We start from the raw sequence: 72,089 nt of genomic DNA on the forward strand, positions 1-72,089 counted from the left end.
AAATATGAGGACAAATTCATTTATGACAATAACCCCTATGGACTTTGGATCAAAAATTGGAATCGATATATAGACAATGTCTTTTTTGTGTGGACAGGCCCAGAAGACGAATTAAACAATTTCCATGGATGGCTGAATAATAGAACACATGAGATTAAATTCAGCCTCAATCACTCCAGGAGCAGCATACCTTTTCTCGATGTTGAGATTTATCCATCGGAAGAAGGAGGTTTGATAACAACTCTTTTTAAGAAAGAAACAGATCGAAACAGAGCACTGCACTTTTCCAGTAATCATCCTCGGAGCCTGAATGAAAACCTTCCATATGGGCAATACCTACGGATCCGTAGGAATTGCCAACAAAAAATAGAATACATGAAACACTCTGAGAAGCTGACTGCAAACTTGATTGACCGGGGGTACCCGAAGAAATTACTCAGAAGATGTATGAAACGTGCATGGTGGACACCGCGAGAGTGTCTCCTGGAAAAAAAGAAAAAACAAAAAATGGAGAGAATGGTCCTGGTAACGACATATTGCCCCAACTCAAACCTGTTAAAAAAGGTAGTCAATAGCAATTGGCATTTGATAAAAAATCTAAATGAAGAATTCTTAAAACCACCTCTATTTGCCTTTCGAAAAGAATCAAGTATAGCCAATAAACTAGTGAGGGCGGCAATGCCCGCCAGAGAACAAGTAACTTTAAGAAGCATGATTGGACTACCACCGATCCAAGGTCACCATAAATGCGGTGTCTGCAATTGTTGTGCGACCACTGAGGAAGGTGCTGTGTTTAAACATAAGGAAATCATTTGGAAGCACGAAACCTTCACTAACTGTAAATCACGGTACAATGCCCGTGTGATTTATTGTATATTGGGAAGACCAATCAGGAAATCAAAACAAGAATCCAGCAACATAAATCTAGAATAAAACGGAAGGTTCCAAATGCCCCCTTGGTACATCATTGGCAGCAAGAAGAACATACTGAGAATGATTTGCGATGGACGGTGATCGCCAAAATCGAACAGGATGTACGAGGCGGAGATCTGGAGGCAAAATTGGCAAGAGATGAGGCAATGATGATAGTCAAATTTAATACAGCGACAGAAGGATTGAATGAACTGTCTGAAATGTATAGATTATCATAAATGAGACTCCATGACAAGAAACCTCATTTATGACAAACAGTAGTTCCAGCAAACAAGAGGCGTGTATGATGTTCAGCCCCATCAGTACACCAAGCACTCAGCGAAGGACACATTGCTATTTGCACATTACAAGATGGCGCTTATAAACGTGATTAAGTCATAACCACCAAGCCAGGCGAATATCATTAGAACTAAGCAGTGGTCATTAAATATTTAGAAATGACCCACCACCTTTAATATATAAGTCAGCCCTTGTAATTAGATCTCAATCTGACGATTTTTAGCCATTCAAAGATGGCGCGACCGGGAAGTTCAGCCCGGGATCTAGATATATCGTAACTCGGCGAGCCGAAGCCTCATCGAGAAGCCGCGTCCCTATCGAATGACAGAGGAACTCTGAAGACTGCCCGAAACTCGGGTAAGCATCAAAATCGGGAATCTTTCCACTCGCGAGCATTAGGTGAGAGAATAGATAAAGATTTATATTACCAATCGGTGACACAAATTCTGCCTTGTGTTTTGCAGGGGCGACAATTTAACAAACTCACCCCTTCTACCCAAAATGACCAAAACAACAAGCTTGTCGGTAAGAAAGACATCACGTCCAATAGACGATAAAAAGCGTTTTTCAAATAGAGTCCTCCCCAATGACAATGCCCTTATTCCATTACAGGGTAGAGTGCATGAGCACCACGCAATAACCGTGAGTAGTGTGTAGCCTTATTCATGCTGTGTTGAATAAAATGAATTGGTACAGCTTGGCTGAGCTTTATATTTCATTTCATTTAGGTGGTTCCGCGCCGTGTTTTCCGGAGAAAAGTACAATTCATTTGTTTATGAACTTGGAGGTAAGATGTGCAGAGGTGGTTGTTGAGCTAACTAGCAGTTTCAGATATGGATATGAGCATACACCTAATACAGGTCTCCCCTCTCCATTCACAGTGTGTGGTCCTGATGAGAACTCCACAATAAGAAGAGTTTGAAACGCGTAGACCTTGTGTGTTTCAAAGCCATAAGAAATCAAACAAAAAATCGGAATTTTTGGGATTATTGACTTATGTTTACATTGTAATCTATGGCTATGTAAAAATTAGCTTTTTGAGAAATTCGTTTATTCCTTGTAAATAAGAATGGTATGATTGTGAGGTTGTTTGGGAATGTTTGACAGTGATTTGGTATGACATTGAGTGTGAATGATAGGAGGGTGAGTTTTTTTGTCTATTGTACAGAATGTTTTGCATAAATTGTGTGTTATAAGTGTTTTTGAAATGTAAAAAAAATGTTTGACAAAATAAGATTGAATATTTCTAATGAAGTGAATTAAAACAAACAAAAAGATTAATTCAAGAAACTGAGGTCTCCTCACTTTATGTTTGATTCAAGGGTGAGATGAAAAATTAATATCAAATCGAGATTAGCAGCATTGGCATCTCTTTAGTTTATAGTAAGAATACATCTTGTGCATTTCAAAGCACAAAGTGACAGGCCCAGCGCGGTGCCTGCCATGTTGTTCTTTGAAAGGCAGGGGGTGCCATAGGTACCCCCATGTGCACCCCCCACCCCCCCAGGACTCCTTGCAGGCACCGCCACCATATTCCTGAGCTTTTCTGCCCAGTAGGCAATCGGGCGGATTGCCTACTGGCGGGAAACCGGCGAATGGTCTTCCCGTCAACCGGGGTCCCCCCGCCATCGTAATGTGGCTGGGGGAAAAGTCATGCGGGCGGTGGATTTTGGCGGGCGGTTTGCCACCGCCATACGGGCGGTGGCGATCTGCCCGCTATCATAATGACCCCCTTATTCTTACCAGTAACCATGGGCTTAAGAAGTGTGGGGGACGAGGTGGATATATCTGTCCCAGAGTTTGGAGTGTGGGGGTCATGGGGGACAAGAGTGTGGGGGACGAGGGGACAAAGGAAATTCCCCTCTCCCTTCTGTGATTAACAGGGCCATTAGCGCGCGAAAGCGCTATGCATAATGACCCTGCACTTGCCCTGTGACTTGCCTCCAATACCTGTGATCAGGCTGCATGCTTGACGGGGCTAAAAGTAATTTAACACTCCTGCCCCTCCGATCCCTCCTCCCTCCTGTGTCTGAGCCCGGGCTGCTGCTGCAGCTTGAGCTGCTGTTTCTGGCATCTTATCTCCGACACACACACGTTTTTCACAGGTCTTCAAAAGAGCATTTACATTCCTTTGGAACTGGTTAAGGATGTTTTGTTGTTTTGTTGACTGATTCCAGTATCCCAAGTTTCCCCGCTCTGTCTATTAGCTATTTCTTACTTTTTATTTTATTTTTACTGCCCCAGTGGGGGAATGCATGTAGTGAAAATGCATCTCACAAGTGGGGACTACACATTTCCCCATTTGTTTATGTTTACAGAATCTGCAAGAGAACATTTTGTTATGGATATATTTCATTTTTGTTGTAATATAGTCGTTAATGTTGGTTTCCCAGAACTATGACATACTGCTTTGTTTGGAATATTTTAAACCTGTACAACTATTTTCCTTTGGGGGCATTAACTTTTAAGCGTTTAATGCAATTTTAAATGTTTTACAGATGTACAAGCTTTTGTTGCACTTCCATACTGTGAACATAATTGCGTATCCTCAAAATCAGTGCTCAGGTGTTAAAGCACCTGTTCTTCCACATGCAAACTGCTTACATTTAATGCCGGTGTTCAGTGCCTTATAGACAATCCTGTTTAAGGATGGTGGGGCATACTATCATGACATTTCTGTATACTCACCCTTACCTGTGCGGGCCTCCCTTGACCTGCAATTCGCTGGCCCGTAGCATTTCACCGTTGTCGCTGGGCCTTCCCGAACACTGGTTGGTACCTTGGGATTGGCATTTGGGTCATGTGAGCTATGGGGGGACTGAGGTGGGATTGGCTGATGTCGTGTCTACCTTACTGACATAGCTGGGGAGATATGCCCGGGTGATTCTCTCAGAATCATTGGGTCTTTCGGGGAGCTGGGAGGGTGGGTGGGTGGGGTTGTTTTGCTGTGTGTGAGTGTGTGTGGAGTGTGTTGTATGGGGTGGCTGTGCACGTCCTGGCACTGGCGGGGGAAGGGCGGGGTGGCGGTTTTGGTTGTTGCTATCCTATTGCTCGTGGGTGGTGGGGAGGAGGGTGTTCTTGCAAAAGTTTCGTGTTTTGGGGTTGTTGAGGGGTGGGATTGGGATTGTGATGAAGATGACACTGGCATTATGTGCACATTGGTTCCGATTTGTGGGGAGCTTGTCCTCAGAGCTGCATCCCTAGATTTATATGTAGCAGGGGCCACTTGGAGGCGGTCCGAGTTGCGCCTATACTATGGCCCGCCTGGGCGTAATCATTGGCCATGGGATTTAAGTTTTTAACGTGGAATGTGCGTGGCTTGGGCACGTGTACCAAAAGACATAAGGTCCTCACCTTCCTTAAACGCCATGGGATTTCAATTGCTTGTTTACAGGAGACCCACTTAGATGAGGAAGACGCACAACGCCTGGCTAAGAAGTGGAGAGGCCAGATTTTCCATTCCTCCTATTCCACATATGCTAGGGGGGTTCTCATTTGGGTGGCCCCTGGGATTCTCTGTGCTGTTCAATATATTGACGCAGATGTGGAAGGTAGATATATATTGGCGAGACTCAGACTAGATGACAAGAACCTCCTACTTCTGAACACGTATGCCCCGAACATTGATGACCCGGCCTTCTTCTCCCAGATACAGGATATTGTGGCTCCAAGTTTAGATGCGCCCCTCCTCTGGGTCGGAGATTTTAATTGCGTATTGCACCATGAGTTGGACCGTCACCCGTCCAGAGAGGGCACCAAGCCCCGTATGACGGCGCGCTTACAAGAAGTGATGCATAATCTTGGGGCAGTGGATGTGTGGCGTGCCTGCCACCCCACACAGAAGCTTTACACATGTTATACCCCGACACATGGTACGCATAGTCGGCTGGACCGGGTTCTCGCGGCTAACCTTCCCTCTTCTCTTATATTGACGGTTACACACCAGGCCCGGTATCTGTCGGATCATGCCCCGGTCACGTGCGTGGCGCAGTGGCCTGATCGCGTGTCGCGTCCGCGCACGTGGCGACTGCCGACTGATCTGCTTCAAGATCAGGTAGCTAGAGATCATGTAGCAACGTCTCTTTCCGACTACTTGGAACTCAACTGGGTGGGGAATGACCTGTCCTACTCCACCCGGTGGGAGGCACTTAAGGCAGTCGTACGTGGAGCGTGTATGGGCCTGTCGTACGGGGTCAGAAAACAATTGCTCTCTGACTTACAGACTGCGGAGGATGCGCTCATGCGCACCCAATCCCAGCCCGATCCGGACGTGTCGGACCAACGGGCGGAGGGTCTTGCCCTGGTATCCATACACGACATACTAACACGGCTTGATAAATTTACGCTGGGCCAGTACAGGCAGCGTCTCCACCGTGAAGGGGATAAGTCGGCCGCTTGTTGGCCTGGATACTTCGTCGTGAGTTCACGCCCGAGCGGATCGTGGCCCTACGGAACCCCCGTGGCGTCATGGTCCACTCGGAGGCTGATGTTCTTGCAGTCCTTCGGAGCCATCTGCAAACTGTTTATGAAGCTGACTCGTCCATATCAGAGAACGCCTACCACTCATATCTTGAAGACCTCCGCCTACCGACCCTGCCAGAAGCTGTGGCGAAGGAACTTGATGTCAAACTGACGCTGGGTGAGATTACTGCGGCGATAACCGCCCTACCCCGGGCCAAGACTCCTGGTGGAGATGGATATCCGGCTGAGTTTTATCAGGCTTTTGGGCATGTCCTGGCCCCCCCCCTCTTACAGGTTTATAACGAGGCTTTGCGTACTGGCACCCTTCCACCCACCATGAATCAGGGTGAGGTGTGTATGATCTTGAAGCCGGGCGGTGACAAGACAGACCCCGCAGCTTATCGACCTATCACATTGATAAACTCAGATGCAAAAATCCTTACTAAACTGCTAGCCAATCGCCTGGCCCCGCACATGCCCCATCTCGTCCATCCCGACCAGTGCGGCTTTATCCCGGGTCGTAATACGGCGATGAATTTGCGTCGCCTGAATCACATATTACATGAGGTGCGGTGACGAGAGGGTCCTCACGTGTTGGTCTCCGTTGACCTGGCTAAAGCCTTTGATATGGTGCACTGGGGTTATCTAATGCATGTGCTCCTGAAAATGGGATTCGGTCTGGATTTTGCGATTGGATCCGGGTGCTCTACAAGGCGCCCCGAGCCAGGGTGCGACTGGGATCGGCCCGCTCTGACGAATGGTCATTGGGGAGAGGCACCCGACAGGGCTGCCCTCTCTCCCCTCTCTTATTCGCTCTTGCCATTGAGCCCCTCGCCGTTTCTGCCCGCAGGGAATTACATGACTGGGGCATAGTAGTGGGGGATACTACCAATGTTATCTCCCTCTACGCTGATGATGCGCTCTTCTACTTGACTTCCCCGGTGGAGGCCCTCCCCGCCTTGATGCGCCTTTTGGACCGCTTTGGCGCGGCCTCTGGACTGCGTATGAATGTCAACAAATCTCTGGTGTTTCCACTGACGGATGCTGTCCCTGTCCCGGACGCGGATCTCCAACATTTGGGCCTCAGGTATGAACGGCTGGCGTTTCGGTACTTGGGTATTCAGGTGGCAGCCTCCGACGAAACCCTCCTAGCTTGCAATATAGACAAAATCCTCGCGGCCTTCGGTAAATCTATTGCCTTTTGGAACACACTTCCCCTTTCTCTCATGGGGCGACTGGCAGTTGCCAAAATGGTGATGCTCCCTTGAGTCCTTTATGTGTTGCAAAATACTCTATGTCCGTTGCCGCCCCGCGTGTTCTGAACCCTGAACTCACTCCTCACCTCCCTGCTTTGGGCGGGTGGGCGCAGCAGGGTCGCGCTGCATACGGTAACGAGGTGCTGGGATGAAGGCGGCCTCGAGGCCCCGAGGTTTGACCTGTACTACTATGCAGCGCAGCTTCTCCCAGCCGCCAGGTGGTTTGCTGACAACGAGAACTGGGAGCTGGCATTGTTGGCTGGCGCGACTGATGTTAAGGGCCTACAGGAGGCCTTGATGCAGGGTCGAGGCGCTGACGATACTCTGCCCTATGCGGTGAGGCATGTGGCCAGCATTTGGCAGCGCTTTGTGGAGAAGGTTCTACGGCGCGCGCCGTTCCATAGGAAACTCCCACTTTGGATATTAGCCCCGATACTCACGCTGGAGGCGAATATGTCCTTTAGGGAGTGGCGTTTGAGCGGTTGCGAGACCCTTGCGGACCTCTACCCAGACGACTCCTTTGTGTCCTTTGAAAAGGCCATGGACTCTTTTGCCCTCGAGGAGGGCCAATACCTACACTATGGAAGTCTCAGGGAGGTGGCCAGGACGACGTGGCCCCAATTCCCAGAGGCGCCCCAGCTCACTCATACTCTGGACATTATTTTATCCTGTGGGAGGGGTAGGCGCCTGATTTCCCTCCTTTACTCCGCCATGCGCAGAGACTCGACTCCCCCGTTGGCGCCGGCCTGGGTGGCATGGGAGGCAGACCTGGGGATAGAGTTGGACCTGGCCCAGAGGAAGCGGATTGGCCTGTTGACTCGTAAAGTATCCTGCAATGCACGTTTTAAGCTAATACACTTTAATTTTGTTCACCGTACCTACATGACACCTGTCTCCCTTCATCGTATATCGTCAGATAGACGTCACAATTGCCCTAGATGTGGGATCGAAAGGGCGGGGTTCCTACACCTAGCGTGGGAATGTCCATTAGTACAGGATTTTTGGCGCAGGGTGGTGGTATTCATTGCCCGTGCCACGCATCTTAGGTTGCAACTGGACCCACTTCCCTGTCTGCTAGCATTAGTGCCTAAGCCGAAGAAGAAAGGTCTGTCTTATAAATTGTTGCAACTTCTACTGGTGCTGGCGAGGAGACGGGTGGCTATTACCTGGATGGGTCAGAGGGCACCTGAAATTTCTCATTGGTTACGGGATGTCAAGGAATGGACCTTGGCGGAGGAGACACACATGCAGCGCACTCGCAGGGACGAGAAGCTCCAGGATGACTTACTCGCCTGGAGAACTATGTGTATGGAAGGGATGAGAGAGGATGACTCAGACGCCACCAGCGCTGAGTTGTTTTCCTCTGCGTCCTCAGAGTCTGGAGATGGGGAGGGGGGGGTCTGGGGCGGGGTGTTTGGGGCGGTGCAGCAGCCCCCGGTAGTCACGCCGCTGTTCCTTGACAGCCATATTTGTATTTAGCTGTGATTCCCATTAGGCCACGCTACATTGTGATGACTGCGTCCTAGCTGGCCCTTGCATGCTTCTCCTCCTATATTCGGATCAGCACTAGAATGTCATTCATGGGGTATTTAGTTATTGTTAAGCTGTTATATAGTGTAGACATGCAACATAAGAAAACTGGCGTGGGCATTGATAATGTTTTATTGTTACTTGGAGCACAATTGCACTTTTCCCTACTCGTGTGTATGTTTACTCCTACGCCGCCCTGCCTCCGGGATGTGGGCCACACACGGCTGTGTATTGACTCTGGGACTTTTTGTTCCTACTGTTTACATATCGACTGGGTTGATGATAGTGTATCTTGTGCCTTTTTACTATCTTCGCCACAATAAAAATACTTTAAAAAAAAAAAGGATGGTGGGGCATTGAAACGAGTTTGATTACTTTGTTATGTGCAGCACGTTTTATGTAGCTGATATCTGTTGTCAGCAAGGCTTGCATTTTGTAAATTCAAAGTAGAAAACTTTATAGACCAAAGATTTTCCTAGGCTGCAGATGGGCAGTTATGAACCTGAGTCCATGTTTTTGTAGTTTACCACAGTGGTGACCATCTTGCAATTGATGCTTGAACTCCTCTTCAGCTTTGCAGCTGTCTAGTGCAGGGGCTTCAGCGTCTGGAGCTGGCACACTCACACCATTCTTCCTCCTCTTACCCAGCGCTCACACGAGCACATCGCTCACCTTGAACTCACAGCCACCACAATGCACTCGTCCATCGTCATGAATTCACGCTGTTCTCCCTCTACTTACCCTTTAGCCACATCAGCACACTGCTCACCCTGCACTCAGTGATCACACGGCACTCACACCACTCATCATGTATTCACGCTTTTCACCCTGCACATACACAAGCTCACCACTCACCCTGCACTCATGTGCCACTTTACTCACCTGTCACTCTCACTGCTCACTTTGCAATTTCACTCAAGCAAGCACATTTCTCACCGTGCATTAATTTCTCTCATTCTGTACTTTCGCCCGCACCCAAACTCATAAGTCACATCACTCACCCTACAGTCACTCCTCTCACCCTACTCTCCCACTGTCACATCGCTCACTGTGCATTCACATTGGCATTTCTGTTACTCACACAGCTCACACTTGACTCACATCTTCACACACATCTTCACTCACATGGTCACAACACTCACCCTGCACTCATATCACACAAACAAGCACATCACTCACCCTGGAGTCACACCATTTACTCTTCACTTCTTCCTTTCACCTTGCACTCACACGGACAAACTCGTCAGCCTGCATTCATACAGACACCCTGTTCATCCTGCCTGCACACAGGGACAACAGTCTGTCGGAACTCATAGGAACACACCACTAACTCCTCTCACCAGTCACGCTGAGGTACTGGGTTTTTAAGAACCGGCACAGACACCGGTAACCCAGCGGTGCCAGGGAATACACACCCAGAGACCTCGGGTTCTTCCTGATCCAGACCACAGAAACTCAGAGTCTTCTAGGTGAAGTCAAAGATTAGTTTATTGGCTGCAACCAAGGTAACAAGTGTCCTAGAAGTACATTACGGGTATGTTCTCAGGAGACTGCACGCCTTTGCAAAATCAGGCGTCTCTTCTTATACACAATTTTGGGCTTCAGGCAAAACATTCTTGGTTGTAAAGTAAATCGTTAACATATTTTTAGTACAAAGAAAAAGCAGAGTCATGATGACATGTCCATATTTCACTTCGTGCTGCCTACAACAAATCATTTGGCAAGGCCCAACATTTCATCAGATATCACTGGACCCCTAATAAAAACGGGCACCTCCCCACCATAAAGTAAGTGAAGAAAAAGAGTGGAGCTAGATGTGAGCGAGATATGGCAGGTGTGCGCGCTGAAATGGTTTTATGGTTTGTTGAGCCTTGATGCTATCTTGCTCGGCCACTGGGAGGGGAACTGACCTAACAAGTTCGGCCTGGGGCAATGGTTCCAACTTGTACAGGTCATGGAAAAGTCGATTAAGGAGTATGTGTCCTTGTGGAATCGAATTCAGCTGGATTAAGGCCTATGTAAAGGGCAACACATAAATGGAAGCCAAGGGTTCAGAACGCAAATGACGATTTCGGGGTGAAATCGTCACTCGAATAGGCTGAAAATACATGTACATGATGTACTCGTCATTCTCGGTCTTTTGATACCAAATTCGTCATGTTTCGACGAAGTTTTAATTCTCGAGTCCAGAACTATTATATGAATCCAGATTTTCAAAACCACAAACCCTCCTTTTGCCCTTACATAGGCAATTAATCTATCCTCATGTTAGTCTGAGTCCAGATCTATATTCCTAAAGTCATTGAGATGTTGCTGTAACATCATTCTAGTACTTAGTTCATCTCTTGACACAGGCTTCCTTACACATGATGTAACACAGAGGCCACATATTGCAGGAGCACACTGTATGCACAGACAGAACAGGAAAAGAATGGCTAAGACCATCCCAATGACCATCAGAATTTTCCATCCCCAGGCAGATATCAGTTCCCAGAACCATCCCATTAACGACCAATCTCCTTTATCCACATGAATAGATTCGGAAATCTTATGTAGTTTGGAAATGGCCCTGTACACTGTTGGAGCATTATCTGGGATGAAAATGCAACAACTAGACTGGATCAATTTGCATACTCCACCTCGGTCTGCAAGTATAACATCCAAAGCGACCCGGTTCTGAAGGGTCATAAGTCGATCCGACTGGAGCTCAGCAGTCAAGTTACTAAGGGCACCGGCAGTTTCAGTCACGGTGGATTCAACTACCCTTGTTAATTGCCTTATGTTTCTGCTGTTGGCCATGGATCCCCAGAACGGCAGAAAACCCTTTGCAAAGTCCCCAAATTCTTGACCTGCAGTGACTTCTTTACTCAAAACACCTCTAACTACCCTTGTCCGGTGGTAATCCGCCGCTGCTGTGTAGGTGGGAGGCAACAGGAATGAAACAAAACATGAGCCCGAGAAGTCAGGGGGCAACCATGTGTAGGCTCTATCATGGCAGATGAAATAAGTACCCTTAGCGGCTAAAAACGCAGGGGAAGTCTGAGATCCAACAACATACGTTTCTGTACAGATACTCTTCCCTAGCTGAGCTCTGGGATTCTTGCCAATACCTTGCAGACACAGGTGACCCTGATGGAGTACGATCCAGATAGGGGAGGATCTTCTGGCTTGCTGTTTCTCACTTAAAGTAGTGCCATATCCGGTCACGTTCCAACCTACATATGCAAGTATCTCATCATCCGGAGTATCTTCATAAGAAGTTACTTCCTTGATCATGTCAACTATACCTTTGACTAGGGCGCTAGTCTTGAGGTTGTCTTTTACAGAACGTAGGGGTTGGATTTCTCGTGCATATATGAACATTGTCCTATATGCCCATACTGAACCATTGTGACTAAATGGCAGGACCAAATAGGGGATACCATTATCCGTTGTGTGAGGCATGAGACCGCACACCCAACAGTTAGTTGTGTTCATTACAAGTTGGTGTTGGTGTAATAACTGAACAAAGGAGTTATTAACGAACTCTAATCTCCTATTTGATTCGTGGTCAGGCAGAGGGTGGAAAGAATGAGAGGAAACAGTAGGAGGAGGTATGGGTGATGCAGTGGGCGCAAAGGTTACATGGAAAGAGAATAAAACATAACTTATCAAAAAGATCATTACGCTGGATAGCATAAAAATACACAATATTATAAAACTTTTCTTTGTCATCGTGTTACACAGTCTCTGCTTAAAGTTCATTTGTTTGGCAGGTCTCTCCACATCAGGAAACTCCATCCTCTCTAAAGTGCTGCCCGCGGTGGGAGGTTGCCTCTGCTAAAGGATGCTTCCGTCAGTCTAGGGCAACTCCCTTGGACCAACCAGAACTACCGACCTAACGTTGTCAGCTGCACCCAAAAGACTTTAATCAACCGCGGCCCTAGCAGCGGAACCCGGATGGCGGTTCGAAAAACAAAAATAAGCAAGTTTCCTAAATGGGAGAGCTGTACTTTCAAAAAGAGTACTTGGGAGGAAAAAAGGATATTTTTATTTGTCCATAGGTCTTGGTCTCAAATCATAAAAAGGAATCACTTTTGTAAGTTCGCTTTTCTCGGTCGCAAATTATAGCGTCTTTTTCCTGGTACTGTCTGGTCCTGAAACAGGAGCTCAGGCTCCAAAAAGTTCAATTGTTCTGATGGTGGCACAGTCTCTTGTAAAATGTCCTCGCTTTCACATTCAGGGTTAGTTTCTTTTACACGGTCATTGCTGAAAGGTATGACACATGGCACAGTTGTAAGCTCTGAGTCAGTGACACCCTTCTGGACCCACTGGTCATGTGGTGGAGGTGAAGGGATTCTCTTGCAGTGGACCCCGTGGATCCAGTTGGCCTTCCCCTCCACTCGAACGGCTGACCTTGTGGAAAGAAGGACGAGATGCGGCCCGGTCCACCTGGGCTGGTCGTTCTTTGTCCTCTGAAAGTTTTTCATGAGAATCCAGGAGCCAGGGACAATGGAGTGACCTGGAGTCCCAGAGACCGGAGGCAGGGTGTTGTGGACCTGTTGATGCAAAACACGCAATTTAGCCGTCAATTCATACAAGTAATCAAGCAAAATAGGGTGTTCTAGCTCGCTGAACTTCGTGGGTCTAGGCACTCCCCATATGTTGGCTGGCCGGCCAAAGACAATTTCATAAGGGCTGAGTTTCACTCGCGAATGCACAGTCATTCTGGTGGATAGGAGTGCTAAGGGTAGAGCGTCAGGCCATTTAAGACCTGTGCTCGCTTGGATTTTGGCCAATTTAAGTTTTAAAGTGCCATTGTAACATTCTACTAATCCAGCTGATTGGGGGTGATTTGCAGCGTGGAACTTCTGCCTAATGCCTAGCCCTTCACACACTCTTTTCATCACACGACCCACAAATTCACTTCCGTTGTCAGACCAGACCATTCTAGGCATTCCAAACCTGGGAAGTACTCTTTCACAAGGGCTTTTGCTGTGGACAAGGCAGTATTGTCTTTTAGGGGATAGGCTTCTACCCATCTTGAGAAGGCACAAACAACAACGAGCACGTATTTTAAGTTGTTGCACCTCTCCATGTGTATGAAATCTAGCTGCAAAACCTCGAACGGATACGTAGGAGGTGCAAAATGACCAGCTGGAGTTGGGGTTCCCCTACCAGGATTGTGCTTCAGACATACCATGCAATTCTTGACAACATTCTCTGCACACTTGGGAATCCCTGAATTCTTCCATACTGGGGCCAACGACTCGCAAATCCCTTTCACGCTGATATGAGCCATTCCATGAGCCATTGTAACCACTGCAAGCACATATGCATCGGGTAACAACCATCTCTGATGCTCTGTCAATTCAATCCAACAACCATTTGCATCCATTCTACCTGTACTCTCTCTCCACGTGCTCAACTCTTTCTCTGTGGCCTCAGCTTGGATGGATTTCACACTCTCTATTGTGTCCTCACATATTCCAACATCACCATTCCATCTTCCAGGGCCTGCAACATACATTCGGCTCATCACATTCTTTGCCGTTTCTTTAGCGATCTCATCAGCAAATGCGTTCCCACGACCAACATCATCAGTCACCTTCTTGTGAGCACTACACTTCACAATCGCCATTTGCAGAGGCAAGGTCAGTGATTCAAGCAGCTCATTCACCAACTGACCATGCTGAATCTTAGCTCCATGCGAAGTCAGGAACCCACGTTCTCTCCACAATCGTCCAAAACTGTGAGCCACGCCGAAAGCATACTGACTATCAGTGTAGACAGTCACTTTAATTCCTTTAGACAATACACATGCTCTCGTTAGTGCAACTAATTCTGCGGCTTGGGCTGAACCATGTGGTATTCGTGCAGTTTCAACAACTGTGTGCAAAGTCGTGACAGCATATGCTGCAGTCACGTTCCCATTTGGGAGCTTAAAGCATGAACCATCCACCCATAACGTACCATCACATTCAGCAAGAGGAGTGTCAAATAAATCCACTCTCCCTTTTGTCTCTTCCTCTGTTGTGAGGAAACAATCATGCTGTTCTAAAGCATCTGATTCCTCTGCAATTGGTAACAACGTGGCTAGATTTAAGGTACTGCACCTTTTTATGTGCACATGACTCGCTAGCAGCGTCAATTCGTAACTGGACAGTCGAGCACTAGTTAAGTGCTGTGTCTTGGTCCTATTTAACAATGAGTCCACTGCATGCGGGACCATCACGATTAGTGTATTATTCATTACTAGACCAGCAGACTGTCGAATAGAAACAGCTGCTGCTGCTGTGGCTCTTAAACAACTTGGCAATGCTTTAGCTACTAGATCCAAAGTTGACGAAAAGTAGGCGCATGGGCGCTGTCTACCTCCAAATAACTGAGTCAATACAGACAATGCACAGCCCTCCTTCTCGTGGACATACAATGTGAAAGGCTTACTGTAGTTGGGGGTACCTAACACAGGAGCCAAACATAATGCTGTGCGTAATTCGAGAAAACTTTTCTGACACTCTTCAGACCAGGGAATGGGATTGGGTGTATTTTTACACGTTAATGCCACCAAGGGTTTGGCCAATAACGAAAAATTTGGAATCCACTGTCTACAGTACGATGTAATGCCCAAGAAAGCACGCACTTCTCTCTGTGTTCTTGGCACATTCAATTTCGCTATTGCCTGAATTCTTTCTGGGGTCAGTTTCCTTCCCTCCTTCGATAAGAGGTGACCTAAGTAGGTCACTTCTTGTCGGCAATATTGAAGCTTGGAAAGTGACACCTTGTGATGTAAATCACACAGATGACGCAATAATGTCAATGTGGCCTTTTTACAAATTTTCTCAGTGTCTGCAGCAATGAGCAGATCATCCACATATTGTACAAGAGTAGCACCTTTTGGTAAAACAATCGTGTCAAGCTGTGCTTTCAAAGCTTGACTGTATATTGAGGGGCTTTCACAGTAGCCTTGAGGAGCGCGTTTAAAGCGGAAGCTTCGACCTCCTAAACTGAAGGAAAAGATATCCCTGCTCTCCTCAGCAATTGGGATGCTGAAGAAAGCATTCTTTAGGTCAATCACCGAAAACCATGAAGCAGAAGCTGGAATCATAGTCAATAATGTGGTAATGTCGGGGACAACTGGGAATTGTGGCACAACTATCTTATTTACTTCTCGAAGATCAATCACGAATCTGTACACAGGTGGCTGAGAAGGGTCAGTTCGTTTTAAAACAAGCAGAACAGGACTATTGCAAACGTTGCCTCGTGTTTCTTCAATCACATCCTTTTCAATCAATTTGTAAACAATCGCTAGCAAAGCTTTTTCACCCTCATTAGATATTTTGTATTGGGGAATTCGTGGCATTTTGACATTGGACTTCAATGTTACAACATATGGTGGAATTTCTAAAAGACCTACATCATTAGGACCAGTGGCCCAAAGAATATCTGGGAGAAGTGACAATTCTGCTGGAAGTGCATCTCTCGACAAATACATGGGAGAAACCACTTTCTTACCTAAAGTAAGTTGTACTCCTGAAGGAGAACAGTACAAAGTCGCATACAATCTTTTTAGCAAATCTAATCCTAGCAAATTTTCACCACAACCTGTCGTCAGAATAAGGGGTGCTTCGAATTCACGAGGACCAACAGAAAGAGATAAAGGGTCAGAAATCGGATTTCTAACTGGGGCGCCGGAAAAACCTACAGAAACTTTCATTTCGCCAGACGAAGGTGCGCCAGGGAGTTTGGAGTGCATAATAGAACTCTTTGTAGCACCAGCATCCAACAGAAAAGGTTCTGACACACCTGATGTAATCACCTCAACGTAAGGTCCATTCTGATCTACTGGAACTGAAACAACTCCCTCTCTTTGTCTATGGCTGTCCTAGCAATCATTATCTTCCCACTGCTCATCTTCTGTGTAATAATCAACGTAGTATTGAGCTGTCCTATCAGATGCGTTAATTTGCTGATCAAACCTGTTCATAGAGTTTTGTGGTGGAAGGGGACGTGTGTTCTGAGGGGCGTTTCCACGCCCTCTACCTCTAGGTGCTTGCTGACTGCCACGACCTCTAACACCAGAAACTCCATTTGCACGTTGTAATAGAATAGGACAATTATACTTGAAATGACCCTCTTGTTTGCAATATAAACACTGGTTGGGGCCTACAGGTACACGGGGTTGAGTATACTCGAATATTTGCGAGTTCCTCTGATACTGTTGAGGCTGCTGAAAGGTATTTTGGTAGTGATTCTGACCATTATTATTTTGATTACCACCACCACGTGGCGGATAGGCTTGCTGTAGCAAAACCTCCGTTTTTAGTTCTCTAGTTTTCTTTTCTACTCTATCTTTCTCATCTTTGTCTCTATTCTCGTAATATTGTGCAGTAGCCAATATCTGGGCTGAAGATGAGACTGCCCAAGAACTTTCTGAATCTTTGAATTTTTTACACAATTCTGGAAGCAGATTGTGCACGAATTTATCGACAAATAATCTCTGACCACCTTCTGTGGTCATATCTTGACCGCTGTGGTCAACGAATGTTTCTTCAAATCGGGTGAAGAAGTCTGAGACTGTTTCTTCTTTCTTCTGCTTGCATGCAGACAACTTATCCCAATTTACGCGTATTGCAGGCATTATCGTTTTCATGTAATCTACTATTTTACCAGGGAGTTCTGCTATCAAAGGCTCAGGCTTGGCACCACCAACTTGTCGGGCATCTGCAGCAGTAATATTAGCCCATGTGTCACCTAATTCCTGGTCATGATCTATATGACGAATTTTACCCCATAAAGGCTGTGGAACAACATTCCCAAATAACATATCGATATCGGCTAAATTCATTATACATGACCCAGCAGTTTGCGACAACTCTTTATTGTACCCTGCAGGATTTTTACGCGGATCTGGTAATGTTTGTTTGAGTGCTAAAACTTCAGCTCGCTTCCATGGGACATGTACCCATACACGCTGAAAGTGTGGCAGAATAGGTGGGACAGCAGTCGTGTCACCCTCTCTCCATTGTGGGGGAACTTCTCTCATAGGGTATTCTCGCGCCTTTTTCCTACTGGATGTATTATGCTCAGATTGTGACTCAGAACTGTTCCCCTTACTCCGATATGATAACAACATTTCAACTGCTTTCTCCACATCTGGACCTACAATCATACCTTCTCCGAACTTAAACCGTACACGACACATCTCTCGTGGGATGCATTCCTGATCATTGTCTTATAAATCCTCGCAAAGGAAAACACACATCTGTTCGAAAACATATCTCTGTGTCGCTGCTTCCCATTGATGGAAGACTTCCATGACAGACTGTACATCATATTTTACAGTGTCCATGACCCATTTCCGTGCTAAACTATTCAGTGAATCTCTCTCTTGATAATCAGGTAGTTGACTTCGCAACTGTCTTCTTCCCATGTTAGGGGTCGTGGTAGGCGACCCGAAAAGAGGTAAAAGAAGGTTAGTAACAGTGCTGGCCATTTTCTGCCGAATGGAAGGTGAAACTGAAGGACAAACAGATGGGAAAACGGGGTGAGATAAGGCAGGGGTAGAGATAGCAGAAGAGGTATCAGGGGAAATAGAGGGGGCACTAGGCAAAATCGTAGAGGGAGCATTAGGCGACGTGAAAAATACAGTAGGCAAAATCGTAGAAAACACAGGTGAAACAGAAGTGTCGGTGGGCCTGAAGGAGGCTGCACCGAAGAAGTAGGAGCCAGCTGAAGAACAGCTGGTGGGTGCTGTGGAGGAGCAGGAGGTGTAGTTTGCGCAACTAAAGGTTGCGGGGGTGCTGTGGCATTCTGCGCATAGGGGGGTGGTGAATTTAATAAATGCGACATTAATGGGTCTTTTTCATGCTCTTTTGCTGCCTCTTTCTGAAGAGACGGCAAAACTGGATAACACTTATCTATTGCCATTTTACGTTGCCTGTGCAACTGCTCATTCATCTGCTCTTCTTCATTATCTTTAAACTGCACAGCAGCTTGCATTACTGAAAGTCCCCCTTCTCTCTTATTTTTCTTAGCTAATTTAATTTCTTTTTGTTTGGCTTCTTTACGCCATAAGCGGAAAGAGTCAAACATCGCCGGCCGGGCTTTCTTTTTAAAGAGTTTAACTTCAAGGTTGTCTAAGATTTCAGAATCAAAGCTACCATATTGGGGCCATTTTAAAACACCATCTTTTCTGGTGTATTTAATCCATACTTCGTTGTAGGTGATGGGGCCTACCCCATGTTTCACATATAGTTCGTAAGTCGGAGTTCCAACTGGAGGAACCGGACATGAGTCCTCCAATCGGGAGTCCCTATTATTACCACCAAGACAAAACAAATTTCCAAGTCTAAGACCAGGCATCTTCGCTCTCTAGTCTAGTTCCAAACTTCAAAGGATTATCGATTACGATATTTCTCGTGAATACACGAGTCCTTCGGTTTTGGTGCTTGCAAGTACCAACACAAAACTTTGTATCCCAAAGATACCAAAACTAAGTCCAACTAAGGACTGGGAGACGCTCCACTTATACTTAACTGAAATATCGATGACGTCACCAGAAGACTCGTCTTAGTGTTTCGCTCTACCAAACTTCAAGGGTCCAAATCAGGGCGATAGCCAGGGCAGCAGTCCTTGTAGCCATCGGGAAGCGGGGAACCTTGCAGCAAAGACCTTCGGACCACGTCGATATGCAGGGGTCGATGAGGTGGTTGGCCGTCCTCCGGAATTTCCACACGAAGCTCCTCACGATCTTCAGGCTGACTGGTACCACTGGAATCGCCCCAAACGTTGGGCGCCAGCTGAGGTACTGGGTTTTTAAGAACCGGCACAGACACCGGTAACCCAGCGGTGCCAGGGAATACACACCCAGAGACCTCGGGTTCTTCCTGATCCAGACCACAGAAACTCAGAGTCTTCAAGGTGAAGTCAAAGATTAGTTTATTGGCTGCAACCAAGGCAACAAGTGTCCTAGAAGTACAATACGGGTATGTTCTCAGGAGATTGCACGCCTTTGCAAAATCAGGCGTCTCTTCTTATACACAATTTTGGGCTTCAGGCAAAACATTCTTGGTTGTAAAGTAAATCGTTAACATATTTTTAGTACAAAGAAAAAGCAGAGTCATGATGACATGTCCATATTTCACTTCGTGCTGCCTACAACAAATCATTTGGCAAGGCCCAACATTTCATCAGATATCACTGGACCCCTAATAAAAACGGGCACCTCCCCACCATAAAGTAAGTGAAGAAAAAGAGTGGAGGTAGATGTGAGCGAGATATGGCAGGTGTGCGCGCTGAAATGGTTTTATGGTTTGTTGAGCCTAGATGCTATCTTGCTCGGCCACTGGGAGGGGAACTGACCTAACGAGTTCGGCCTGGGGCAATGGTTCCAACTTGTACAGGTCATGGAAAAGTCGATTAAGGAGTATGTGTCCTTGTGGAATCGAATTCAGCTGGATTAAGGCCTATGTAAAGGGCAACACATAAATGGAAGCCAAGGGTTCAGAACGCAAATGACGATTTCGGGGTGAAATCGTCACTCGAATAGGCTGAAAATACATGTACATGATGTACTCGTCATTCTCGGTCTTTTGATAGCAAATTCGTCATGTTTCGACGAAGTTTTAATTCTCGAGTCCAGAACTATTATATGAATCCAGATTTTCAGAACCACAAAGCTAACAGATCACCTTTCATTCTTGCCATTCACCCTGCACCACACACAGGCACACCACTCATCCTGCATTTACACAGCTCACACCACATTGCACTTGTTCCTCTCACGTTGCATTCATGCAGCTCACCCGACACTCACATTAGCACATTTTACACCCTACAATCCCATCACTAATGCTGCATTCCCTCACACTATTCACCATCATCCAGCACTTACATGAGCACACCTCTTACTGTGCACATATAAAAATTGCTCAACTCTCATGAATCTACACATTTCTACAAAGGCACCCATAAAAATACCTGTTCTTTCCATGGTAATAGAATCACACTTAATTCCATCTGCAACAATGGGGCTGGTGCAAGAAGGGAGAGTGGACTGAGAATGTGGGATGGCGTGAGGAGGGAGACTAGGGCGGAGGCTTTGGGGTATGGTGGTGGATTGAAGAACGTGTGTCAGATGCAGCCTTTCCTGGCTTTCCATTCACCACAGTGCTTCATCGCAAGACATTTCTTTTACATTGCAAGTCGACTCTCAAAAACCTCCAAAATGTTATGTGTTACTGGATGAAATCCATGGTTTCCGAAGAAGTCAAGCATTTCATCGGGTCAGTTGGATGCTGTGATGCTACATGTTAGAATGTGTATTAGTTCATTTCCAATAATTGCTTGATCCACACATGAACCCAAATATAAGCCCCACACAGCTATTTTAAGGAAGTGCATTTTTCATTCACATCATACTTGTAACAAACATTGACAAGGCAATATATTATTATTTTGAAAAACATATAGAGAATCTGTTTTTATTAAGTTTCACTAAAATTCAACGCAGGTAAAGCAGCAGGGCAAGCTTTTCTGACACAATAATAGCAAATTTCCTAATGGAAGTGTGAGTGTCAGTGCGTGTGTGTGTGTGTGTGTGAGACAGAGTACAAAGGTATGAAAGATTGCAAGAGACATAGTGAAAATGCGTGTGCATGCTTGTTATGCATGCAAGTGTGGTGCTGGTCTGGCATACAGGAGGTTAATCTTGCCTTATGGACAAGGGCACTAACAGCTTATGGATGGGGGTGTTACCTATGCAGTCTGCAAGCCCTGATATGTTTATATCAAGACTCCATCATTGGCTGTGGGGTCTTGAACAGTCTAACTGAGAAAGCCACCAACCCAGTCATATCCAGCGGCAGGGATACAGAACATGCGTCATCACGGCTGGCCGCAGGCCCTGACATGATGCACGTAATTCTTAGCATATGGGGTGGATCCATAGCAAAATGTTGGAACTGATATTTGAGGTCACTTTTGTCATAAGATTTCCTGTAATCATCTCATCGGGGATGTCAATGGCAAAATTCTAACCCTTGTATAAGAAGTCTACTCTCCCTTAAATCATCTGCAACAAATCTGTTAACTTGTTTTGCGTGCTGGAGTTTGAGGTAAGTATCACACCCCATCAATTACATAGATCTTTTTCCTCATATAATGGCTATGATGTTTGCTCTGACCCTATTTTTGAAAATGCTTGTCCTGCCCCATTGCTGGGAGCAGGACTGGCTTTAGGGCGGTGCAACCGGTGCAGCAGCACCTGACGTTGACTTTGGAAGGGGGCACTGTCATTAAAAATAATTTTTGGTTTAAAAGCGCATGAACTTCCTTGTGAATCAGACAGTTTTCAGGCAACCATGAGAATGTGAAGATAACTCTGGTGAATAATGTTCCTACTAGTGAGAGTTCGAAATTTTCTCTAGTGGAAGTTTTGGCTCATCATAAAGTAGCCGGTGGGGGTTGATGTGCCTGCTGCAAAGAACGTGTACCATGCAGATCACAGAACTGAGTCACCTATGAGTAGCACTATAAAAGTATACATGATTTTTCCACATTTGTTCTAATTACTTTGTGAATGCAACTAACAATAATGCATACTTGCAAACTGTGACTACATGCCTGCCTTTCTCAATATTTCACTTCAAAACTATCCGAGTGCATCCGTTAAACGGGCGTACGGTCTCATGTAATGGGAAATTTCTATAGGGTCACTGGAAAGTCCACAAGGATGTCCCTGTCCCCCCCCCCTGCCCCTGACCCCCCCCCCCTGAGTTTTTGTGTCTCCTACGCCCCTGCCAGTAACTGATTGTCACTTTGTGTTGAAGGTTATCATCAATGCTTTCCATAATACTCAAGACATTTATTAGAAGTTGCAATGTTGACTCATCACTGTCAATCAGCTTTGATATATTTATCCTTTAGAAAAACGAGAACAGGGTATTAGAGAAACAAGAGAGTATATGAAATGTCTTGCTTGAAGCCACAGCCCATTAACTTTGTGACTGACATTTCAAGCAACTGTATCTGACTTAAGATCTCCCTTTAGTAATGACTTGAAGAACTTCAGCAGTTTGCAGCCCTTGCACTTCTTTCTGATACATTCATCTTGCTGTTATATGTATTTATTGTGTGCAAAATTCTGGGATGTGTGAGTCATCTTGGAATAGATGTGCAATCCGTCCAGGGCAAATGTGATCTTGCAGAAGTTATTATAGTTGTTTATTCCAGCTGTTTGAAGAAAACTTGTACCTGGGTCCAAAGCTGTGTTGTATGTATTTTCTTGATATGTCAATGTTATGTGCCTTTTGCATAGATCGCTGTTGAAAAGTGTAAGTATTCACCCAGGAAGGAATATAGGGCCTTTGTACTCTTCTCTGCAACCTCTGTTGGAAGCAGAGAGCAACACGTTTTCCATCTCCACTGGAGTCTTCTGTGAGGACTTATGTTGTTTGTATTGTGCAACTGAAGCTTTCCATATCTATTACACTCTTCTGGGAGGATGTCCATTGGTAGTAAAGTGCAACTGCATCTTTCCATCTCTTTCTCCATTGTACTCTTCGGTGAAGACCTTTTCTGGCAGTAGGGTTCAACAAGTTTTCAGTCTGCATTGTACTCTTCTGTGCGACTTCTGTTGGTAGTAGAGAGCAACACATTTTTCATCTCTCCACTGGAGTCTTCTCAACTGGAGTTTGTATTGTGCAACTGCAGCTTTCCATCTCTATAACACTCTTCCAGGAGGATGTGTGATGGTAGTATAGTGCAACTGCATCTTGCCATCTCTATCTCCATTGTACTCTTTGGTGGTAGGGTTCAACAAGTTTTCCATCCACATTGTACTAATCTGTGAGGACCTCTGTTAGTGGTATAGCACACTTGTAGCTTTCCATATCCATTGTACTATGCCCTCTGTTGGTAGAATAGCACAACAGGACATCCTAGCACAACAGCAGCTTTCCATCTCACTGCACTGTTCTTTGAGGACCTCTCTTTGTAGAATAGCACAACTCCAGTTTTCTATCACCATTGTACTAATCAATGAGGGCGTCTGTTAGTAGTAGAGTTCAACACATTTCCATCCACATTGCACACTACTGTGAAGGCCTCTGTTAGTAATATAATAGTACTGGTAGTGCAACTGGTCTTCCCATCTTTATGCACTCTTCTGGGAGGACCTCTCTTGGAAGAAAAGCACAACTACAGCTGTCCATCTCCATTGCACACTTCTGGTATGACCTTTGTTGGTGGTATAGTCAAATTCAGCTTTCCATCTTAACATCACTTTTCTGTTAGGACCTCTGTTGGTAGTAGAGTGCAACTTCAGCTTTCACGCACCATTGTATTCTCATCTGATGACAACATGTTTGAAGTACAGTTCAAGAATATTTCCACATCTATTGCTCTCTCCTCTGAGGGCATCCGTAGGCTGCATAGTGACACTTTCGATTTCCAACACTTGTCTGATGCTGTAGAAACCTTGGACCTAGAGGCAGGGAAGTATTTTAAACATTTTCCCAAGATGCCAACTTTGTCAGTGCACATTCTTGTCTTAGATTTGTATGAATAAAGTATGGTTTAGCATTTACATAAAATGAAAATAAAAATGGAGGTTGCATAACTCAATCTCAAATGTCTATGCTTGAATAGTGTAAGAAGACCTGATTTATTTTCTGTTTAGTGTGTTAATGCTATTGCTGTGTTGTTATTAATAAAATATCTGAAATACCAGAACACTGGGAAATAAATGAACTGGATGAACTGCTCAATATAGCTCCAGTAGTCTCTCGCCACTGCATTACAATTTTATCTGATTATACAGGTCTTCCCTCTAGTATAACAGCAGGCCTCCATCTTCTGTAACAACATCTATTGGTAGTATAGAGCAACTGCAGATTTCAATCTCCATGGTATTCTTCTGCGAAGACATTTTTTGGCTATATAGTTCAACATTAACTTCCAAGCAATTTTATTATCATTTGAGGACATCTGTCAACTGTATAGTAAAACTGTTGCTTTCCTGCTCCTAGTTTTGTTGTTAATGGCAACATCATGATGCTCAGGTGTAGGGAGAACCAGCATAATTACATGTTTGTGTGGTACAGAGTGTCATGTCTCCTAGTCCACAGATGGCAAAAGTAAATACAAAGTTCCTTCTACAGTGCAAAATAAAATAAGTTGCTTTGTACACACAATCCATGAATGAGCTAAAGATTTAAATGTATCATGAGAGAATCTGCTTTTCATATCTAAAATATTTCCTCATGCATTCCACAAATAAAAAGGCACGTCTTAGCTGACAGAAAGCCCCGAGAATAAATTGTTACTTTGGGATGATCCAAGATGAGTTTAACAGCATCTCAAGACATCAGCAGAAGACTGACCTCAAGCACCTTTGTATTTGCGTGGAGTATGTATTGAATACAACATGTTGGGCAATATGGTGCAGGCACCATTGCACTTTAAACCAAATACTGATTCAAGCACCATTACACATGAAACCTAAAACCATATATAAATTCTCATTCTTTTATTATATTTACAATGATTCAATATTACCATATTGAAAAAGACGGTCATGGACAAACGTATTGGATTTGCCAATGCTTGTTTTTAAATATAGTTAAACCATACTTGGTGTTCTGCAACCTTCACATGTCTACCTCAGAATCCCTTAACTAGCGTCATGCCAACTTGTTATACTTATCACCGGATTTCTTCCTGCCCCCATTCAAACTTATATAGAATGCACCTTACCTCCAGACACTGTCCCACATCTCTCTTAGCAGAATAGGAATATCCACATTCCAGCCAATAGCTCTGTCACTCACAGAGTGGCTCCTGAATGTGGACGCTTATTTTCGTCTTCACATGTGGTCACCAATGGCTCGAGGAGGACGAGAATTATGGTGGGAGATGCCTATACAGCATTCACCCCGCCCTTTTACCTCTTACCCAGACCTGTAGAGACAATGCAAAGATGGGGGCGACTGTGGAACTGGTGGTGCAGATCTCTGTCAAGTAATTGTCCAGCATAGGCATTTACCCCATTTCTTTGTGTTTTGCAAATTGGAGAGAGGCTATTGACTGCAAAAAGAGGTGGAGACCCAACATCTATAACACTAATGCTTACACTGAGTAAATGGGGACGTAGAAAAAGATGGGAAGGGGTGGTGTTCAACAGCCTATATTGCACATATCATTGTAAATCACACATCGGCTCACATGGTGACTTTCTAGTGAAACATAAGAAGCCTTCACACAATAGACGCATGACTCATCAATGCATCATTTCAGTTTGCAGCTGGATATCCTTAGTTTTGGATTTTCCTTTGTGATGTGTCCATACATTCAGAAATAATGCACTAAACATACATTAAAACAAATACATCATTGATCAATCTTAGCAAGCCTCTTCAGAACACTTCTGCTTAGGCACCTACTATTTGCTTGTTCCCCACATCTCTAAATATCATTAAACAGGCCCCTTTATTTAAACTTGAATTTTTCATTTAATGGAGATATGTTTTTGGATCATGTGAGTGTATGATGTGCCTGGTGATGGTCATGTACCCCCTACCCTGAATGCTCCAGCTGCAATGATAACTGGACCCCTGGTGATGATCTTTCATTGTCATGGGCGAACACGGATCATACGTGTGTGCCATGACATTAACCTGTTTCGCAGATTGAGGACTTGCTGGGCCTGGAGAGGCTCCCAAAGCGCTACTCTCATAGTGGTGTGCCAGGAGTTAAGTAGCACAACTTCGGTGGTAGCAGCATACTGAGTAGAGATCAGTAGACGTGAACATGCCCTTTTTACCTGTGTCACTGGAGTGAGGCCTACCGACTCCCCCGTGTAAATTTCCATAGCTGTCTGTTTAACTCACTCTGGGTTACATTTTGCAAGAACCAGGGCTGACTGGGAGAGCATGGGGTGGAAGAGGAACACCCCAGGCAAATTTGTGGATTGCTGCATTCCTGTGAGATGGGTGGGACACACACACTGGAGGGGGAGACCCCAGTTCTTCAGTAAACTTCAAAGGTTGCTCTTTAAATTCAGAGAGCACTCACTGGAAAGGGGTCTATTCACGTCTCAGGAAGAAGGTAGGGCTAATAAGAGAAGGGCAAAAGCCCTGGGGTAACCTTTCGATACACATATCACTGTGGCTGACATCTAGCTGTGAACTTCTAGTCAGACCTATGGCCTGTGCTGTGGGTCTCAGATTTGTAATCATTCCTGCTGTGACAGACTGCTTTCTGAAGAAGGGGCAGGACAGAGGAAAGGGCATGTCAAAGAGTGAGCTTATGGCCCCCAAGTTTGTTAACTGTCAAGCAGCCAGTTGGGCTGTGCACGGAGGGGAAGCTCTGCTAGACTGCTACCTGTGACCAGGACTGGAAGCTAAAGCCTGCCAGTCTCCCAGCTGGGTGAGGGTAAATCACACAGGGACATCCAAGAATTCCTGCTCCTGGAGCACCAGTGTCTGCCTGCTTCCCCAGACCAGTGAGATGTGTGAAGAAGAAGACAGAGCAAGGTCCAGTGGGGGATCCTTGGGAGTGCATTCCTGTAGCAAGGTGTGAGGAGACAGCTGCTGCACCAATCTGAGTGTTTTCGGTGTGCAGGTTAAAGTTGATGATCCAGTATGCCAGAGAGAGTGCCATAAAGTAGGCGTGGTCAGCATCTCAGCCTTGCTGATCGGGCTGTCGCTCATTTGCAGTTTGTGAGTCAGCAACCTTGTATGCCAGAGGGGGCTGTTGTGAAGGTAGAGGTGTTGATCGGGCCATCAACCATTTGCAGTGTGTAAGTCGGTAACCTTGTATGCCAGAGGGAGCCAGTGTGAAATTTGCTGTGACAATCGGACCTTTGCCCGATTGCACAGCAGGTTTAGTGACCCTGTAGGATAGAGAGGGCCACCAGACAAGACAAGGATCGTAGATGGTTGATGCCATCACCACAATGAGAGGCCACAATGGTGGCCAGTGTAGTCCCATGCCCCCACCCAGGCACTGGAACCAGAAGCCAACGGATCACCCCCACCTGTGGAAAGGACCAGTTGCATCATTGAACAACCATGCACACCCATCCACAGCCCCTGCAGAGCTACATATGTCATACTCACCAGAGGCAGCCACTGCAGCCACCGTGCCCACAAAAGAGACACTCTCATAGACTCTGGTCATACAATCCCTGCTGGTGCCGGTAAGACTCATCAAAAGGCCAGAAGGTCCCTGGAGAACTTGCCTACCAGACAGAGCTTCAGCACTGAGAACCTTTTTACTTTTTTAACAGAGTTGGACTCCTGAGACTCAGACTGCCACTGGGACCTAACCTGAAAATCGCCTAGAGTGAATAGGGAATAAAAACTACCAATAGAGAGAGGGAAGTGGGACTGGATCCCTGAATTCAGGAGTCTGTTTGTATTGTTTGAGTATGCTGTATTTCACGTTGGTTTTGTTTGTAAATACTACTACTGTCATAAAAGACAGTATTTGGCTGGACAATCATTTAATGCTGCTACTGAATGCATTTTGAGGTGTGAGCTTGGGTTCACCCCCCTGTTTACCGCCTCCCTGAGAAGCCTTGAACTGTGCGACCCACACTACCAGTGAGAGTCAAGTGCTGAAGGAGTACTTGACCCAGTAGCTCAGGATCAATAATAGCTCGGCCCTGGGACATCAGGAGTAAACAACTTCAACCCCCTCAGTTGCACCCACTAGCTCCTGCTTATCCCATAGCCCTCTGAATAGAGTTCTAACAGCCTGTGAGAGGGTGTGTTTGTGTGTGTATGATAAAGAGATAGACACACATAGATGCAGACAGAGAATGAGAGCATACCTTTCTCCGGGAGGCAGCAAATCGTGTTTGTCTGGTGTGCAGGATTATGTTTATGAGAGAGAAAGAGAGACAAGGGGAGTATTTCTATAAAAAAAAGCTCGAACTGTTTTTTCTTAGCTAAACAGGAACACCCATTTGTCATAATTCTTTCTATACATTTGATGAATGCTGAAATGTCATTTGTTATGTTATTGTTCTACAGTGCATGCAGGTAGGGCTGTGGTGTGGCCTTGGTTAAAACACTTAACACGCATTCCTTCTCCTTCAGGTAAATTAATTATACAATAGCATTGGTCAGTAACTCCCAGCCTCATATTCGATATACTGTAGGCGAAAGGGCAGCCTGCCACTCGACCCAGGATTGAGAATTCTCTCCTGGAACGTGGCAGGAATTGCGAACAAGGAGGGCTCTCCTGACTGGGACTCCCTGGTAGGTGGATCTGATATCCTTCTTCTTCAAGAGACCTGGGCGAGGGCCGCTCATGTCAAGAGAGGGTTTGAAGTATTTGAAATCCCTGCTAAATGGGCTGGGAGGGGGAGGCCATCTGGTGGTCTGGCAATCTGGATCGCGAGTCACATTGGGTGCCAGGCGGAGCAAGTATGTACGGGTTCGCAGGACATCCAGTGTGTGAGGCTCACTTGGCCTGGCAAAACTCCGTGGGCCATTGTCAACGTTTACTCGCGCCCGGTTGCCCCGCCGAGTGAATCACCCACCTTAAATGATCTGGCTTCCTTCCTGGGCCAACTTCCGGGTGACTACAAGGTGGTACTTGGAGGAGACTTCAATTGCCACTTCGAGCCCCTGGAAGGCCTACTTGATGGTGCTCTTACGGCTGAGGACGACCATTGGGGGGTTCCACCCTCTTCTTCTCCTCACCCTAAAGCCTGGTCCCCTCTAGCCCTGCAACTCCTGTCCCTTACCTTGAATAGCGCGCTGAGGGCGTGTAATGGTCGTACTCCTTCCGACACCCCCTCGGTGTGCACTTTCAACAGGAGGGGCCATGAGTCGAGGCTGGATTACATTATGGTGGACATTTCACTTTGGCCTAAAGTGTTGGATTTTAGGGTTATTAAGAGGTCAGACAGCGACCACAACGCCCTTTGCTTAAATATTGTGTGCCCATCGCCCCTGACGGACCCATCCCCAGCTGGTCAAGGGGCTGAAACAGGGGACTTACTTCTGACCACAAACAGGCGCCGAGTCAAGTGGGGAAAGCTTGTGAGGTCGGAAGAGTCCATTAAGAAACTATATGAGCTGGCGCTACCAAGCCTTATGGAGGTGGAGGCTCTCCTGAACGAACCAAGAACTGCTGATTATTGTGAGAAACTGGGAAACGTCCACCAGGTCTTAGTGAGGGACTTGGCTGAGATATTTCATCCGGAGGTCCCAATTCGAAAGAAAAGGACCCCCCTCCCCACCTGGTACACCCCAGACTGCAGGGCAGCAAAATCTGACCTTATTGCAGCCATAAAGGAGGGGTTAGACAAGGCCAAAGTGCGTGACCTAAGGAACCACCATAAATCAGTGCTGGCGGCTGCAAGGGCCGAGTGGGACTGGAAGCACTGGCATGACCTCCACGATGCCCTTAAATCCAGGGACCCCCGGCTATTCTGGGCCCTTGTTAACAATGGGTCAGGGGAACTATCCAAAGCAATTGAGCCCAATATAGCCCCTGAAGTATGGGAGTCCCACTTTGGGGCTCTCTACCTAGACGCCAGTTCTTGTTCGGCCGCGGAGCTGCATCTGCCTTTGGGTACCAGGGAGCTCGGAATGGAACTTTCCCTGGGGGAAGTGGAGCTTGCTATAGAACGTCTAGCAGTGGGGAAGGCGCCAGGCCTGGACAGGTTACCCGGGGATCTATTTAGGCACCATCCGGACATCTGGGGCCCATACCTTCTTGTTTTATTTAATGCCATCCTTGGAGGTATGGCGATCCCTGGGTCGTGGTTGGGGGCAGAGATTGTGCCCATCCACAAGAAGGGCTCCACTCTGCTCCCTTCCAATTACAGGCCTATAAGCCTCATAGATGTGCCCCAAAAGATCTTTGCGCGCCTCATTCTGGATCATCTCCTAGATTGGGTCGAGGCCAATAACATCCTGAGCCCTTTACAGGCTGGCTTCAGAAAGAACACGTCGACCATGGACCAAATCTTTCGCCTCCTTCTTCTGTACTGGAAGACGGTAACGCTAGAGGGAGGTCGATTGTACATGGTCTTCGTGGACCTGAGGTCAGCCTTTGACCTCGTCCCGAGGGGGAAGTTATGGGAGGTATTGCAGAAGCTGGGAGTTCCCCCCCATCTCCTTGGTATCATCATCAGACTGCATGAGAACAACTTTGCGGTAGTGAGGTGTGGGAGGAATGGCAGGCCCTCGGGGAAATTCCCGGTCCGCCGAGGTGTCAGACAGGGCTGTGTTTTGGCTCCGACACTTTTCTGTCTGTACATCAACAGCGTCATTGAACATCTTGACGCTGTCGGGGACAACGATGCCCCGGTTTTGGCAGGAAGGAGGGTTCCGGCAATTATGTTTGCCGATGACACCCTCCTTCTTTCCAAATCTCCTATGGGGATCCAGAGGATAGTGGATGGTTTTGGCCACTTCTGTAGACAGCATGGGTTGGAGGTGAACACGGAGAAAACTAAGTTCATGATCTTCAACCCACCGGCCAGGACCAGACCCAATCCAAAACTGGGGGGAACCAGCCTGGAAAGGGTTTCTACCTTTACATACCTGGGGGTCTCACTCCAAGAAAATCTGACTTGGGATTCCCAGGTGGCAAGATCTAGGCTGAAACTCTCTCAGATATCGGGTGCACTCCTGAGGGTATCCAACAAGTCCACCTTTAAGCCTGTTAGCCCGGCTCTGGAAATGTACAGGACCCAGGCAAAGGCAGCTGCCTTGTATGGCAGTGAGCTGTGGGGCCACAAAGCTGGGAAGGCCATGGCAGGGGTGGAAAATTGTTTCCTTCGACGTCTTCTTGCTCTCCCGCAAGGCACACCACTCCTCCCCCTCAGACTTGACCTGGGCCTCCCGTCAATCGTAGAGGATCTACGGTCGAAGCCGGTGAAGTACTGGCACCGGTTATGGTCAACTGAGGAGCTGCACCACTACAGACAGGACCTCATACATGTCCTGAGGCTGGATGTTAACGGCAAGATCCCTTGGCTGGCGCTCATCAAATCGGAGTGTTCCAGCCTGAACTTGCCAGACCTTTGGGATGACCCTGCTCAGGCCTGTAGAAGGATCCCACGCAAAACCCTGGCACAGCTCTACAAGAATAAAACCCTTGCTGACATGGACAGCGCACATGATAGTGGCACCCTGACGGATCGTTTTATTGCATCCAAAAATTCCTATCTTTTCGAACTTTTTATGGATTTTATTCATCCCCTTCTGGCGAGGAAACTCTTCCTGCAATGGAGGTTTGGCACGCTCCCTACTAAAGTCTTTACTCACAAGTGGTCGCTAGGGGGCGACAAGCTTTGCCCATGCTGTAAAGTTAGGGAAGAAGATGACTTGCACATAATGTTTTGTTGCCAAGCTTACTGGAGCCCGAGGAGGCGTTGGCTAGCCCCTTTATGTCGAAACTTGGGCTTCAACAACTACCCACAAGCCTACAGGGTGCTGAAAACTAATACCCAGGGCCACATTGTGTTTGCGGTCTCCAAATTCTTAATGGCAGCATGGATAATAAGAAAGAAAATGTCTGGCTAAATTTCCTCTACCACGCTTCCCAAAAAGACTGCAGGTTCAGTTGGGTTTTTATTGTACATATTGCCTTTTATCTGTATTGTATTTTATTGCTTCTTTTATGGCCCATGTGGCCGAAATAAAGAATTTTTGGATTGGATTGGATTGAAAGGAGAAGAGATTATGCCTAGCAGCCTCAGCTGTTGGGTTTTGAAATAAGGGACCAGGCTAAAATCCTGATTTGTGTTCAGCAGTTTGTTCTATGGGCAAACCTGGTACTCTCACATGCCGAAAACTGTGTAATTATTTACTTTCACTTGAAAAGTGTCCTAATGCTCTCTGCTTAGTTCGCTCTAAATAAAACTGAAATAAAAATGTTTGTCAAACTGCTGGGGCACTCTCTCTTTAAGGCTCAGCAGAGTATGAGGCGGTACATAAGACCTAAAGCTTAACGACTAGGTTGATTTCGCTGCTGCTCCCACAGTCACTGAGTGTCACAGTATGTAAAACAGAACCGACCTTAATGAAAGAAAATTTAGAGCCCCTTGGTATCTGTAGTGTCCTTCCCAGCCTGGTAGCAAGCAAATAACCATGCCACACACGGAGCTCTGTAGTGCATGTCTTTTTTCTTTACTGTACGCATTGCATCATCATTAACCACACCCAGACACAATCAAACGATTACGTCATTCTTCCATGGGGTCCATCAGGGACCAGAAGTGTCCGGCTATACATATTTACAACACAATGGTCCATAGACTATTCTATTTAAATATTGCAATGCATCCACAATTAATAATTGAAGCTTATGAATACGCACATTGTACTCTGGATCACTTAATGTATCAGTATCATAAAGAGCAACAGCCAAATATCAAGTGATGGCAAATTATTATTTATTGCCAAACACAATTGCGAATAATAAAACATTACACGTGGGTCATACTGGTTGCCCCAAGGGGAGCGTGCAAAATAGAGAAAAATAATCAAAAAAGATTGAAACTAGAGAAGAGATAAAAGATAAGTGACATAAAACACACAACACTTATTTTATATATTTACAGTAAGGATCAAAAATCATCCATTTGATTGGACTGGCCTCAAAACATTCAACACATGATTTCGTACATTTCTTAAAACATAAAAATTTAATCAAATAATCATGCACAAGAAAAAATGGGGTATCTAGGTCTAAGTCCAAAGGGGAGGGAGTTTTTGTGTCGACGTTTCGACTCGACTTGGGGTCTATTGGTAGTTTTAGCCTTGACCATGCGAGTCTTCTTCAGGACTATAAAAACAACAACGGGCAACCTTAATTTTGTGGATGACCCTATAAAACAAAAAAGGATAGGTCTAAGTACGCTGTTGCTATAAATTACTTGAATGAAGCATTCCACTTTACCATTGCCACTGAGATGATAAATTGATGTAACTTTATGCTCAATCCCATTACGATTCAAGGGCTGTTCCATACACAGACTCCTCTTTGGAACAACTCATCCAAAAATAGAATCATACTTTCAGAGTCAGCCCGTTCCACAAACTTAACCTCAGGCCATTTAGAGAAGTAGTCAAACGCAACTTGGATGAACCAACTATGCTGTTGTTCAATGATGGGACCCATCATATCCAGACCCAAGGTTTTTCACGCCATCTCAGGACACTGAACTGGAGAAAGGGGAGGATTAACAGGTATCTGAGGCTTGTCAGAGTTTAAATACAAGTTACACTGTCTCAACGCTCTTTCTACCTCAACATCAAAACCTGGCCACCAATACTTTTCCTTCACTCTCCTCTCGCTCTTGACAATGCCAAGATGGCCCTCATGATACACGTTTACCAGCTTCGCTCTCAAAACTTTCATAGAAACAACTTTACCTCCCCTTAAAACATTGTCTCCCTCCAAGAATAGTTCGTCCTGCACCTCCCAAAATTGTTTAATTCTTCACATAAAGTATTTTTCCCTGGCCACACCTGGCCCACATACGTTTTGACACTAGACAGCATTTCATCCTTGGCATACGCATCTTTCCATTCACTAACACCTAAATCTCATTATTTAAAGTAATGTCCGTCTAAGCTATACTCAGCTCATCCCATGTATCCGGTATTGCCTTTAAAGGCAGCGGTAATCTGCTGAGACAATCAGCTACGTGAATCTTGAATCCAAGTATGTAACTCACACAGTACCTGTAATCAAGTAATCTTGCAGACATTCTCGCAATCCTTGGTGTAGCTTTAAGCAACTCTTCGGAATATAAAACTTTGACCAAGGGTATATGATCACATCTTACTTCGACATGCAATCCCTAAATAAAAATTCTGAAATGCTCCAACACCCACAACACAGCAAGGGTTCTTTTTTGATAACAGAATAGCGTTCTTCTGCTGGAGATAATGCTCTTGAGGCATAGGCAACTGTGTCTTCCTTCCCTTAACCCTTTTTTGCATTAACACAGCTCCTAAACCCCTGTTGCTTGCATCAGTGGTGACTAAAATGCAAGCGTGGGATCAAACTCAAACAACTTTTTAGCTACACACAATTTGTTTTTTACCTTGTCGAACTCAGTTTGCATTTCCTCTGACCACACAAGAGCAGATTTATTCTTTAATAATAATAATAATCCATATTTGTAAAGCGTGAACAATCACCCATAAGGGTCTCCAGGTGCTGGGGACCGTTGGAAAGATTAAGCAAGCTATTGCCTAGAGTCACATGGTGCTGGGTTAATCTGCCACCGGCGCCGGGAATCGAACCGTGATCACCAGATTCCTGCATCAGTCGCCCTGGCCGCGGCGCCACACCTCTCCCCCTTTAAAAGTTGCTGTAGACTGTATGTCTTCTCTGAAAAATTATGAATAAATGCCATAGAACTCTATTAGTCCCAAAAATGACAGCAATTCCAATTTGTTTTGGGGAGGGGGTATTCTTTAACGCACTGAGCAATTTTTTTTCGATCTTATCCCTTCAGAGGAGATTTCATATCCTAGATAATCTAGGGAATGAACAGCAAATTTGCACTTTGAAATCTCAGCAGTATATCCATTATCGCACAACTTCTCAAGAATGTCACACACTCTGTTGTCGTAAATGTCTTCTGACTCTGCCATGACTAGGATGTCCACCCGAAAAAAGATTACCCCAGGCATACCCACAAACAGCCTATGCATGAGTTTTTTAAAGACAGCAGTTGCCGACACGTGCCCAAAAGGCCAAAAGCAATAGCACCTTGAGGAGTCAAAAAGGTTGTTAAGCTCTTGCTTTCATCATGTAGTTTTACTTGATGATATACCGAAGACAGATCTATTACCGAAAACCATTTCATATCCCTATTGAGTGACATTAGCTCATTTATTTTTGGAAGAGGGAATTTCTCTGCCACAATGTTCTCTTTAGGCTTCTTAAATCAATGCATAGACGGATCTTACCATTCGCCTTATGCGCTATAACCATGGGTGCGATCCATTCTGAGGCATCCACCTCTTCTACTATACCAACCTTCAACAAGGACTCCAACTCCTTCTCCACCTCCTTTCTCAAAACCCATGGTATATCCCTTGATCTATGAACTTTGGGTTTGGCATTCTTCTTTAGGACAATTCAATCTACATATCTCTTCATATTTCCAACCTTCCCAGAAAACACCTCTGGAAACTCCTCCTTAAATTTGTGATTATAATGATCTCCGTTATTCAACATCAGCACCTGCTCTGGGCTATTAGGGTCCAGGATGATGTTTAAATTCCTCTGGTCTATCCATCCCAGCACCGAAGGTCCCTCAAGAACCACGTAGAGTTTCCCCAAGGCCGATCTACCTTTGAACTCAGATATAAGCTCCCTGTACCTTACAACACAGATTTTCTCACCATTATGGCTTTCCGATGCAACGCCAGGAGGTGAAAGAGACGCTCCTAATGCTCCTACAAACTTCTTTTCCGACTGATCTTTGTCAATAATAGTATACAGGGAACCAAAGTCTGCGACAATAAGTATCTCAATACAACCAAAACGCATGGCGCATACAGGTTTGTTTCTACTTCGTGCATTCAAAAGTTATCTGGAATTCACAAAAACACACTCAGCTATCTTGGACGAATCCTCTCCATTGGAAGTATCTGACCGTGAATCACAAGATTCACAAGCAACCAAGGACACCTTCTTGCTATTACCTTTACCTTGCCTGCAAACTTTAGCAAAGTGGCCAATAAGGCCACAATGACCACACTTTTGTTTTTTGGCTGGACACTGCTTACTGTATGCAAGGTGGTCTTCACTACCACATCATTAACATTTTAAATATTTATTTTTGTGCTCCTTCCCCTTGTACTCTTTTAGAGTTTTACCTTTATTCTTGACTTTGGCACTCGCTTTGCCAACAACATCCATCACATCCTCCTTAGGAGCACTAGCAGCAGCTTTGGCACATTTTTTTTAAATCTCCGCCTTTTTTGCTAATGCTACCACTTCAGATAATTGCGCTTCCCCATACACCCACAGCTGTTCTTGTACATCTTCATTGTTCACATACACAATTATTTGCTCACACAGGAATTCATCATGCAGAGAACCAAACCTACATGTAATGGCAAATTTTTTTTTTTTTTATTAGAAAAAATGTCTTCTATATTCTCCTGTTTTCCTTGTTTCCTGCAAAAAAAATTGTGGCGATCAATGGCTACCCAAACTGAGCGGGAATAATAGAAATACAAATCCTCTAATGTGTGAAGAAACACATCTGAGTCTGTAGCTGGGTGAATTTTCTTCTCCAATGAGTTATACACCTTAGGGCCTTGAGACCCCAAGGAGTTTAGAAGAATGTTTTTCCTCACCAGAGGTAATTCCTCACCTCCCTATTCATTTGTATCTAAATATTTTAAGAAATATGCTCTCCATTCTTGCCACTTTAAATGAGGATCACCAGTAGTAGCCAGAAAAGGTTGTGGAGGTGTTAGACAAAATGTTTGAGAAGCACACATAGAGAAAGTAAAGGCATATACACAAAATATGAAAAAAACATGTGACAAACTCTTACTGGAGTAGGTAATGTGTTGAGACAATTTTTGCTGGAGTGGATGAGCTTGTCACCATTGAATACAATAGAGCTGGTGTGCTCATCACTGCAAGTTGCAAGGTTGAAGCGCACTGAAGGTAAGGGGTGTGCCTATCACCCTTGCAAGGCACTAATGAAGAAAAAGGCGTGCCTGTCACAGTAGGAACCAACAGGCTGAAGCAAAATACAGTTATGGTGTGCCTATCACCCTTGCAAACGCATTAAGGAAGTCAAAAGGTGTGCCTGTAACCATAGAAACAACATGCAAAAACTCACTACTGTGGTGTGCAGTAAACCCACAGGATGGTGTGCCTGGCACCGGATTTCACAATAGGAATTGTGTGCCTGTCAGCGTGGATACAGACAGGCTGACACAAAAGAAATTTACAAAGTGTGCCAGTAGTTGCAATATGTGTGAATAAATGCCACCATGCGGCGCAGAGGTTTATAAAAACTGGGACCTACTAGGATTAAGTGGAAACACAGAAACGGTCTCTGTCAGGTACGGCAGATGGTCAATGAACAAACCAAGATGGAGTCATGTACAGTACGCCGTGACGTTATCAACGTGCGGCCAGAACACAGCGTGCACTTGGACATAGATGGATACTTACATTCCAGAACTAAGAACAACACAACATGGTCACCAGTTGTCCTTTGCTCTTCTCAAACCTCAGGGGTTCAGCATCATACGAACCATCACACTTGTGGTTCCATTTTTGCTTGACCAGGATCCGGTCTCCTTCCTTGAAAACTGTGTCCAGAGCACATCAGCATTTGCCAGCATAGGTCTTCTTTCTGGAATTGTGAAAAGAATCTGTCATATGGATCTCATTGGCTCTATCGACCTATAATTGGTCTATTGCGGCAATTTGGTTCCGATGGCTCTCCCAAACATCAAGGTGGAAGGGCTTTCATCTGTAGTGGAATGGAAAGTTGATCGGTGTGCACGAAGGGTTGCACATAGGGCCAATTTGAGATCACTCCTTTCTAGAGCGGCATACTGAACTACTCTCTACAGGGTTCAACAATGCCATTGATCTGTGGCCATAGAGGACTACCTTTCTCATGTTTGACAGTCATGTTAGTGAGAAACTCTTTAAACTCTCAGCTATTGAATGGTGAGCCATTGTCAAACTGATGAATAGAGGGGACACCACAGGTTGAAAAAATTGAATTTATTCTCCCAATTACTTTGTCATGTGTGGTTGACGGCAGGTCTTCCACCAGGGGAAATCATGAGAACTTGTCAACAATTACCATTAGATAATGCCCATTGTTAAGGGATCCAAAGAAATCAACAGCAATCCTCTCCCACAGCTGCTTCAGTAGATCAGCCATAATTAATGGATGCTGCGATGTTTTGGGAAACAAGCAGTTGCACAAATGACAGGCCTTTAAGTCTCATTCAACTCTTTCGTCAAGGCTAGGAAACTACACCCAGTCTCGAAGAGCTCACTTTGTGGCGACAATGCCATGATGACACTCATGGGCTAGTTCAGTAAATTGATGGCTCAAGTTTGTCTAGAATGACAATTCTAGAGCCTCATAATATAATACCTTCTAGTATGACATGGAGTTTCTCATTCACATTTTAAACAGTTTGGTATTCAAAGGCATCCGTAAGAGGTTATGTGTGTTACTTCTAGAATTACCGGGCAATAATGTTTTTGAGAGAACACAGATATCGATCTGTATTTGTGCTAGCAAGACGTTACTTCACTGAAAGAGCTGCAGGTATGCTTGACTTGACTATGAAGTGAACATAAGCCACAGCCACTTTAGAAGGTGTACTATAACACTGTACTGGCACTCGTGAAAAGTAGTCAGTGGGATTTTTTTCTTTCCCAGCCTAGGAATAGTAGTGTAATCATACTTATGCTATCGCAACCCTCGCCTCTCAATGTGAGGGGGTATCTTGGCTTTTGGATTCCCAAACATTTTAAGTAAACCTTAGTGGTCAGTGACAAGGGTAAAATGTTTTCTGTATATAAACACATGGAAGTGTTCCCAAGCGCACGCCAGAGCTAGACTTTCTTTCTCAGGTTTGGAATAAGAACACTCGTTCTACAACAGAATCCGGCTCACATAAGGCACAATGTGCCTTTGAGCATTGTCAAGTCCACTGTGCTGGACAAGGATCGCACCCAACTCCACTAGGCTGGCATTTACTACAATCTAAGTATGAAGTTTCGGATCAAAATATGCCATTTCTGTAGCGAACTCAATTTCATGCTTGATTTTCTTGAAGCTTCGGTCACATTCAGGTGACCACTTGAACACAGAATTCTTTTTTGTCAAGTCTCTCAATGGGGCAATGACTGTGGCAAAATCACGAATACACCTGGAATGGTAACTGGGCATGCCAAGGAAAGATCACATCTTCGTCATATTTTGGGGTGAAGTAGCGGTCGATAAGGCTTGTACTTTAGCCGATTCTGGTGACACCCACTTTTAAGAGAAAATATGCCCAAATAATTTGAGTTTCATTTTGTGAAACACACTTTTCTGCTTTCCATGTGAGACAGGAATCAGCCTGCAAGCGGCATACTTGTGCAAGGGCATTGTCATGGTCTTTTTGAGTGTCCCTAAATACTAGTACACCATCACAATAATTAAAAGCATGTGTGACAGGCTGTATTATGTGGCAAATGACATTCTGAAAAAGTTCTGCACCTGACGACACCCCAAATCGTAGTCTTTTATAACTGAACAAGCCAATATGTGTCAAAAAAAGATGGTAATGTACCTGCAGTTTTCCTCCAGTTCAAGTTCATGATACCCCTTTTTCAGATTGAGACGAGAAAAGACGTTGGCACCATTCTACTGTGTAATCATATCTGCAATGTATATGCCAGAATGTTGCTCTCTCTCAATTGCCTTGCTAGCTCGGCACATGTCAACGCAGATGCACACAGCACCTCCACTGGCCTTTTTGGGCACTACCACTATGAGTGAAACCCATGGTGTTGGACCAGTAAAGTGTTCAATGATATCATATTTTAACAGAGTTTTCAGTTCTTTCTCAACAGCTTCCTGCAATTGAAAAGCAATTAGACAATGGGTTCGAGCAACAGGACAAATTTACTCATTGATGTGAAGTTGCACTTTCGTGGTCTTAAGCTTTCCTAGCCCACGTAACAATGATGGGAACTGACCTACTATGTCTGCATGCCCATTTATGTTATAGTTGATGGAAATAGGACCCATGTCTGCACCAGTACTGAAACTGAGCAGACATGCACTTGACGCAGTACTTTAAGAACATGAATTGGTGCTTGGACCTTCGTCTTCTAGTGTCACATGGCTGCAAGAAATGATCCTTGACTTTACAATGGGGTGGAGGCAGCCCCGTGTATACCTTTACTTTTGAAGGTGTGAGATGTGGCATCAACGATGGTTCATTGTACTCCTCTACCGGCATGATGTTTATCGATGCACCACTATTGATGATAAAAGAGATGGCACAACCATGCACCTTTAATGTGATCTTCGGGCAATTTCCAAATGAACGTGCTTGTTTCAGGTAGCAAGCTGTCTTAGACTTGGTCTTTTCTCAGCATCACGCCAAACCAATGTGCTCACGTCGCTCACCAGTCGACATCATCATCGCATAGTCATCTTCTTCACTGTTGCTCGACAATGACATTGAGGAACTTTTGGAAGATGATTTTTATGATGATCAACTTCGTTTGGTTTCCACTTGCCTCAATTGGTGTTTCCGCTTGGTCTTTTGGGCGTAGCTAGAGATTTTCTGGATTTTTCAGGGATCCATTTTCTGTTCTCAAAGTCACTTTCTCTCTTGCTTTGCAAACCGTTACAAAATGGTTTTATTTCCTGCATGTTTACCCAAATGCGGGACATTTACCTTCATCGAGAAAGGAAAATCCAAATCGGAAACAATTTCTTTTTTCTCAGAGATGTCAATTTATAGGTCTCTGCTTACTTTTCATGTTTAATACTGATTTAGTCTGGGCTACTCCGGCTTCCATATCTCACACAGCATACGCCATCTGAGTTGGAAATCAACCATTGATGGCTCTGAGACTGATGGCTTCTTCATCATTGAATTCGTGAACTTGCAATGTTTGATGAGGGTCTCAAGTCGGGGAAAGTGGCTGGACATGTTATTTTAGAACGTCTGCAGCAATGGGCGATCGATAATAAAGTTCTTTCTGACCTGCAATTTGGGTTTCGTGCGGGCCTGGGAACAACAGAACAAGCACTTAACTTGTCTCTCCTAATAGGCAAGTATGTAAATGCGAAGGGGGGGGCTTTATACATGGCGTACGTCGACCTCTCGGCAGCCTTCGACTGCGTTAGTCACACCAAGCTGTGGTCTATATTAGCGGAAATGGGAGTGGAGGAGCCCCTCGTAACCTTCCTACATGAGTTATACTCAGACGCCATAGCTAGAGTGAGGTATGGCGCGGGGGGGAGCTAACAAAGTCATTCAGAGTAGAGAGGGGAGTAAGGCAGGGCTGTGTCCTGGCCCCGTTCCTATTTAATCTTTACACAAATGGCCTGGAACAAGCCATGGTAACAGGGTGCCAGGACCTCCCCATTATTAACAACCGCCTAATACCAGTGTTGCTATTTGCGGATGACGCTGTGATCCTCCCCATGGAGTTACAGCGTGCTCTCGAGAGATATTGCACCTTTATGGCCAACCTGGACCTGAAGATTAATATTAAAAAAACGTTTGTTATGTCCGCTGGTTCCAGGATTAAGAACATGAAGGCCATCTATATTGCCAAGCAAAAACTTGAGAACACAATTACTTACCCGTATTTGGGAATTGTTTTTGATCATAAGTGCTCCTGGAAGTACGCTATTGAGTCTAGGAAATTGCTTTTCATGAGGGCGACAGTTGCCTTGGTTAACTTTGCAAACAAACTGGGTAGACGGCCCACGGCCGAACTCACAGAGATCTATAAAGCAAAATGTTTAGCCACTGCAACATATGGGGCCGGTGTGTGGGGTTATGGGAAGGTCGAAGCGGTGCAAAGGGTAGAAAATAGCTTTTCAAGATTTTTACTTGCAGTCCCACGGGGAACATCGACCTATGCATGCCACTTGGAATTGGGCCTGTCTTATTCAACAGACTCAATCAAAATCCAGCACCTTCTTTTATGGCACCGCATCTGGTCTTCCACTGACACTACACTTTGCCAAAGCTTTATACAGGACTGTATTTCCTTAGACAATGCTCATAAGATTGGATGGATTGCCTATGTTAGGAAATTCTTCAATGATTTGGGCATGTTACAATATTATTATTCCCCCCCTTCAATTGCTGTTCTCCCGAGAAAACAATTTAAAAAAGTTTGTCTGGGCCATTTAGAATCTTTGAGGCTGTCTAGCGAGGTCAGTAAAGCCACAGTGCAACACTCGCTTTTAACACAAACGACCATGACGGTCCAGCCGTACTTAACTTTTAATCTTTCAGGTTATGAAAAATTTCTATTAACAAGATTCAGATTAGATATTTTTCATCGTCTGGTTACATTCCCAATAACTAATGACTGGGGAAAATCCCTACAGCCCTGTACTTGCGATGACATTTCCCCCCAATCCACGATCCACACATTATTGTTTTGCAAATTTTATTATGAACCAAGGAGACGCTGGATCATACCAATATTAAAAATGATGGGCCTACGAAAGTGTCGCCCAGCTTTCCTCGCCCTGCAATTCTTGGACGCAGAATGCTTTGCTAAATCGACAGCGAAATTCTTGAGTTTTGCTGTCAGGCACTGGTGAAATCTTGAGTAACATGGGGTATTTATTCTTGTAACAAATTGTTTTTAAACTTCCAAAAACCTGATTTGATTGCTCCAGTATTTTAATTTGTTGCCGCGAACAATTTGCTGTTTTTTAACTGCCATCAACTTATCTTAAAATGTTAGCATAACTTTTTTTCAACATACCAAGTATGTTATGCTTGCCTTCTTGAAGTTTTCCCCATCGGAGTGTCAACTTAAAGATTGCTATACATTGTTATCAAAGTGGTTGGTTATCTGTATGATGTTGTAATGAACTTGCTATTTTGATGATATTTTATTAAGATGGTTATCATTTTTAAATGTATTTTTATGTATTTTGAATTGTTTGTTATGCTTTTATGGCTGTTTGCTGCAACCGAATAAAGCTAAATATTGATTGATTGATTGATTGATTGGGTCTCAAGTCTATTAGCAAACTCAGTGATCATTCTCCAGCTTGTTATCTGTCTTGGTTAAAGATGTGCCTTTCATAGTGGGAGTTTGGCATTGGACTGAAATGTTATCCTCAATGCCAACTTCATCTGACAGTAAGATATTTAATCAGCTTGTGGTATTTTCTTTATCTCTTCTTTCACACCATCATCTGCAAGGTTCGTTAAGTATTAAATGATTTTTTGTTGGCATTTGTTTCTTCTAGTGTGTCAATGAGATCATCACATTTTTTGATCCTGGCAGTCCATCTGGAGCCAATATTCAATTTTTTGCGGTATCGAATGGAAGCAGTGGTCTCAAAAACATGGCACATCATAACCACCTGTGGGAATTTTTGCTCTCAAGAGCAGGGCTTGCTCTCTCGCTGCCGGCTGCCCGTTTGGACCTGTCCATTCATGCAATCTCTAAGCTGCAGCAGCGTGCTTGCACCAGTGTCATCATCAATCAATCAATCAGGTGTTTATATAGCGCACTACTCACCCGTGAGGGTCTCAAGGCGCTGGCCAATCTGATGTCGTATGGCCCCTTTTTCCTCTTTGGCGGTGTGTAACTGTTTTGTCTCCTGTACATGGTCATCATCATTCTCAACCTTCTGCATCGTACCTGGTCTTCATTGCCTTTAGCGTATTGTTGTGCCTCGATGATTCTGCTATTAGCATGCTTTTCTACGCCTGGCTCTCACGCCCCTCTGTGTTTCTCTGTACCTGGTTGTCACTGCCTTTAGCGCTATCGCACTGTACGTATGGTGGCTCTGTGTTATTTTGCGGCACAGTACCTCTTCTTTTGGCCTTACCAGCAGGCTCCAGGCTGACTGTGACTGAACTTTTCGTAGGTCATTCCATGCTTTGAAAGCCTTGCACTGGCTGGAGTGGCACTTTGAATACACATACGCCTAACGTAGATTGCTTCACTTTGACTGAGGTATGAGTATAACACACAAGTCATTTGCTGGACCTCTGCAAACTCTCAAGGAGAGCACTCTCATCACTTCGGGTTGCAGATCCCCTAATTCGTTTCCAGTTGTAGCGTCCTCCCCAGCCCGGTAGCATGCAAATGAGCATGCCACACATAGAGCTCTGTAGTGCACATCTTAATTCTTCAGACTGCAACCGTTAACTAACTGTACCCATTGAGCCACAAACGTTATTAACCACACCCAAATGATTACATCATTCTTCTATGGAGTCTATCAGGAACCAGAAGCAACCACTATACATATTTACAAGACACTACAGTATCCACCTGGATGTCATCCATTCTCCTCTCAATGGACTCAAAATCTGTGAACAGAATGCCCATGAAAGAAACCGATTTCACTTTATACACACATTGAATAATCGTACAAACTATTTTACACTCATTTGACCAAATGTACCCCTCCAGTTGTGTATCTACTGCAAGTAACATAAAGGCAGCTTTTGACTTTTGAACAAGAGAGTCTGACCTAAATCTTATAGGGCTAGATCTATGACAAATGTTCAAGGTCTTAATGTAGCAAAATTACATACACAGAGTTTAAATGGAACTCGTGTAATAATAATCCTTATCTAGTATTTCAATTTGCCTATTGCACTTACACCAAACAACTTTTGACTTTTCAATTTAACTTAAATAACAGCATATAAAATGCAAGGTAGAGCACACCATGCAAGCAGAACCACGAGAAAGGTTCACATGAGTATTGTACTCATGCTTGATGTGGTACAGTTGAAACTTCAACAAGACCTACTGCTCCAGCATCTAGAGAATGCCGACGAGGCCTAAAAGGAGTTGGTATTCCATAGGCACAGGAGACGGCTGCCACTGGAGATGCACTTAATATCAATATAAGTTTAAGGGATGCTAATCTCTACCCCTTTGTGAAACCCATAACTTTGCTGCACTTACTGCCCAAAAATGGTTTGGGGTATGACTAGGTTGCCTGCATGCCATGGCGCATCCTCCATTTGTTGTAGTGGGTAATGTCTGCCTTGCTTAGATGCACCATCCACATATACTGTCGGCTCAACAGAAGCACAGGCAGTGAATTTTGTCAAAGCCAAGGTCAAAGCCACAATAAATTTCGCCATTGCTACATTTGCACTGCACACGTGGCATTTGACCCTCACAGGGCCAATGAGCATATTATCTGCAAAAATAAATGCAACACAGCCCTCACGAAGCATAGAGTGTGTGATGTTGAGCTACATATTACCCATTTTGGTGCATTATTCCCTGGTTCCACACATGACTCAATGAAACTCAGCAACACCAGGCTGCATACAATGGAGATGCACTATCCGGAGTAGAAATACTACTAGGTGAGTATTACCCCTCCCAGACGTGCCAGAGACTGCCAGTTCCCCCTGGCCTTCGTCATGCAACCTTTTTATTTCTTCTTAGTAAACAGAAGTTGAATCGCTGTTGCTGCATAACAGCAGCAGTTTATTCACAAACATGGAACATAAACATCGCAATTTAATGGTCAATCGTATGCTCCATGATTTTAATACTTCATCACATCTGTCACCTTTATCAAGCAGTCTGATTAATTGGTTCACAATAACTATGATATCACTTTCTGCATAGCTCCCTGATTGATGGCCCTATAGCAGGTGTTCAGCGGTGTCAGCCTCTAGGCTTCCCTTTCTACCGAGATCTAAGTGGGTGGCCTTCAGGCCTTGCTTGGGCTGCAAGTGCAGTGTCCACCTGCTGCTGTCCCTCTGCTGACCATTCACCTGCTCTCTGTGTCCCTGCTGTAAGGCATCCCAAGGACACTGTTTCAGCGGCTCCTCTTCCTAGACTATTGTGCATTCTTTGCTGTCTAATTGTACTGTCTCCGCCACACTGCCTGTGGTTCCCAGACTGCAGGCACCTCCCCTCTTTTCACGCTCTCTTAAGAGAAGCTTAACTGTTCCAGTGCCCCAAATAAGTTAAGTAAGAACATGACCATACCCTGTAGTATGCCAGCAGTCTGCAGTTGATCAGCCTCACGACCCCCCCCCCTTACCCCTGCATATTTTTGCCATGGATGTGTTCATAAAAAAAAAAATTCTAGCGCTCTCCAGCACGATTCTATGTTGTTTTTGACCACCATGGTGGGAAAATTGTCAGGTGTTCCTGCTTGGTTTAAATTCAGTGACAGAATGCTGTTTGAAATATTAATTGCATTAAAAGAATGATAAATTTCCAGGTCAAAGCCATGCTTAATTTGTTGGGTTTCTATATTTGTCTTATCAAATAGGTTCTGGAGATGGTTTTCCCACTTGACTTCTGATATTACAGTTTTTAGTGATGTAGGATTTGTCTCATATACTCTCTTTACAAACCTCCAGAACTGTTTTTGGTCACCTGAATCCATTGTCTCGTTCCTTTTTTGCTATTTCAGTTCAAAGAAACAATTTTTTTTATCTCTTATCAATGTTTATATTATCTCTGGGTTGATTTTAATTTCCTTTCTATATCCCGAGAACTAAGCCCTTTAGGTTTTTTATTTTATGTATTTTGTTTTCTAAGCAAGTCAAGTCAAACTAGTTTCATCTTTCAAGCATTTGTCTTTTGAATACATCTCACTTTTTCTGGTTGATAATCGATAAGCACTGAATGACTTCCCCTACTATGGAACTTTATCTTTTTTTTTTTTAAACGTAGTTTATTAGTTTTCTGCACAAAACATACATAGGCTGTTACATAACATTTGCTGTCTCATCCTCATAGAGTCGGTCAAGAAAAAAAAAACATCCATTATGCAATACGTGTCATGGTAATATATCAGCCCTTGCAAGCAGTGTACCAATTTAAACAAGGTTTCTAAAACAGCCCCTCTACTTACTTCTAACAAAACCCTGCTCTCCCTCCCTCCTCCCCAATCCCCCATCACCGACGCGCACCTTTGTGTCTAAATGTCCTAATATATGCACACAAGAGTGACTGTGTATTGCTCTGTGTGATGCACCTGTCATGCCTAGGGCCGCACCCCAATCAGCTATCTCACCCTACTCTGTCGTCTTGTGTCTCATATTCATGTAGAGCATGCACTAAGGTTTCCCATGCCGTCGCTGACTCTAGCGCTTGTCATTGTGTTGCCTACGCGCCATCTGATAACGTAACGCGCTTTCGCTGCTGGCCCACTTGAGGAGCTCACTCCTCCACCTATTGCTGTTGGGACCCACCGTTGCCTTCCAGTGCTTCGTGATTTCTCGCTTTGCCAGTATAAGCTCCATGTCCACAAATTTACTCGTAATCTTATTCTTGGAAGTGTGAGGGAACAAGTGTAGAACTCTAATGGCCATATCGAACTCTAGTCCTCGTTCTGTTATCGCATTCAGGGTGTCTCCCACCTCCTTCCAAAAGAGACCTATCGCTGGGCAGGACCATAACATATGTTCCAATTCCACCCCAGCTCTCGTGCATCTGGGGCACGCTGCGTCTTCTACTTTAAAGTATTTCTTGATTTTCCCTGGCGTCAAATAAGCTCTATGAAGGACATAGAAGTGCACTAGCTGGAACCTCGTGTTCCTCGTGCTTTTCCAGGCTCTTCACACTATCTGCACCCATGCCGCCTCAGGGATGTCTGTTCCTAAATCTATCTCCCACTTTTCCTTCAAACTGTCTAAAGGCGCCAACCTCTCATTGAGCATTCTGTAGTATAGACACGTGACCGCCTTGAAGGTCCCCGCCGCCTTCATAGTATATTGGCAGCCCATCGTTGTCTTAGGTGCCATCAGCCCTTCCCGGCAGTGCGCTTGTATCGCTCTTGTTAATGCTGCGTGTAACAGGAAACCCCCTCTCGGCAGATCAAACCTTTCTTGGAGTGTCTGGTAGGGTAACATCGCCCCATCCTCGTACAGGTCTCCCAACATTTGGACTCCTGCTTCCTCCCAAATCTGCAATTGCGACCAGTCGCCGCCGTGCGGCAGCGCCGTCATTATCCCAAGCGGAATTTTGGGTGCATACGTGTGTAGTACACCCGCCTTGCGTTGTGAGCGGTTCCAGCACAGTCTGAGCGTATTCTCTTCCAGTGTTAACTCTCTGAGGTGTAATTTCTGCTGCAATGCTATGAATGAGAGGACGTGCCGAGGCAAACCCCTGCCCCTCTTATTTTCTGGACCTCTAAATTCTCGCGCTATTTCCTGCGTAAAGATCTGCAGTTGGGCTGCTAAGTAATACAACTCGAAGTCTGGGACCGCCAGCCCTCCCTCAGCCTTAGGTCTTATGAGCGTCGTCTGTGCCACCCTGCGCCTTCTCGTGCCCCAGAGGAAAGACACTATGAGCGATTTCAACAAGTTAAAAATAGAGCTAGGTATCCACACATTGGTAACGTTCTAAATTAATATAAGAATCGAGGAAGCGCTATCATTTTTAATAGTGTTATGCGGCCCGTCACTGACAGCGGGAGGGTGGCCCAAAAGGCCATGCTGCCCTTCAAGGCCCTCACACCACGGCCTACATTCCCCTCAAGCAGGTCCGCCGCCGCATGATAAATGTTCACTCCTAGGTATTTCAGACAGGTGGGTTCCCACCGCACCGCTCGTGCCATGCTGGGTCTGGCCTCCCCCCGTCGTGCCAGGAACAAACATGTCTTGGACCAGTTGACTCTCAGGCCTGAGATTTCCCCAAAGTCTGAGAGCACGCTTTCAGCCCCTGCCATTGCACTGTCTGCGTCTTCAAGGAAGAGCAGCAGGTCGTCCGCGTATAACGATATATATTGTTGACCGTCTCTGCTCCTCAATCCCCCGTAGTGGTCTCCTGTCCGGATCGTGACCGCGAGGGATTCCACCACCAAGACAAAGAGCAATGAGGATAGCGAGCACCCCTGTCTCGTCCCTCTTTCCACCAGATATTGCGATGATACCAGCGAGCCCACTCTCACTCTAGCCACCGCCGACGTGTATAACACCTTCATCCATTGTAAATAATCCTCTCCTAAGCCAAAACGTCCTGGGCCTTTGTATGAATACTCCCATTCTAAGCTATCGAAAGCTTTCTCAATGTCTACAGAAAGAATCATTGGTTGTTGTGCCTTCGGGTGGTCTTCCTCCAGCAGGCGCACCAATCGCCGGATGTTCGCGGTCGTGTTTCGCGTTGGTATAAAACCAGCTTGATCATCAGGACTAGCGTGGTCATGTGTGGCAACAATCGGGTCGCCAAGATGCTGCTCAGTATTTTGTAGTCGGTGGTTAACATCGACAGCGGTCTATAAGAGACTGTGTCCCTGCTCTCTCTCCCTGGTTTCATCAGTGGAATTACTAGCTCCTCCCTCATAGATTGTGGCAACTGTCCTAATTCTCTCGCCTCTTTGTAGACTTCTTGGAGTCTTGGCGCTAAGAGGTCAACATATTTCCCGTAGGATTCTATGGGTAGCCCATCTAATCCCGGGGTTTGTTGCGGGCCATACGTTTGATGGCACCTCGGATTTCTCCGAGCTCTATATCTTTTCCCAAGTCTTCCGCCTGGTCCTGGTCTAGCTCTGGTAAATGCAGGTCATCCAGGAAGACCTCTATGGCCGGGTCCCCGGCCACTAGCCTGCTTTTATAAAGAGCCTCATAGTAGCGCGTGAAGCACTGCAGAATCTCGTTTTGGGTGTGAACCTCCTCTCCCTCCGCTGTGTCTAAGGCTACAATGGGGGAACTTCTTTTTGTAGGGTTGGCCAGCCAAGCCAGCAGGGTCCCCGCTCTGTCACCCTCTGCATGGGCCCTCATCGTGTAAGCTTTATGGTCGAAACTACGTAAGCGTTCCACTTCTGCTGCCACCGCTTCCTTCGGCGCACTAACCTCTTCTTGCAGTTCAGGATGGCCGGGCCTCGACAACTCTATCTCACGTAGCGCCGTGTCAGCTTTGTCCAAATCGCTTAAGAGTACTTTCCGTACTCCCGCGTGTTTCCCTATGCAGAGCCCCCTAACAACTACCTTGAAGGCGTCCCATTCAGTCGCCCTCATCGCGGTCATACCAGCATTCTCTGCAAAGTACTGAGTAATCCCCTACTCTAGCGCGGCATGAAAAAGTGGGTCGTCTAACGTTTCGGGGTGCAATTTCCAGATAGGGACGCACGAGATTCCAGGCATCCACTGCATGGTGACCAGTAGAGGGTTATGATCTGATATCGTTCTGGTTAGATACTCAGTCCGCGCAATAGCCGGCATCATTACTGGGGAGCACAGCACCGCGTCTAGTCTTACGTGTAGCTCATGCTTGACCAAAAAGTAGGAGTAGTCCCGGTCCCGCGGGTGCTGTGCACACCACGCGTCCCCCAGCCCCCATCGGGACTGCCATTCTAGCCTACCTTTGGTTAAGCGGTGTATCGGTGAATCAGCTAGTGGGGGATGTGACCTATCAAGGGATATATCCGTTACGGAATTAAAGTCGCCACCCATCACCAGTGGACCAGCAAGTTAGTGCGCCAGAGACACAGACAGTCTGGCCAGAAACCTCAACTGGTCAATATTCGGTGCATATACACTGCAGAAGGCAGCGTCTCTACCTCTTAGTTTCCCTTCAATAGCCACAAACCTGCCCTCAGGGTCTATCGTCTGCCTAGTCACCTGAAAAGGGACCCCCGCTCTAATCCAAATCAGTGCATCTCAAGCAAACGCAGAGTACGCGGAGTTGTACACTTGGCCTCTCCATCTAAGCTGTAGCACCACCCCTTCAGCCTTTGTTAAGTGTATTTCCTGTAGTAGTGCAATATGTACCCCTCTTCGAACCAGGTAGGCGTGGATCTTATGCCGTTGTGTCATAGTATGGAGTCCCCTCACATTCCAGGTTATACATCGCAAGTTAGCAGAATCACCCATTCTCCCACAGTTTCCCATGCATCTCTCCCCGACTCCTCCCTGAACTACCTGATCGTGGAAGTGTGCCTACATCAGTGATTAACCCACCCCCTTGTCCCACTAAACTTCCCCAGCCCTCCTCCCCCCAAGAACAGGACCTAGTAACGACCATCTAGTTCCCATCCAAACCATGTTAAACACTAGCACTCAACTAGCCCAACAGCAGACACTGTGGGTACGCCTTAAGAACGATGAGGGGGAACTGTGTGCCAACGGGCTGCCGCCCTACTTCTGCACTCCTCACAGTCCAACCGAGCCCCAATGAAATAGGCGCCCCAAATACCACCCATCTCCCAACAACAATCAACCACCCAGAACCTGCAGCCTGCAGTCCGCCGTAGCCTCCAGTTTTCGACCCATATGGCTCTCGAGGCATGTCTATCCTTCATCTATCATCACCTCTGCTGTCGCCGGTGTGACCTTCGGCAAGTGGACACTGTCCGTCTCCGAGTGGTCTGTGTCTGATCGATTGTTGTCCTTTTCTGAGTCCACATCATTCCGCAGCAGAGAGTCTTGCGTTCCCGACAGTGCAGATACCACTTCCAAGACATCTCGTCGTTCCACTGCCGTCTGTGACGAGGAGGGTCTCCTCAGTCCTCGCTGTCTGTTGCGGATCCTTCGCGATTTCCGTGGAGGTAATCCTTCTGTGGAGATTCGTGCCCTCTGTTCGCTGCCCTCTTACCCAGCCTTGTACAACTCCAGCCAAGCACAGGCTTCATCTGGGGTGTCAAAAAACCATGTTTTATCATCGACAATGACCCGTAGTTTAGCCGGGAAAAGGAGGGAATATTGAAGTCCCTCGATTCGTAGTTCTCTCTTGACGGCCAGGAAGGAGGTTCGCCGGCGTTGGGTTTCATACGTATAGTCCAGAAATATAGTGACCTTGCTATTCCCCACTTGGTAGGGGCCATCCGCGCGTGCTTTCTGGAGGAGTAGGTCTCTGTCCCGGTAGTGTAACAATCGGGCCACCACTGGTCGTGGAGGTCGTCCCTGCTGTGGTGGTCTAGCTGGTACTCTATGTGCGCGCTCCAAAGTATAGAAGGTGGAGAGACCTTCAGGTGCCACCACTGTTTGGAGCCAATTCTCAAGGTATTGTACCATGTCCGGCCCTTCTGTTTTCTCCAGCAAACCCACTATGCGGATGTTGTTCCGGCGATTGCGTCCTTCGGCATCTTCCGCTCTTCTTTCTAATGCATCAATGCGCTCCAATACATTAGTCATGGTGGCTTTGAGGTCTCTCTGCGATGGTTCAAGGGATTGGAGTGTACCCTCCAGTGTTGTGACTCTATCAGCCAATTTGCCATGAACGGCCCTCAATAGGCCCAGTCCTGTGGCCACTTGCGCTATGTCTCGCTGCAGCACCGTGCGGGAATCCGCTATTGCAGTCAGGATTTTGTCTAGCTGAAGCCGCAGTTGGGGGTCCCACAGTTGTTCGGGATCTGATTGCTCCCCCCTATCAGGCAGTCGCTATCTGACACTGGTTAAGCACCGCTCTTGGCCCCTTTTAGCTTTCCCATGTTTGGGAAACTGTGTTTGTCTTGCTCCCGCAGGCAGGTCGTTATAATCGAACACTGGGGGCCTCCGTACTTCCCCACCCCCCCGGCGTCGCGGTTTCACAACTCGATCAAGCTGCCACCTGAAGTGTCCGGCCTCAGGATCGAGACAATAGTGGCGGGGGGACAGAGCCCCGGGCGGCGTCCACCAAGGCGGTGAATGTGCAGGCACCAGCACCAATAGCTATGGTGAGTTTAGCTAATGTCCGCGCTGCAAGCCCATCAATAGTTCCCAGGACAGTTTTTGCACATATTGGTGATGGTCAGCAGCTGCCACTGTGGATGCGCAAGTTGGGCTGTCCGCAGCATGGGCTCCCGTCAGGCCTCAGTATGCGTTGCACGGTGCGCGGCGTAGCGCCGGTCACCCGCGGAGCTATCCATCATCCCTGTCCCGGGTGTTATCAGGCCCGCCTCTCCCAGGTCTTCACCAGTGGTGCTCTCCGTATAATTAGTGCTCGGGTCCGGTCCACGGCCCGATAATGAAGGGGGGGTGCACCATGCACTTCAGTGGGTATTCACCGGTCCATCGGCGGCCTTCCAGCAGCTCCCTCCGACCGCCAAGCCCGCGGTTGGGTGTCTCTCCGCCCCAGCACTGGCGGACTCACTCTCTCGTCTTCCTGGGTCAGGGTGCGTCGCAGTCTTAGGGTCCCCGCCGTCTGCAGCCCTCACCTGCAGTGATCAACAGCACCTGGGTCAATGCACTCACATCTTCCTTCAGTCACTGGGCCAGTTCTGAGAGTGTCGTCGCATCTCCTCAAAGGTCCCCTCCATTCCGCTGCCGCCTGTCCACACAGCCCCCTCTCTTGTCCGCCTCCTAGCCAACTCTCAACTGCTTCTCAGGCGTCACCGCCGAACTCTGCCGCGGCAATCGGGGACCCCAGACGCTCGCATTCTCACCTGCAGTCGCAGCCTCTCGGAGCCTCAGCGCTCCTCCGAAGCTGCCATCTTAAGTTTCGTTTCTTGCGGCGCACTGGCCATTATGTCATCGATCTTCCCCGGGTCTTCGGAGCAGGTTTTACCTCCAACTCTGGCTCCCAAGGCAGGCGTCTCCTTCCCCTGCCTTTTAGTGGGGGTCGGGGGCCTCGAGTGTCGGTTTATCAGGATCTTTGGGGGCTCGGACGTTAAGCTTAAGCGGCCATCACCATCGGCACCAAGCCACGCCCCCACTATGGAACTTTATCAGGCCATCTTATTTGGGGATTTATTTACTTCCATTTCTGCACACATTTTCAACTGTTAATTGTAAAGTTATTGAACATGAGTGGGATCTAAACACATGGTCAGTTATTTAGGATATACAATTTCTACAGGAAGAATCTGTCAGAGTTACTCTTACTCTCACATGAAGTCATAGAGAGACATACCTCCATTAACAATGGTCATTTTACTCTTTGTCCAAAATCTTATAATTTATAAATTAATAAAATTGTCATATATAGGCAAAGAAATAGTCAATGGGACATAGCCACTTGGGAGAATAGAATTTTGCCGTATGCCCATTTAGGTAGATAAATTCCTTTTTTGACAGAAGTCTGCCTATATTTTCCTCTATTTTTGAGCAATTGCAAAGGTGGAAGTCAGCCTATGGGATTTTATGTAACTTTTAATATATCGCCTTTAATGTTGTCCATCATCGTCGGAGTCAAATTCACATTGAGATCCGCTGCTATTTCAGTAATTCCTTCAGGGTAATCTACCCCTAATTGCTCGATTACCAAGACTTACGGGGTCATTAGGTTAGGTGGCGGATCGCCACTGCCCGGATGGCGCTGGCGATCCGCCGCTAAAACCCCCCGTCCGCCGGTTTTCTGCCCGGTTGCAGAGTCCACCGGGCGGAAAAGCGGCTAACTCTGCAACTCTGGGCAATAGCTTGCTTAATCTCCACACCGGCCCTAACAACGCTAGGATGCCTGGCTTCACCTTGGGGGTGCCCAGGAGTGAACACCTCACAGGAACAGGCCAGGAAGGGCTCCACAGCGGTATTCGTACAGCGCTTAGAGACCCCTGGGTGATAGGCGCTATACAAGTGCAAATTACATTTACATTTACATGGTGGCGGTGACTGGGAGATACCGCCATCCATATTAGCATTAGTGTGGCGTTGTGCATGCGGTGTTTGCCATTGGGGGCCCGTAACAGGCCCCCAGGGATTCTGGGGGGGTGCACATGGGGGTACCTATGGTACCCCCTGCAGTTCCATGCACAACATGGCAGGCACCGCGCGGTGCCTGCCATGTTGTTTATGGAAGTGCACGACATGCCTTCCTGGCGTTGTGGTAGCCGGTGCTGAGTGCACCGCCCGCCACAATGTCAGGAATGCAGGATATGCCCTCCACTGTGGGGGCGCATCCTAATGGCCCCCACGGAACCCCTGCCCTTATGGCGGGCGGTCTCATTTCGCAATAGGATGGCGGGCGGACATAGCCCGCCCACCATCCTAATGACCCCCTAAGCCTTCCCTTTTAATTGAAGTGGGGGGAATCTGACTTTTGTATGTGTAAATATTAACCAAGAAAAATGTTTCATTTATTAACTCATTGCCATGCATTAATAATATCTGAACACATTTTAAGTTTACTTAGGTTTTTTTTTTTTTAAATCTTCAGTATTTTTGGTGGAAACCAGTGTAAGTTAATCACCTGACAATTTTGCCTCACCAATATGACAACAATTCACACAAAATGCTGAATAACCTTCGACCATGGGCTCTTGCTGCAACCATGTTTATTGGAAGCTGTATTGGGTTTTCACACAGAATGCTGTAACAGGACACAAAGGGTAATTTACGGCTGAACTCCAATCCCTGAAACATGGATTTATCAAGTAGTGATGTACACTTTGCTTGTGTAGAAGGAGCTGGCTTCCTACAACTCCAGGAGTCAAACCTCCAGACTCCCCCTGGTTAGTTAAGATGCCTATGTTTGCACACTTCTTGTGATACAATTTATATAGGGTAGCAATACAACCATCCAGCTAGAGTTCACTAAACATGTGCTGGCACCCTATGCATGCACCATTACTGCTATGTGCCATTGGCTTTCCACTGGGCCCCCACATGAGTGTGGTGGGAAGAACAACGATCAGACATTAACAACTCGTCGTTGTCAGAACATGGCCATAGATCAATATTTAATGTGAAATCTCAGAACTCCCCTGCCTGGATACCCACGAATGACTACACCACATATGGAGCTTAGTATTACACGTCTTTATTCTGCTGCATGTAACTTCGAACCCAACATTCTAAAACAAGCTTTCAAGGCATTGAGCTCTGATACCTACGTCACAGTTCTACAAAGTTTGTTAGGAGACAAAAGGGCTCCGGCATAAAATATCATAAGACACTAACGACATCTCCCCATCTGTTAAATAATAGTTTTTTTAACAATTCAGCATATATATATATATATATATATATTACCTACTGGTGGTCGCCAGTAGGTAGTTATAGTTAGGATCGTTTTCCATAGGAAATCTGCAACATTCTATTGGGAATAACTTTGGCGCCGAATGAGGGATCTGCCTGTAATTTTCCTTAACTTTGCCTCGCTGCGCTCCGCTCCTTCCCTGAAAGTTTCGGGGGGATCCGTCAAGCGGGGGCCGAGATAAAAGGGGGGTCCCAAAACGTGTTTTCCCCATGTTAATTTCCATAGGGCGGTTGGACTCACTTTTAGCCCGAACGGCTGAATGGATTTCCACCAAACTTGGCAAAATTGTAGGGACTGGTACCCTGATGTGCCTTTGCTATGTCTCAAGATATATGCACCAGTGGTTTTTACGAAAATTAGCTTTGAAAAAATATATATTGGGCTTCATTGGGCTATATATATGTTAGAGCCCAAATGTAGCCGAATGTAGCCGAATGTAGCCCAAAGATGGCCACCAGAGACAAAAAAAAAAATGTATCCCAAATATCAACCAGATGTAGCCCAACTATAGCCCAATGACACAATGTCCCAGAGTGTTCTAAAGAACAACTAGAGCGCTAACAGTCTTACTTATGACAAAAGTATGGCACACCTGAAGTCATCTTGATTGGAATAAAGTGTTAACACTTAAAACATTCAATTTGCAAAGGAACAAAATGAGGGGGTTCATTTTGCCATAGAAATTATGATTAGTGCTGAAGAAAGAAAAATGAGGGCACATTTTGAGTGACTTCTCAAATCCTCTTATATTTTATTAAAAAAATTCTGATATGCAGTCTCCCAAGATGGCCACCAGAGACAAAAGAGCCCAAATGTAGCCCAAATATCAGCCAGATGTAGCCCAACTATAGCCCAATGACAGAATGTCCCAGAGTGTTATAAAGAACAACTAGAACGCTAACAGTCTTACTTATGACAAAAGTATGGCACACCTGAAGTCATCTTGATTGGAATAAAGTGGTAACACTTAAAACAAAAAAATTGCAAAGGAACAAAATAAGGGGGTTCATTTTGCCATAGAAATTTATATATATATATATAAGTTATAGTGAGTCCAACTAACTATAACGTGGGAATTTCAATGGTTTTATGCGAGTAAAATTTCCACCTAACTATAACTGGTGTGAAACCTATGGTTTTTTCAGTTAATTTAATAGGTTTTTTAAATGCTAATTCCTAACTATAACTGGTGTGAAACCTATGGTTTTTTCATATATATATATATATTACCTACTGGCGGTCGCCAGTAGGTATATATAGTTAGGATTTTTTCTCTATGGGTTTTTTGAAAATTCTATGTCTAATAACTTTGGCGTTTGTGGACGGAATTGGCTGAAATTTTCAGGAAAATGGCACATTTTGTTTCTGAGCAGCCCTTGAAAATTTGGGGGGGGTTCGTCAAGGGGGGGCCGAGAAAAAAGGGGGGTCCCAAAACGTGTTTTTAACATTGAGTTTTCCATAGGGCGGTTGGCCTCACTTTTAGCCCGAACGGCTGAATGGATTTGCACGAAACTTGGCAAAATTGTAGGGACTGGTAGCCCGATGTGCCTTTTGTAGGTCTCAATATATGTGCTCCAGTGGATTTTGAGAAATTAACGTTTAAAAAAAGATATATATCTGTAACAGCGGACCGGGCAGCGCTCTGGTTCGCGGACTTTTCGCGCAACGGAGCTTTGTGAAGCGAAGCTGATTGGTTCTCCGGCGTCTGTCAACATTCCAAACAGTCCGTAGCGGCCGCCATCTTGTCTCTCGGTAGGATCGAGAGACAAGAGGAGGTCAAAACAAAGGGGGAAATAACTATAAGGGGGCATAGTAGATCCTCGCTGACCCCCTAGGTTTGATGTGGAGGTTTTAAAAGGGCCCCGCGGGGCAAAAAAAAATAATAATAATAATAATCGAACGGCTGAATGGATTTGCACGAAACTTGGCAAAATTGTAGGGACTGGTAGCCCGATGTGCCTTTGCTAGGTCTCAATATATGTGCTTCAGTGGATTTTGAGAAATTAACGTTCAAAAAAAGATATATATCTGTAACAGCGCACCGCTTCGCGTACTTTTCGCGTTACGGAGCTTTGCGAAGCGAAGCTGATTGGCTCTCCGGTGTCTGTAAACATTCCAAACAGTACGTAGCGGCCGCCATCTTGTCTCTCGGTAGGATCGAGAGACAAGAGGAGGCCAAAGCGAAGGGGCAAATGACCATAAGGGGGCATAGTAGATCCTCGCTGACCCCCTAGGTTTGATGTGGAGGTTTTAAAAGGGCCCCGCGGGGCAAAAAAAAAAAATAATAATAATAATCGAACGGCTGAATGGATTTGCACGAAACTTGGTAAAATATTAGGGACTGGTAGCCCGATGTGCCTTTGCTATGTCTCAATATATGTGCTTCAGTGCATTTTGAGAAATTAACGTTCAAAAACAAGATATATATCTGTAACAGCGCTCCGCTTCGCGGAGATAAAATTATATCTGTATTACCTAGCTGTTGCTAACACCAGTTAGCGACGGCTAGTAGGAGATAGCGACCATCTTGGGTCCCACTTTGCATGTGAGTGATATTTATCACTAATGACATGCAAAGTGGGCATGCCAAGATGTTAGCGACTGGAAACAGTCGCTAACATCGCTATCTCCTATTATCAACTTTTGGAAATATTCGAGATAAGCGCGAATATCTCCAAAAAGTAACAGCTGCCCTGAGCAGTTCTTAGCCATGTTATCCAATGGGAGGTGGATAACATGGCTAAGAGCATTAGCTCGGTAATGCATGAATATCGTGGAGTTTTCAGCGATATTAATGCATTGCGCTCGTTTTTTATCGTATTTGCGATAAACCTTGATAATAGCAAGGTTTATCTGCGATAATTTCTGACGGTAAAAAAATCTTTGCAATGCATCGTTAGGGATAAATATCGCTTAACTTTGGTAATATGCCCCAACGTCTGTTAACGTTCGATTCGAAGGAAATCAGGAATTGTTGAAAAACATTGTGTGCGCCATCTTGTCTTTTTTCAAATGCCACACTTTTGTCGTGCACGGCAGCCATTTTAGATGCCTTGACCAGACCCACTCTGTGCACGCTGTCGATCCTTAGCATGGCTCCCCACCCTCGCAAGCATCTCACCCAGGCAGTGGTCACCCCCGCTCTCTGTCTTATGCATGGGTAATAAACCTCCCCCCATCTGCGCTGCTCTTCCCTGAGAATCACACCCTGTGCCCGCCCGACACCTCCCTTTCGCCCTATTCACTACCGCACCCTCTGACACTCCTTTTCCTCTGTGTCCGATTGTCCAGGCCGGTCCTAGGCTATCAGCTAGCCCTGCAGATGTAGTTTATGGCCACAGCTGTAAAGAATCACCCCTCTTCAAAGGAGTTATAGTAGATCAAGGCCCACACTCGATGAGATCCGTCACAGCAGAAGCGTTGCTATTATCTGAAAACCATCCTGTATTGTGATTGGGGAGGGGACCGAGCGTGAAGCGGAAGATTCCAGGGATGACTCTTTGTACATCAAAGTTTTTACAATTATGTGTCACATTAAAAATATATAGCACTCCGACAAAGTAGTAAGATTATAAAACTTTAATAATTTATAAATATATACAAGAAAACAAAAATAGTAATAACATATAAACATTTTTAGAGAAAAACAACGAAGTAGCGGTCGGCTGTGCGAATAGTCCCAACGCAGCACAACGTCCAGATTTCCGGCGTGGGGCGTCGCGGGGGGTGGGTCATCAGTAGCAAACTGTTGTGCGAATAGTTCCAAGGCAGCAGAACGCGCCGAAATCTAGATGACACGAAAGTGATGTCTAGTAAGTTGCCACCCAGCAAATAACGGCGTGGGGCGTCGCGGGGGGTGGGTCATCAGTAGCAAACTGTTGTGCGAATAGTTCCAAGGCAGCAGAACGATGGCACCAAGGTGATGTCCAGTAAGTTGCCGCACTGGTTTTGGTATCCTACAATGCTGCTCCGAATAACGGCGTGGAGCGCCCCGGGGGAGGCGGCGTGAACGGGCCTCTCCAGGTGGAGTCTCATCTGTTTTAGTGGGGCGCCCCTTTACCGTTTCAGTTGCCATTCCGTCCGCTTTTGGTCCACTGTGTCAAAATCCGCCATTCAGCTGAGTTGCACCCACTCTTGCGGTGCAGCGATAGGCGGCTGCCACAGGACTCTCAAAATGGCGGCAGGCTCTTTCCTTTTTGGGCGTGGTCATCTGAAATGGCCCTGGGACACCTTGGAAATCGGACGCTTGTCTGCTAGGTCTTGGACCCCATTCTCGAAAGCGTCCCCTCCGCCTTGAGAATTCATCAAAAGTTTTGGGGGCCCCGACTCCTGCAGGCTTCTGGTGGGGAGCGGCTGCCATGATTGCTCGCGGAATGACCACGACGGAGCTACGAGATGGTGGTGCTCTCATGCTGACGCCAGTTTAGTCTGAAACATCCAGAAACAAGGTGGGGCTTTCATCGTTTGGGGGAAAAAAAAAGTTTTCATCCAATGAAAAGTGTTGTTTTTAGGTCATATGATCAAGCCTTCCATCATTCGGAAACCAAAAGTAAAATGAACCAATGAAAAGTTTTATAAACAAGTCACATGACCTGTTATGCGGCATAGGGTATAAAATGCGGAGAAAATACGTTGGCACGTGAGGCGGCGTCAGTAGCGGACCGATGTGCGAATAGGCCGAAGGCAATACAACGCGCCAAGATCCGGATGGCACCGAGGTGGTGTCATAGTTGAGAGTTCTGAGCAGCGGTTGTAACACTGTCTGAAGCTTATTTGCAGCTGCTGCAGCTTCACTACGCGCCAAGATCCGGATGGCACCGAGGTGGTGTGTAGCAAGTTGCCGCACTGGTGTGGCCATCCTACAATGCTGAAAGTCGGCGTGGGGCGCCCCGTTGGCCTGTGAGTTTGCGTCAGTAGCGGACCGATGTGCGAATAGGCCGAAGGCAGCACAACGCGCCAAGATCCGGATGGCACCGAGGTGGTGTCTAGTAAGTTGTCGCACTTCTGTGGCCATCCTACAATGTTGAAAGTCGGCGTGGGGCGCCCCGTTGGCCTGTAAGATGGCGTCAGTAGCGGACCGATGTGCGAATAGGCCGAAGGCAGCACAACAATATTTTCTGACTGACACCACAAGGCGCTGAGATGCCAAGATCCGGATGGCACCGAGGTGATGTCTAAGTTGCGGACTGATGTGCGAATGGGGCCAAAGGCAGCGTAACAATATTTTTTGTATGGAAGATACCACTAGGCGTTGAGATGCCAAGATTCGGATGGCACTGAGGTGATGTCTAGCAAGTTGGTGTGGTCATCCTACAATGCTGAAACTCGGCGTGGGTCGCCCCATTAGCCTGTGAGATGGCGTCAGTAGCGGACCGATGTGCGAATAGGCCGAAGGCAGCACAACGCGCCAAGATCCGGATGTCACCGTGGTGGTTTCATAGTTGAGAGGCACTTCATCTGCAGTGGGGCGCCGAGATCCGGATGGCACCGAGGTGATGTCTAGCAAGTTGCTGTACTGGTGTGGTCATTCTACAATGCTGAAACTCGGCGTGGGTCGCCCCATTAGCCTGTGAGATGGCGTCAGTAGCGGACCGATGTGCGAATAGGCCGAAGGCAGCACAACGCGCCAAGATCCGGATGTCACCGTGGTGGTTTCATAGTTGAGAGGCACTTCATCTGCAGTGGGGCGCCGAGATCCGGATGGCACCGAGGTGATGTCTAGCAAGTTGCTGTACTGGTGTGGTCATCCTACAATGCTGAAACTCGGCGTGGGTCGCCCCATTAGCCTGTGAGATGGCGTCAGTAGCGGACCGATGTGCGAATAGGCCGAAGGCAGCACAACGCGCCAAGATCCGGATGTCACCGTGGTGGTTTCATAGTTGAGAGGCACTTCATCTGCAGTGGGGCGCCGAGATCCGGATGGCACCGAGGTGATGTCTAGCAAGTTGCTGTACTTGTGTGGTCATCCTACAATGCTGAAACTCGGCGTGGGTCGCCCCATTAGCCTGTGAGATGGCTGTTCTTTGGATTTGGGCCTGGTCCACCAAAATGGCCCTGGGACACCTTAGAACTCGGACGCTCGATTTTTTTTTCCTTTCCTGTACATGCAAAAAAAGGTAAATGCCCGGTACGTTACACGCTTCATCTGCCACGATGAACTCTCCAGAGGAACCGAAAAAAAATATAGTTGTGGTAACTATACCATGCATCGTCATATGGAGAGGTGGCACCAATTAATTATAGTGCTGCATAAAAGAGAGATTTGGAGGAGAACCCCTGACCTGCTAGTACATTCATCAAAGAAGTGGCACTGAGAGCTTCAGAGGCAAGGGAAACGGTCCCAAATATTTAGAAGAACTTTGGAAAGATTAAAATGACATGTTTAGATTGTGGCAAATTAATTTCATGTGGACAGATGAGTGTTACTCTAATAAATACAGCATATGAACATCATCATAGTCGATGGTTGGTAGAGACATTTTGACTATATCCTGGACCTGCCCGTCCTCGCCCAAAATGGCGCCGGAATAAATGGGACTCGTAACTCCTTGTTGTGTACTGGTTGCAGAACCTTGAAATCACGAGATACGTATGCAGTTTTGAAGCACATGGCGGGCGGGGACGAGAATTGATTGAATATTTCGACATCCCTATTGATATTAAGTTCTGATGTGTTATTGATTACTGTACTGTTGAAAGTTCGAATTAACGTCACCCATGGTACTTGCCCGCAAATGTATATCTAGATAATTTTATTGTAACTGGCCCTGTCGTATTTTAATTATAAAATGTACGTCCACCGATTCCGTAACTGTTAGACACCTTAGTTCTTGCAACCTAATGGCCCGCCCGTTACGTTCCTCTACAGTGTAAATGTCTATTCATCATATACGATTACAGTTTGCTCTGTGGCAGGCCCACGTGGTTATAGGCTCGTATTTGTATAATGACATTTTCACAATAAAGGTTTTTAAAAGAAAACATGGTAGTAGTATATACATTGGTAAAGTTTTTAATAATAGTGACTGTTTTAGAATCATTAAAAGGCAAGTGAAATAAAGCAGACCAATTACATGAAGGGTAAAAGGTATAATACGAAGGAACGCAGTAAAGATAAATGGTCAAGGGCTGTTGTGTTTTCTATTCCTGCAACATAAAGTGATCGATAAGAATCTCATATTCAGGCGTATCGGCGACTAAGACAGCAGGTCGACCCTCTTTTGCTCAACGGCTCCGTCATGGGACGAAGAAACGCTCTTTTTCTCGAAAAAAGAATATATTTTACTTGCAGGACAGTTGTAAAATTTCCGGGAAAGTACATTAGCCTGGAACATTATAACATATATTTAAGAAAAAATAATGTTCGGAAGTAAAGAAAAGCGTAATTTTTAGGTCATATGACCAAGCCTTTCATCATTACAATAAGAAAAGTAAAATGAACCAATGAAAAGTTTTATTAACAAGTCACATGACTTGTTATGCTTACGTTACGCGCTGCGCGCCCCGGATGACTTCCGGATGCGCTAACGCGGCGCGTCATATGACGCATTACGCGACAACGCAGGTACAGAATATAGTCAAAATGTCTCCACCAACCAGCGGTCGGAACACAACCCCTTTCAGCAGGCTAAATAGTTCTGTTAAATGACAACAGAAGGGACAGGCAACAAGAACCATCAGTCAAAGAGGGGAGAGCTAGTTCTTCTCTACCGGGTTACATTGGGGCGCTACCGGAACTGATCGAATTGGTAGTCTACAGTGTTTCTGGATGTTTCAGACTGAAGCTGGGGTTAGCATGAGAGCAGCACCATTTCGTAGCTCCGTCGTGGTCATTCCGCAACCAATCATGGCAGCCGTTCTTTATCGTTATTTTGGGCGGGGTGGGTGGCGGAGCCGAGCTGTTTTGCAGCCATCATTGTGTGGAGTTCAGTTCATCTCACTAGTTTTGTATTTGTCATGAGGGGTTGTTCCTAATGTTTCTATTTTAGCGAGGTCAAAAAGAGATCCCATTAGTGGCCTACTGATTTTGCTCGATTCCTTTTCTTTTTTTTTTACACGATTTTTCGTTATCTGCAAAGACTAAACAGAGTATTGCGACTCTGTGTTTGTTTGTAAATAGAGAATGAACCAAAGAGAACTAATTCTAAAACAGTAAATACTTGGATAACAATCAATCAAATGGAGAGAGAAGCAGGCACGACGGATTACAATGGGGGCAAAGACCTGCGTTAACTACCTTTCACTATCTGCAAAGAGAGAGTACTCCTAATAGAAATGAGGGGGGGGGGGGCACCATTCAAAGCAGATCAGTGTGCATAAACACGAAAATGTTTTCACTTACCACGTACTTGACATTCGACAGCTTATGATATTTGCTATTAAAAAACCATTGAAATTCACTGAAAAAACCATAGGTTATAGACCATATATAGTTAGGAATTAGCATTTACAAAACCTTGAAAATTCACTGAAAAAACCATAGGTTATAGACCATATATAGTTAGGAATTAGCATTTAAAAAACCTTATTTTACTCACACAAAACCATTGAAATTCCATATATAGTTAGTTGCACTAACTATATATCGCGCACCTGCAATCCACTGCTGATCATGTCACATATTACATCATTCATGACATGGTCAGTGACATCACTGATGACATCACTGATGACATCTCAAATGACATCACTGATGACATCACTGATGACATCTCAAATGACATCACTGATGAGATCACTGATGACATCTCATTTGACATCAATGACCACATCACTGATGATATCATTCATGTGACAATACAATGCATCTCCTCACATTTTAATATAACCTCTGTTTCACCCAGTGTTAAATACAGAGTATAATTTTTGAAACCATTGACACACCAATACTAGTTACTACATACGTACTCACTGATTCCTACGTCTACACACACATTCACTCATTCACCCATACAATCATTCATACATACAATCACTCATCTTTACAACACTATCATATGCACTCATACACCTATACAGACACTCACACTCTGCCACTCATCCATGGAGTTACTCACACACCTAGTCAGTCCTGTAAAGAATCAATCACACTTCCATTTTTTTTGTCTATACAGTTAAACATAGAGCACCTTACATTTTCAAACATATACTAACACATACTTACTTTCTTATACAATCATTGATACAAGTACACATTGATCTGCACAGAGTCACACACCTCCCAGCCAGCCACACACACACTCAGTCTCCCATACAAATACTTAGACAATCAATCAATAACCCATATAGTTAATCATATAGCTACTGATCAACACATGCAGCAGTTTACAGAACAACAGACATAATGATGCACAAATTAAGACAGTTTAGTCACTAACCCATGCACTCAGTGAGACACATTTAATCACTCACTCATACATTCAGTCATGCACCTACTAAATCCTTCGTCCAGACACTTATACATCTACTCATTCTTCAATATGTAAAACATATTTAAACTTTACAGAAACACACAGTCACTGGATGATGTCATCAGTGATCTCATCAGTGATGTCATTTGAGATGTCATCAGTGATGTCATCAGTGATGTCATTTGAGATGTCATCAGTGATGTCATCAGTGATGTCACTGACCATGTCATGAATGATGTAATATGTGACATGATCAGCAGTGGATTGCAGGTGCGCGATATATAGTTAGTGCAACTAACTATATATGGAATTTCAATGGTTTTGTGTGAGTAAAATAAGGTTTTTTAAATGCTAATTCCTAACTATATATGGTCTATAACCTATGGTTTTTTCAGTGAATATATATATATATATATAACATTTCTATGGCAAAATGAAACCCCTCATTTTGTTCCTTTTCAAGTTAAATGTATATTCCAATCAAGATGACTTTCAGGTGTGCCATACTATATATATATATATATATATATATATATATTTATATATATATATATATATATATATTCACTGAAAAAACCATAGGTTTCACACCAGTTATAGTTAGGAATTAGCATTTAAAAAAACCTATTAAATTAACTGAAAAAACCATAGTTTTCACACCAGTTATAGTTAGGTGGAAATTTTACTCGCATAAAACCATTGAAATTCCCACGTTATAGTTAGTTGGACTCACTATAACTTGCGCGTGCAATGCACTGCTGATAACGTCACATATTACATCACTCATGACATGGTCAGTGACATCACTCATGACATCACTGATGACATCTCAAATGGTGTGAAACCTATGGTTTTTTCAGTGAATACATATATATATATATATTCATTCCAAGTTATCCCACACACCCATTGCACTCAGGACCGGTGCATCCATGCTCGAGGTGGGAATATGCATGCCATATAGCAAAACATAAAACAGGATCTGGAGCACTCGCGTGGGGTCTCAAATTATTTGTTAGCAGCTATTGTTCCGGCATGACGTATTTCGGCCTTTTGCCTTCTTCAAATGCCATGAACTGCTTTCAACAATACGTGCGAGTGCTCTGTATATATATAATTACATTTCTTCAATCAATCTTCCTGGCGCTTTAATTATTCAACCTGATCTGGTTGCTGGTAGCCTGAAGCTATCATCTTCACTGTCAGAAATATTTAAAGATGGTGAAGAAGTAACAGCAGTCACTGAATTTTCAGGTTCCGTCTTTTTTTCACATCTTGATCAGAAGACTGATTAATCGAATGGCAAAATTGAGAAAAGACTCTGGTAACAGACTTTTCAGGATGCTGGGCAGTCACCATATGTCCCATGAGGGACACAACATGGAAAGGTGCAGCATCATATGGAGCATCAGATTTCCTCCTATGCATTTGTCGGGTTATCACTATCTCCTGTTTTAAACTCAAAGGGGCATTTGCATCAACATCTGAATTTGCGATTTACCAAATAGCGATTTTTCAGAAATCGCTATTTGGTAATCGCAAAAATGCAATGCATCAAAACAGGCTGCAAATAGCGATTCTATAATTGCGATTCCTTAAAAATTGCAAATGCAATTAGGGAATCGCCCTTTGCTATTGCAACTCCATTCTTTCCTCTGGGCCTCAAGGCCCATTAGTGGGAATGGTCTTGCATTGCCTAAATTGAGATTACCTCATTGGTAATCACAAACTAGGTGATGCAAAGGCAAGGGCGCCTGGGGGCCTAAGAACCCACTGAGGTGCCCCTAACAAAAAAAGGGGCACATTTAAGACACACACATGCCCTAGTGCATGTATGTGCCACATGGCACTTTGGAAAATGCAGTTTTGTGCATGTTGCCATCAACTTGAAGTTGTTGTTAATTAGCGTTTCCTAAATGCACAGTTCGCCTTTAGGAAAGGCTTCTTGAATATGCATTAGGGAATCGCAATTTGCATTGGCAACTTAGGTAATCGCAAGAAATTGTGATTACCTAAATTGCGAATCCCAAAAACGTACATGCATTGCAAACGCCCATTTTGCGATCGCGAATGGTCGATTTTTGCGAATCTCACTTTTTGCAATCGCAAAAAACCTTGATTCATGTGTCCTAATGTTCTTTGCATGTCGCCTCTTGTCGGCATAGGCTTTCATTTTTTTATTGTTAATAAAATTTTTCGTCTGAATTGTATTCTCACTTCCAATGAAGTAACTTGGTTGTCATTGCTATCCCAAACATTGAAATTGCAGGACTTTCACCTGTGGTCAAGTGAGGTGTTGAACAATAGGCTTTTAAACTAAGCCTCTCAAGTGTTGCACCCCTCTTTCTTACTCATAAAACCCTCAACGAATCCATTGGCCTGCAGCCAAAAAGGAATGGAATGGAAAGCGTGAGTATTCATCCACAATTACCATCAGATGTTCATTATCAAGTGAACCTAAGAAACCAATGGCTACTCTCTCCCATACATGCCTAGGGAATTTTAACAAGTTAAGAATATGTTGAGTAATGTTTGTAGAAAGGCAGTTACATAGATGACAGGCCGTGTGTTCCTTTTCAATCCTCTCATTTAAGTTTGGAAACCAAACTCGATCTCTGAGAGCTCGTTTGATGGCAACAATACCACAACATGCTTCATGAGTCACTTCTGTTATTTTCTGTCTGAAACTCTCCGGAATTAGGATTCTGAACCCTCAGAGTATAACTCCTTTCTGAGTTACAGGCAGTTCATTTTTAACGTTTTTGTACTTTTGGTATTCAACAACAATGATAAAACGTCAAGTGTGTTGATTTCAGCACTGATGTGAAATTATATCTTTCAACTTCAGCATGTCAGTATCATGGCTCGTGGCAGTTATGATCTGGGCTAATGATACGGCAGCTGGAGTATTGATCAGTTACTAGTGTTAAAAAGCTTTCCATACAGGAATGCATGGAAATGTTCACAAGCCCATACCACGGCCAAACTTTCTTTCTCAGGTCATAAGCACATTCTTTCTAGAACAAACTCTACTGGCATATGCCACAATATGCCTTTGAGCATGGGGGTATCTCCGAGTGCGGAAACCCTTTGTGAATCCGGACCGTAAAATGTATTAGTGAGTGTCACAGAATACCAAATACTGATCTTTAGTCATAGAGCTCGTAGACCTGGCGAATGACATGTAAGGGAATTATGACAGAGCACACAGCAATCATGCTCACAGCATGCATCTGCTTGTGGTTGAATTTATACATGCTTTTCTTGTCTCTTATGAAGGAATTTTTTGCACTGTACCATAAAACCTGCAGCACTCCAACTGCAACAATCAAAGACCTAAGTTGGATCACAGTTATGTGAGAGGACTATTGTAGTGAGCAAAAATTGATCCTCCTTCCTGACCTAGGTTTCAAGGGACTAGAAATTATCTTACAAAGATTCAGTTCAGAATGATGTCCCGCAAAATGGAGTTTGACAGATTTGTGAGCAAAGCATTCAAAGTACGCTCAGGGTAATAACCAATAAAGAAAACATCAAGGTTGCCAGAATGAACACTGGCTAAAGCAATGAAATATAAATATTATGTGTCTCCAGACCTACCTATCCCAATAGCTGAGGTTAGACAGACACGGGCTTCCTCTGTAGACTATGGTCTACTTCTAAAGAGAACTTAACACATACTGTTTGCATTTGCCTCGTCTTTGTCTCTGATTGAAATTCTGATTGAAACCCTTCAATGGTCTACACAAATGCAGGAAGGGTGTCTTATCTCATAGTGTACAGATTTTGCAGATGTCTGCTCAACATGTTTAATGTATGGAAGAAGCTCTAAAAAGGATGGATGGCTTACAGCAAGATGCCAATGATTAGATGTATTCGTTTTGTGGGTACAAACATAAAAGATCATCCTTTCACTGCCACTGAAACTCAGTTTAACAGAACTAACATTGTTGATGGGTGAGATTTGAATTGTGCTCATTGTTGTTGAACTCTGTCAGTTACACTGTGGAAATCGAAAATAATTTCTGTTAGCAAAAGCTGAAGCCATCTTGTTTGTGGCATCCATTTTGTCAGCTTTCTTCACTGTTGCTTGCCCTTCTATTCTGCTTGAGTCATCAGCTTTAGTTAACTGCTTCTGTACTGGTCAATCCAGAAGCCAGTCTGACAAAACAAATAATAATGGACTGCCTGGAGAGGGAGAAGGGAATGACCATCCCATGGCTCAAGTACGTTAAGGGTGGTTTGGAAAGCATTGGTTGTGAGGATCTTTTTCTGACGCCATCCTACATAATAGCACGGGATCAGGTCAGAGTAAAGGAGATGCTTCTCAAACACAAAGCCATAGCACGAGAAGTTAAGAATAAAAATAAACAGTTAAGGCACAAGCTCTAGTGAGGTCCTGTGGAGGATTGGAGCCTTACCTCGCCCTTATACACAATGTCCAGGACAGATTTTTATTAACACGTTTTAGGCTCAACCTTTTACATCACTTACTAGCCGAGCCGGCAGGTTTTACAAATTCAGTTGAGTCAATGGGTCCCTGCGGCTGCGATCAACGATCTCCGCGGGACACCCTTAATTTTGTATTATTATGCCTTTTTTATCTAATGCCCAGGCGCCATTGTTTAATAAGCTTGTTTAAGAAGGCCAATTTTAGACATGCAAAGAAAGCTATCTTACACTTACAAATGGCCCAAGATCCCCTGACTTTATTCTCTGTGATAAACTTTTTAAGATCATCAGTCAAATTGAGAGATACCAGAGGAAATTGTTGAACAAATATTATGATAATTTTGATAGAAAGGTGGAGGGGGGAATATTTGTCTCTCATACGAACTGTGTAACCAATAGTACTGTATCTCTCCTGATGTTTTTCTTTTTTCTTTTAAATTGTATATGTTCTTATTTTTATACTATACTTTTATGGTGTTAAATGAAAAATGCTGAATAAAGAACTTTGATGGTGATGATGATGCTTCTGTACTGGGCCAAAGCAATGTATGTGTTGAGCAAAGGCCTGTAGCTGCTGAAATGCACCTAGTTAAAGATTTAACTGTCGACTTTTTCTGGCTGCTGTAAGTGATCTCCCATCTGCCGATGAATGTCGGTAACTATTCCTGTGTGGGCCTCTAACTTCTATTTGTATCTACATGCTTACTCTGCAACAAAGTGTGTATATAAGCACCACGGTCTGTGTATTCAATGTACTACCTCCTGGAACACTTGAGGGTGTTGTATGGACGTGGCCCCACTCATAAGTGATTAATAAACTTGTTATTTGAATTCCAGCTATAGTGACAATCTCTATTTTGTTATTCTATGGACCCATTGACAGAGAACGGTGACCCCTGCACCGGTGTGCTCGTTAAAAGACACATTTACACAGTTTGACGCCCGACTAGTGGGGCCTCATCGGAGACGCGGCCGTCCAAAGGAGTGGTCTTGGCGGAAGAATGGAATTTTGCTGATGAGATGTCCTGCATGAGGAGACTCTTGTCTTTGCCGCCAAAGTGATTTTTCGGGTTTTCTCGATTTGACCCTCCAGGTGGTGGCCGGTCCCGACTGAGGTATCCTTTTGCGTTATTTTTGCAGTGACCAGTAGGTTGACTAAGAGATTGGCAGTTGGAAGTTGGAGACTCTTATTTGGTAAGGTCGCTGAAGCGGCACTCTTTTTTTTTTCTGGACATGAGTAATTCAATTCTTTATTGTTTAAGTTAATTAAAACCATAACATTATCACACTACAAGTAAAGTATCAATATAAAATAATTAAAAATATATATAAAGGAAGAGACCAAAAGAGAAAAGACATGTTGATTATTTAGTCCTGAAAACCGGAAGTGGTGTCATCATTATGAGACCAGCCAAAATATATTCACAATTCTGTAGCGTCATCTTGCCGTCGAGTCACGGTTCCAGCAAATAACAACATTAAAAACATTTTAAACATGTTTTTAAAAATTGCAATAAGAAACCCTAAACATTACTGTATTGGCCGTGCCATGTAGTTTTTCTCATAAAATAATAAGAATTTCACCATTTTACAGGTCAGCTGAGGGTCTGTTGTACCAAGTCCTCTTATGACGGCAGATCTACAAGTTCGAATACCTCTGTCATTAAAAGCCTTTTTTAGTAGCGAGACGTGTTTTGATTTTAGGCTGGGGCAGACACATATGAGGTGGATAAAATCTTGCCATGCTACACCACATAGGCTACAAGATTTAACGCCTGTATACTTCCAAGCTGGTTGATCTGCCAGACTTGGTAAAACCCCAAATCTAGTGGCCATTAGCTTACGTTTCATATGAGGCGAGTATGTTGTGCCGAGATATTTCGCCGGTTGGAGTGATGTGTAGGATTGGAGAACCATCCAGCCTTGAGATCTTTGTGCTAAGGTACATTTGTCTTCCAATAATGATTGTAGCTTCGCCGCTTTGTTTGTTATGCTACGGAAGTGTGGAAGGAAGGGTTCTGCGCCCAAAGTTTCTTTATCCCAGTATCATTCAACGCCTGAAGCGGCACTCATGATTTGCTTGGCCAAGATATTGGTTTTGTTTGTTTGATTTATTTTTTGCAAAAGATAAAGGTAGGTAATGTGTAGATTATTCTCTACTTTTGAACATTTTGGAAAAGTGATATTTTACAAAAACTTG

This window comes from Lissotriton helveticus, chromosome 3_1 (assembly GCF_964261635.1).
Source record: "Lissotriton helveticus chromosome 3_1, aLisHel1.1, whole genome shotgun sequence".
Lineage (NCBI taxonomy): Eukaryota > Metazoa > Chordata > Amphibia > Caudata > Salamandridae > Lissotriton > Lissotriton helveticus.